At 45.9% G+C, this 72,089-nt stretch overlaps 1 long non-coding RNA gene across 5 annotated transcripts; it reads right to left on the bottom strand.

Moving 5' to 3' along the window:
- Positions 1–25,215: 25,215 nt before the first annotated feature.
- Positions 25,216–51,794, bottom strand: LOC146344568 (uncharacterized). 5 transcript variants are annotated; one of them, XR_014792256.1, is made up of 5 exons: positions 51,711–51,787; positions 48,525–49,160; positions 41,168–41,255; positions 40,300–40,366; positions 25,216–27,215 (listed from the first exon to the last, which is right to left on the bottom strand). It is a non-coding gene; the product is annotated as an uncharacterized LOC146344568 (long non-coding RNA). The 5 variants fall into 5 exon arrangements; XR_014792258.1 differs by lacking the exon at positions 48,525–49,160 and having other exon boundaries at positions 26,927–27,215; XR_014792259.1 differs by lacking the exons at positions 25,216–27,215; positions 40,300–40,366; positions 41,168–41,255 and adding exons at positions 42,845–43,027; positions 43,970–44,083 and having other exon boundaries at positions 51,711–51,793.
- Positions 51,795–72,089: the final 20,295 nt, after the last annotated feature.

Below are 72,089 nucleotides of genomic sequence, written 5' to 3'. Positions count from 1 at the left end.
GTATATTTTGCAATGCAGGTGCTCATCATGGCAGCCCCCATGGCCACGCCCCCAAGGAGAGTAAAAAAAATGCCGGCAGCTGTGCTGATCCATTTGAAAACACTAGTTGTAGCAGACTTCATCTCCACCAGAAGCAGGTCTTTTGTAAAGTGAATGGGTCTCAATGGCCCATTCAAGACCAAGCCCCCCCCCCAAATACTTTGCATTACAACAAGAAAATCTCACAGCAATATATTGTTTGGGGGAAAATCCGCCCGCCCGCACAGCTACTGTGAGGACTGCACAACATGCTCAGAGGGAACAGGAAAGCCTATGGGCAACAGCACTTGACATCATCATGCTAATCAAAAAGTCCTGGCGCTTCGACCCTGCAGGCCCTGGCTCCAGTACTCCATTTTCTTTATAGGGAAAAGCTCCTTGAACACATTGACTGAAGGCATTGAATGAATGTGCAGACAGGATGGCAGGACCATGTGGGCAAGCCCCACCCACTGCCATCACCACTCACTGCCCCGTTTGCCCCGTTTAATGTCCATTTGAGGTTTCTCAGAACAAGTTATTTGCGTGTGGTGGTGATATGTGGAGACAGTGGTGGAGGGGCTAGTCCACGTGGCCCCATTATCCCCTCCACACATTCATTCAGTGCACGGATGGGGCGATGTGTATCCCGCTCCTAGTCACACACCAAACTTTTTGTTTCTAATGTTCAACAGACCACGTTTCCTCAGATTACCCCTCGCTCCTTTGTGTGTATCGTTAAGTTCAACAGCATCTGCAGAAATAGTCATTGCCCTAAGAGATTCCACTATGAAGTTCAAACTCTGTGTTTTTTGTGCAAAAATTCCTTCTAGACCATTGGTTTATATGTGAAAGCATTCTGGATTCATTGGTATAAAATATTTAATCCTGTTTTTTTTTACATTTTTTATGCAAGTCTTTGATATTGCTTCTTAAAACAACAACAACAGCCAGACACTCTCTTGTTCTTGTAAGGCTGTAGACCTCAAGTCATGCCCAGTGATTCTGGTTCAGTCATTCTGGAGTTGCTGGTCACTCTGCTGCAGCAGCTGGGAGAGAGGCGAGACAGCAAGGCCCCCTCCTTCAGCTCGGCTGGGCATCACTGCCATTTGGCTCCTCCTCTCCCAGAACCGTCTCCCTCCGGTCGTTAAATGCGTATGTAATTTTATGAAGCATTTGTGGCTGGATTTATTTGTTTCCCTTTTCCCTCCCTCTCCCTTTTCCCTTTTTTTATCATATCTGTTCAGTTGTAAGCCTGTGAACAGGGACTGTGTTGTTTTCTTTATCTTTGTGCAGTGCCTAGAAAACGTGCCTTACATATACAGTCAGGACCAGAAATATCAGAACAAGGATAACTGTTTTGGCAGTTGGCCTCTGTACACCACCACAATGAAGTTGAAAGGAAACACACTCAGATGGGAGCGAAGTCAGGACTTTCAGCTGTAATTCAAGGGGTTTGACAAAAGTGGGGCACTAACCATTCAGGAAGTACAGCCAGTGGTACCCCCCCCCCCATCGTTGGTGGCTCATAAGTAATGGAACGAATGGCTGACAAGCAGCTGCATGGCCAGGTGTGGCCTGTTTCCTGGGTACCCCATGACCAAGCAAGCAGATAAAAGGCCTGGAGGTGGTTCTGAGTGTTACATTTGCATCTGGTATCTGTTCACTGGAACTCCCAACATGAGGAGGTCCAAAGAGGTGTCCATGCGAGTGAAGGAGGCCATCATTAGGCTGAGGAAACAAAATAAACCCATCAGAAAGATAGCAAAAACAGTGGGAGTGGCCAACACAACAGTCTGGAACATCCTGAAAAAACAGGACTTAACTGGCAAGCTCAGCAACAGCAAAAGGCCTGGAAGACCACGGAAGACAACTAAACTGGATGACCACAGAATTCTGCTCATGGTGAAGAGGAACACTTTCCCAACATCTAGCCAGGTCAAGAACGCTCTTGCGGAGGTAGGCATGTCATTGTCATCATCTACAGTCAAGAGACAGCTTTATGAATGTAAATACAGAGGCTTCACAACAAGGTGCAAACCACTGGTAATGCTCAAGAACCGAAAGGCCAGATTAGCCTTTGCCAGCAAACACCTAAAAAAGCCTGTCCAGTTCTGGAATAAGATTCTTTGGACTGATGAAACCAAGAATAACTTGTACCAGAATGATGGGAAGAGAAAAGTATGGAGAAGGAAAGGAACAGCTCATCATCCAAAGCATACCACATCATCTGTCAAATATGGTGGGGGCAGTGTTATGGCCCCCTTCATGGATCACTGCCTTGTTGTGGCGAAGGGGCTTGCGTAACTCAGTGAAGCCATAAGCTATGCCGTGCAGGGCCACCCAAGACGGACAGGTCATGGCAGAGAGTTCTGACAAAATGTGGTCCACTGGAGAAGGAAATGGCAACCCACTCCAGTATTCTTGCCAAGAAAACCCCATGGAACGTATCACAAGGCTAAAAGATATGACGCCGGAAGATGAGCCCCTCAGGTGGGAAGGTGTCCAATATGCTACTGGGGAAGAGCAGAGGGTATTTCCAAGTAGCGCCAGAAAGAGTGAAGCGGCTGGGCCAAACCCGAAAGGACACTCAGCTGTGGATGTGTCTGGTGGTGAAAAGAAAATCAGATGCTGTAAAGAACAATATTGTTTAGGAACCTGGAATGTCAGATCAATGAATCAAGGTAAGTTGGAGGTGGTCAAACATGAGATGGCAAGATTGAACATCGACATCTTGGGAATCAGCGAACTAAAATGGACAGGCATGGGCGAATTTAATTCAGGTGACCATCATATCTACTATTGTGGGCAAGAATCCCTTAGAAGAAATGGAGTAGCACTCATAGTCAACAAAAGGGTGGGAAAAGCAGTACTGGGGTACAATCTTAAAAATGATAGAATGATCTCAGTACGAATCCAAGGCAAACCATTCAACATCACAGTAATTCAAGTCTATGCCCCAACCACTGAGGCCGAAGAAGCTGAGGTTGATCGGTTCTATGAAGACCTACTACACCTTCTAGAACTAACACCAAAAAAAGATGTCCTCTTCATCATAGGGGATTGGAATGCTAAAGTAGGAAGTCAAGAAATCACTGGGATAACAGGCAGGCATGGCCTTGGTGTACAAAATGAAGCAGGACAAAAGCTAATAGAGTTTTGCCAAGAGAACATGCTGATCATAGCAAACACTCTTTTCCAACAGCACAAGAGGCGACTCTACACATGGACGTCACCAGATGGTCAATATCGAAATCAGATTGATTATGTCCTTTGCAGCCAAAGATGGAGAAGCTCCATACAGTCAGTAAAAACAAGACCTGGAGCTGACTGTGGCTCAGATCATGAGCTGCTTCTTGCAAAATTTCGTCTTAAATTGAAGAACGTCGGGAAAACCACTAAACCGTTCAGGTATGACCTAAATCATATCCCTGATGAATATACAGTGGAGGTGAGGAATAGATTTCAGGGATTAGACCTGATAGACAGAGTGCCTGAGGAACTATGGACGGAGGTCCGTAACATTGTTCAGGAGGCAGCAACGAAATCCATCCCAAAGAAAAAGAAATGCAAGAAAGCAAAGTGGCTGTCTGATGAGGCTTTACAAGTAGCTCACGAAAGAAGGGAAGTGAAAAGCAAGGGAGAAAGGGGAAGATATACCCAACTGAACGCAGAGTTCCAGAGAATAGCAAGGAGAGACAAGAAGGCCTTCTTAAATGAACAATGCAAAGAAATCGAGGAAAACAACAGAATGGGAAAGACTAGAGATCTCTTCAAGAAAATTGGAGATCTCAAGGGAACGTTTTGTGCAAAGACGGGCATGATAAAGGACAAAGAAGGCAGGGACCTAACAGAAGCAGATGAGATTAAGAAGAGGTGGCAAGAATACACAGAAGAACTATACAGGAAAGATCTGAATGTCCCTGATAGCCATGATAGTGCGGTCACTGAACTTGAGCCGGACATCCTAGAGAGTGAAGTCAAGTGGGCCTTAGGAAGCATTAGTAACAACAAAGCTAGCGGAGATGACAGTATTCCAGCCGAGCTATTTAAAATCCTAAAAGATGATGCTGTTAAAGTGCTGCATTCAATATGTCAACATATCTGGAACACTCAACAGTGGCCACAAGACTGGAAAAGGTCATTTTACATTCCAATTCCAAAGAAGGGCAACGCCAAAGAGTGTTCAAACTACCGCACAATTGCGCTCATTTCACATGCCAGCAAGGTGATGCTCAAAATCCTACAAGCTAGGCTTCAGCAGTATGCGAACCGAGAACTACTGGAAGTACAAGCTGGGTTTAGAAGAGGCAGAGGAACTAGAGATCAAATCGCCAACGTTCGCTGGATCATGGAGAAAGCAAGAGAATTCCAGAAAAACGTCTATTTCTGCTTCATTGACTACGCTAAAGCCTTTGATTGTGTGGATCACAACAAACTGTGGCAAATTCTGAAAGAGATGGGAGTACCAGACCACCTTACCTGTCTCCTGAGAAACCTGTATGAGGGTCAAGAAGCAACAGTAAGAACCAGACATGGAACAACCGATTGGTTCAAAATTGGGAAAGGAGTACAACAAGGCTGCATATTGTCACCCTGCTTATTTAACTTATATGCAGAGTACATCATGAGAAATGCCGGGTTGGATGAATCAGAGGTCGGAATTAAGATTGCTGGGAGAATTATCAACAACCTCCGATATGCAGACGATACCACCCTAATGGCAGAAAGCGAAGAGGATCTCAAGAGCCTCTTGTTGAGGGTGAAAGAGGAGAGTGCAAAAGCTGGTTTGAAACTCAACATTAAAAAAACTAAGATCATGGCATCTGTCCCCATCACTTCCTGGCATATAGAAGGGGAAGAAATGGAAGCAGTGACAGATTTTACTTTCTTGGGCTCCAAGATCACCGCAGACGGTGACTGTAGCCATGAAATTAAAAGACGCTTGCTCCTTGGGAGGAAAGCTATGGCCAACCTAGACAGCATAGTAAGAAGCAGAGACATCACCTTGCCGACAAAGGTCCGTCTAATCAAAGCTATGGTTTTCCCAGTAGTAATGTATGGCTGTGAGAGCTGGACTATAAGGAAGGCTGAGCGCCGAAGAATTGATGCTTTCGAACTGTGGTGCTGGAGAAGACTCTTACGAGTCCCCTGGACTGCAAGGAGGTCAAATCAGTCCATCCTAAAGGAAATCAACCCTGAGTGCTCATTGGAAGGACAGATAATGAAGCTGAAGCTCCAATATTTTGGCCACCTAATGCGAAGAGAAAACTCCCTGGAAAAGACCCTGATGCTGGGAAAGACTGAAGGCAAAAGGAGAAGGGGACAGCAGAGGATGAGATGGCTAGATAGCATCACGGATGCAATGAATATGAACTTGAGCACGCTCCGGGAGAGAGCGGAGGACAGGAAGGCCTGGCGTGCTATGGTCCATGGGGTCACGAAGAGTCGGACACGACTGAACGACTGAACAACAACAACAACAACAAGTGTTATGGCATGGGCATGTATGGCTGCCAATGGAACTGGGTCACTGGTGTTTATCAATGACCTGACTGCTGATAAAAGCAGCAGGACGAATTCTGAAGTGAATAAGGCTATACTTTCTGCTCAGATTCAGGCGAATGCTGATAGGACGCCGCTTCATATTGCAGATGGACAATGACCCAAAACATACAGCAAAAGCTACCCCAGAGTTTCTCAAGGCAAAGAAGTGGGATGTTCTTCAATGGCCAAGTCAGTCACCTGATCTCAACCCAATAGAGCAAGCTTTTTTTTTTACTTACTGAAGACAAGACTGAAGGCAGAAAGACCCACAAACAAGCAGCAGCTGAAGGCAGCTGCAGTAAAGGCCTGGCAAAGCATCTCGAGGGAGGAAACTCAGCATTTGGTCACGTCCATGGGTTCCAGACTTCAGGCAGTCATTGACCACAAAGGATTTTCATCCCGGTATTAAAGGCTGAATAAGTTTGAAATTATGTTGATTTGATCGTTCCATTACTTATGAGCCACCAACGATGGGTGTGTGTGTATGCCACTGGCTGTACTTCCTGAATGGTTAGTGCCCCACTTTTGTCAAACCCTTTGAATTACAGCTGAAAGTCCTGACTTTGCTCCCATCTGTGTGTGTTTCCTTTCAACTTCAATGTGGTGGTGTACAGAGGCCAACTGCCAAAACAGTTATCCTTGTTCCAATATTTCTGGCCCTGAGTGTACATACGCAGGGGTGTAGTGGAGCCAGCACCCCCAGGGACGCAGCGCAGGCACTTGTTGATTAGCAGGGATGCTGCCACCTCCCCGCAGACTTCCCTCTTCCCTCTGAACTTCGCTGCAATCCTCACAGTAGCTGGGAAGAAAATGGATTTTAACAAAAACAATATAATGCTTCCTATTTTAATGCAAACTATTTTGGGATAGCTTGGTCTTGAATGGGCAATGAAAGCCCATTAGCTTACAAAAGACCTGCTCCTGGTGGAGCTCAGACAGCTTTGCTGAGCTCAACCTCTGCTGATTCTCCCATCCCTATAAATCCCAACAACGAACAGTAAACAATATTAATCCAACTACTGCAACTACTGTTTATGATCACCTTTCTGCAGAGGAGAGTTTACTAGCATATCATTGGAATGAATATTTACCTCACACTTTCCTGCCCTATGCCAGTCTCCTGAGCAAGTTTCTATGAGTCTCCGTGGAGCTTTCACCATCCTCCTTGACCATCAGGACCCCTGGTCCTCTCCCCATGGACTTCAGACCTCCTTTGCTTGAGTTACTTCTTGCCTCTGTAAAGATATCACAGGTGTTGATCAAGCATACACCCTATTCCCACCTTAAGTAGCAACATGTAAGGTTTTTTGGATGTGCTTATAGCTGGGAAAGAATTTGCCAGAAGGTTTCAGAATGGTCTGTTTGTACTAAAGAAATCAGAGGATGCACTGTTTGTTCAGCTGTGCCCCTCTTATACCAGATATTGGAGCTGTATTTTCTCATGCACACTTTGTCTGCAGCTTGGAGGCCTGGAAGCTCCTGTAGCCTTTTGCCAAAATGGCATTTTTGTGGCTGTTTCATTCTTTCCTTCATACATTTCTATCGTCACATCCTTCTTCCCATGAGTAACTGAGTTAGCGTCCATACATTGTTTAATGATACCAATACTGCTCTACATTAATTCTCTTCTCCTGGTAGCTACGTTTTTCATCAAGGTTTGTACAACTTGGACTGATCTTTCCATGAAGCCATTGGACTGGCTTATCAGGGAGGATGAACAGTTTTCAGATGAGAGGGATGTAGGTATATGCGAAAGTCACTTACCGTTTCGCGGATCTGCTTCGTGGTGGAGGGGGAGGCGCTCCGTCCCTCCCCCCGGAATCCTCGACGGCGGGGAGGCACGCCATGCCTCCCCCCGGAATCCTGCCCGGCCGGCTCCACTCCATGGGGATTCCACGGAGCTGCCAACCAGCTCCGCCCGCAGCTGGACATCCAGCCGCTGGGCAGCAGGAACACAAATGGCAGATGCCGTAGCCGCCACCGTTTGCGTCCCTGTATTTAACCGTGATAGCCTACATAAATATTTACATAGCCTATCACGGCAAAGTTTTAAAAAAACCACGTACGCAAATGGCGGCGGCTATGGCGGCCGCCATTTGCGTTCCCTTTTTTTCGCCATTTTAGCCTACGTAAATATTTACGTAAGCTATTGAAGTGAAAACAAAGGGGAACGCAAATAGCGTCCACTAGACTATTTGCGTTCCCCTTTTTTTTCACCATAATAGCTTACGTAAATATTTACGTAGGCTAAAATGGCGAAAAAAAGGGAACGCAAATGGCGGCCGCCATAGCCGCCGCCATTTGCATACGTGGTTTTTTTTTTAACCTTGCTGTGATAGGCTACGTAAATACTTACATAGCCTATCATGGCCTCCACAGGAATGCAAAAGGCGTCCCTGCGTTAGCTGTGATAGGCTACGTAAGTATTTACGTAGCCTATCACGTCTATGAAGAGAAAGCGAATGGCGGCCGTGGAGGCGGCCGCCATTCGCTAGTCGGCGTGGACAGCAGCAGGTAAGTGCTCTGTTTCACGCGCGTGTAGTGGGTTGGGGGCTCCGTTCCGGGCCCATTTCATGGGGGGGGCGCGGGGGGGCTTCGTTCCACCACGGATTTCGGGGGGCCGAATGCACTGGCATTCGGCCTCACCGAGATCAGTGGCGAAATTCTCCACCATCCCTAGAGGTATGATATATATCTGAAAGGGCACCAGAAAAAGGAGGTTTCCAGAGAGGAGGAATTTCCAGAGGCATAGTAGTGTTAGTCTGAAGCAGCAAAAACAGCAAAGAGCCTTGTGGCACCTTAAATACATTTATTGTGATATAAGCTTTCAGGGACTACAGTCAACTCTGAAAGCATAAACTGTTATCTAGAGCTATGGGCAAATAGATACATGATTGGAGGAGGGGCAATTGTAAATAATGAGGTCAAAGGGAAATGAAATGCAAAAACCACAGACAGCGGGCCGATCTACATTGTGCCTGCCATTGCAATGAACTTGAAGTCGGGGTCCTGTCAGGTTAAACACACTTGCATTAAAACGTGATTATCCACACTCACCCATTTTCCCCATTGGGGTTCTTGATTGAATGCGTGAGCTCGGTTCACACTCGAGAGCTGTACTGTTTTCCTGCTCTTAAAGACAGTGGCTCTCATTGGAGGAGCAGAAACTCTCCCTGTTTCTGCTGATTCCCTGCCCACTGTCCCTCTCTTCCTCTATCCGTGTGTGTGTGTGTGTGTGTGTATGTGTGTGTGTAGGGATGGTGGGTGCATCCTGTTGGGGCTCGAAGCCCGGTGAGAGCTTGTCCCTTGCTGCTGCCGCTGTAGCAGGTGAGGGTGGAGGGAAGAAGGAGGCCCCCAGCCTCTTCTCCCCCACCCCCCGCTGGAGGCCAGGGCGAGAGGCTGGGGGGTGTCTGCTGATCCTCTTTTCCTCACACCAGCCCTTTGCAGCCAGCGCGAGGAAGAGGGGCAGCGGCGACGGCACCCAGCACTCGTGTTTTGGGGGGGCTGCTAGCTTCTTCAAAGCTTTGAAGAAGACCATGAGATGACATTGCATAGCACTCAAAAGCTTTATCACCAGCAAGGAAATGGCTGGAGGTGCCTGCTCTTGTCTGGTCTGGGAAGCTCAGCAGGGTCGGCCCTGGTCAGAATTTTGGATGGGAGACTGCTGTCAGGAGCACCCTTGCTGCCTTCTGAAATCTTCAAGTAGCCAGAATCAACACGCAGATGATAGGGCTCTTTTCCAAGGCTTTATTTCCATTCAACCTAATGACGCTTGCGGATGCTAATTGCCTGAGCCTAATCCTTCTTCCCATGAGTAACTGAGTTAGCGTCCATACATTGTTTAATGATACCAATACTGCACTACGTTAATTCTCTTCTCCTGGTAGCTACGTTTTTCATCAAGGTTTGTACAACTTGGACTGATCTTTCCATGAAGCCATTGGACTGGCTTATCAGGGAGGATGAACAGTTTTCAGATGAGAGGGATGTAGGGATGTGCGAAAGTCACTTACCGTTTCGCGGATCTGCTTCGTGATGGACGGGGAGGTGCTCCGTCCCTCCCGCCGGAATCCTCGACGGGGGGGGAGGCACGCCATGCCTCCCCCGGAATCCTGCCTGACCGGCTCCGCTCTGTGGAGATTCCACGGAGCTGCCGGCCAGCTCCGCCCGCAGCCGGACATCCGGCCGCTGGGCAGCAGGAACGCAAATGGCAGCTGCCATAGCCGCCGCCGTTTGTGTCCCTGTATTTAACCGTGATAGCCTACGTAAATATTTACATAGCCTATCACGGTAAAGTTAAAAAAAAAAACCACGTACGCAAATGGCGGCGGCTATGGCGGCCGCCATTTGCGTTCCCTTTTTTTCGCCGTTTTAGCCTACGTAAATATTTACGTAAGCTATTACAGTGAAAACAAAGGGGAACGCAAATAACGTCCACTGCCTATCCAGGGTTTCTAGCCTTAGAGAAATCAGTTGGTCTCCATTTGGAGGGAGATGGCAGGAAGCCTCTGAACTTATGGGTTAGGAGGAGAGAGTCCACCCCTTTCCCATGAGGCATTGGGGCGCAGCTGTTGCCGACTCACCAAGCGGGCTGAGTGCCTCCTCTTGGCTCCCGCTTGTCCCGGCGCTGGCACCTAACATCCCGAAACTCCTGTTGTCCCTCCCCCTCCCTGCCAGGAATGTGAGCAGGGAGGGGCTCTCCCACCGGCTGCATCTCTGAACAGCGCGCGGGTTCCTCTCCCATGGTCTCTATCTCTTCCTCAGAATCAGAACTGCTTTGGGGTTTTCTGGGCTCCAATCCAACCCTGACAACTGCAAGGGAATCAGGCTTCCTGCACTGAGCAGGGGGTTGTTCTCTCCCTTCAAATGACACTAACTTTGACCTCCTTCTATCCCCTGCTTTGGCTTAAAAAAAAATAAAATTAAGGATCACAACTGAGTGCCTATACACACCCTTCCCCATTCTAGCTTAACTGGTGCTGTAATGTTTTCTCGTGGCCCCAATCCTGGGACTCACTTACTCAGGAGTAAGCCATATTGAACTCAATGGAACTTATAAGCCATAGGAGACACAGCTGAATCTCTTGACGAATTGTAACTCAGCAGTCTTTTGTTCTAATCTCCCGTGGAATTTTATTTGTTTCACAATGGCCACTTTAACATCAGTGTCAGAGTATATGGGTAGGCTGAAGTGTTCTCCCACTGTTTTTTGAATACTGCTAGTTCTGATGTCAGATTTATGTCCATTTATTCTTTTGCGTTGGTCCAGCTTGTTTGTCCTGTGTAGAGTGCAGGAGGACATTGCTGAGAGATTATGGCACATATCACAATGGAAGATGAGCAAGTGAATGAAAACTCCAATGCTGTGGGTGACATTATTAGGTCCTGTAGTCATTTTGCCAGACTAGATATGAGGACAGAGCTGCCATTTGGGTTTGTGCCAGGGCTGAATCCCTGTGTTTGCATCCTTTGTACGTGGCCTGTCTATAAGCAAGTATAGGCCCACCACCGAAGGCCTGTGAGAGGGAAGTGTCGTTATCCAGGATGGGCCACCAGTAGCTCACTATGCTTGAGTCATTTTAGCTGGGAGCTACAGGTGACAGGAAGTCATGTTCTGGCCTTTTCTCTCCGAGGTCTGTCCTGTAAATTATTCCTGGGTAACAGCCCGGCCTAATTTTTCACACTGCTGTGAAATTGTTGAGATAGGTGGTGGTGCGTGTGTGCCTGCACTGTCAGAAGCATGCAGTCAAGATGTGATGGAGAGCTTGTACAGTCTCATCTGATGGCTGTCCATTCCTGCTGATCCACGTAGGAACGCATGATATGACCCAAAGAAATCCTGAATGGATTTCCAAAGACTATGTGGATCTGTGTAGGAAAGTGAGGGACTTGGGGGCATGAGTGGTATTTTCATCACTCCTTCCTGTTAAAGGTCAGGATGTTGGTTGAGAAAGCAGGATATTGGAAGTGAACAGTTGGCTACATAGATGGTGTCGTTGGGAAAGCATCAGTTTCTTGGACCATGCCCTAAGATACCAATATGAAGGACTCCTGGCATGAGATAAGGTCCACCTCTTGAGGACTGGGAAGACCATGTTTGGCAGGAGCTTCCCAAACCTGACCATGAGGGCTTTAAACTAAATCCTGGGTGGGGGAGGCAAAAGCCCAGACCGAGCCAAATATTAAGAACAAGAACATATGTGATAAAGGAGGGAACAAGGTGGTGGAGGTGATCCCTAGTACTTTGCAGGTAAATACTTCAGGAAAATCAGGAAGGTGCAACACCCATCACCGCTGTTTATATATACTAATGCATGGAGTAACTTGAAATCCTAATATGGAAGGCAAGTGCAATCTGATAGGTATCACTGAGACATGGTGGGATGAAACTCATGACTGGAATATACCAATTGAAGGGCTTGTTCAAAAGAAATAGACAAAGGGAGAGGGAGTAGCATTTTATATAAAGAATACACCTGTACAGAAATACATGAATCTGAGAGTGGAAGCCCTACTGAAAGCACCTGAGCGAGGACAGAAGGAGAGAGAAACAAAAGAACCATTATTATGTCTGTATATTGCAGATAGGGATGTCAGAGAATTCCGCCACAGATCTCGGGGAGGCCGAATGCCAGCGCATTCGGCCCCCCGAAATCGGTGGTGGAACGGTCTGCCCCCCTGCCCCCCTGGGACGAAACTTACCTGGGGCGGATCTTCCTGGCGGCGGTGGCTCCGACAGCGGCTGGGCGGCGGCTGCGGCGGCCGGTCTTCCGACCAGCTGCCGCTGCCACCATTTCCAAGTAAAAAACAACAACAACAACAAACTTGATAGGCTACGTAAAGATTTACGTAGCCTATCACGGCTAGATTTTAAAAAAACACCGTGATAGGCTATGTAAATCTTTACATAGGCTATCACGGCTGACTTTGGGGGAAAAAAAAGAGCATACGCAAATGGCGGCACCCATGGGCGCCGCCATTTGCGTATGCGCTTTTTTTTTTCCTCCCAAAGTCAGCCATGATAGGCTACGTAAAGATTTACGTAGCCTATCATGGCTGACTGCAGGCCAGGGACGCAAACAGCGGCGGCTACGGCCCCCGCCATTTGCGTCCCGGCAGGAGAAGAACTTTCGCGGCCGGAGAGGCGGGGCACTCCCCCCCGGCCAGAATTTCAGTGGGAAGGGATGGGGTGCCTCCCCCCGCCAAGAATGTCAGGGGGAGGGACGGAGCGCCTCCCCCCCACCGCAAAGCAAGCTGCGGGACCAGGTAAGGGACTTTCGTCCATCCCTAACTAAGATGGCGAAAATAAGGGGAACGCAAATAGCGTAGCATCCGCTACGCTATTTGCGTTCCCCATATTTTCGCTGTGTTAGTCTACGTAAATCTTGACGTAGACTAAGACGTGCCAAAATAAGGAACGCAAATGGCGGCGGCCGTGGACGCCGCCATTTGCGTACGCGCATTGTTGATGTTGTTGTTTTTTAAAGTCAGCTGTGATAGGCTACGTAAAGATTTACATAGCCTATCACGGCTGACTGCAGGGACGCAAACGGCGGCGGCTACAGCCGCCGCCGTTTGCGTCCCTGCTAGCCAGCAGCCGGATGCCCGGCTGCTGGCGGAGCTGGCTGGCGGCTCCATAGAATCCCTGCGGAGCACAGCCGGCTGGCCAGGATTCTGGGGGGGAGGCGCTCCACGCCTCCCCCCCCGGGGAGGATTCCGGGGGGAGGGACGGAGCACCTCCCCCCCCCCACCGTCAACATAATCCGCGAAAAGTAAGTGACTTTCGTACATCCCTAATTGCAGAATGCCCAGCCAACCAGAAGACATGGATTAAGTTTTTCTGGAACAGATGACAAAACTTTCACAGAGGCAAGCCACAGTAGTAACAGGGACTTCAACAATCCCGGCATCTGCTGGAAGGCTAACTCTGCTAAGAATGGAATGTCCAATAAATTCTTGCCTTGACTTGCTGATAACTTCATTTCTCAGAAGGTGGTGGAAGGAACAAAAGGATCTGCTGTTCCGGACATAATCCTGACCATTAGGGAAGAATTTGTTGATGAAGTGAAGGTGACAGAAATGTTGGGGGAAAGTGGCCATGTCTTCTCAGAATTCGTGATAACAAGGGATAGTTGGAAGGGTGCTCTGGTCTTCAAGAAAGTCAATTTCAAAGAGCTCAGAGAAAAAAAATGGGTAGGATCGCATGGCTAGAGATTTCACTTTTCTGAAAGAGAAAAGAGTTTACGAGTGATGGGAGATTCTGAAATGTGAGATACTGAGGGCCCATCACAAAATATTCCAATGAGAAGGAAAAATCTTGCCCTGGGACTGCAGAACTGAAGGGCAGCGCCCTCTGATCTCATCCATTGGGCCAGAGGAACAAGGACTACTTGGAGACTGCACATGCTGCCTCCCAGGAAGAACATTACATTACAGCAAGGGGAAGACCAGCTTGATCCCATACATTGGCCAAAGAAGGAACAGCTCCAGTGAATAATTCTTTTTCTCTCTAAAATGAAACATTTTCTACAATTGATATTTTATTTTATACACACATGCTGCCCTGCAATAAAAGGAAGTCATAAATGCATCATCACATAAACATGACCACAGAATTAGTTAAAATACCATGAAAAGCAGCATAAAAACAGAAAAACAGAATTGGTACTGAAATCTCAAACCGTAAGAAGCCTTGGAAAACTGAAAGAGAACTCCATAGGTTTGGGGGAAGCCCTTGTTTGCTCACTTCCTCACCTGTGTTCACTTGATTTGACTTCTGTAATAACAACAGTGGACTATATTCCAGGGAAGTTGTAAGCCACTCTTTCTTAGCTATAGACCTCAATCCTTCCCCCAGCTAAACAACAATGGATTGTGTTATATGCCTTGTACAGTTTTTGAACTATTGGACAAACTATGAAGATAACAATAATAATTTTAAAAACTCAGAAATAATATGGAATGAATTTTTTTTTTTAAAAAAAATGGCCTACCTTACAGGTTGCTGAGATAATGAGCATCCCTATGGGCTTTCTGCTTCCATTTTAAATGCAGGATCATGACAGACTCCCTTTCCACAGACTCCCCCCCCCCCGCTTTCCCCCTTTATCTGAATCTTCCATATGTTTCATTTGCGTAGCCTATCGCGTGAAAAAACAGGGACGCAAATGGCATCCACTATGCCATTTGCGGCCGTAAAGCTGGTAGACTAACCTAAATGCAGCCGTAAATGGCTGCATTTAGGTTAACCTAACAGCTTTACAGCAGCAAATGGCATAGCGGATGCCATTCGCATCCGGAGTTAGTTAGCCCAGCAAAGCGATACGGCATGGCATGGCAATGGCGGCTGGCCGTATCGCCTGTGATGCGGACTTGGTGGCTGGCTCCGCAGGATCCCTGCAGAGTGGAGCTGGCCCGGATGGATTCCAGGGGGGAGGGATGGATCGCCTCCCGCCCTGCGCCCCCCCTGGACCGGAAAGGTAGGGGATCCGTACACCCCTAATTTCAGCTTTTCCTTTTTCACAAGGGGACTCAAGTGGAACTCAAGCGTGGTAATTTGACAGCTCATTATCTCCGATCTTAAAAAAAATGGAATAAATGTTATTTAGTGCGAGAGACACCCTGGAGGTTGACAACGTCATCTAAAGGACCCGCAAACTTCCATGAGTAACCAATCTCAATAGCAGTATAAAAGTTCCGTGTGAAGAAGCCCAATGTGTGTGAAGTACTTCCAATATCTGAAAGTGCAATATAAATGCAAATTATTATAGAGCCAGAGTGAAGTTAAAATTGACCGCTGCCCAAGAGGGCTCATGGAATTCAGTAAATGTCCTGTTAAAAAACCCAGGGCATTCCAGGATCAAAACTCTTTCAGTTTAAAACCAGAATTTTTAAGGTGCTTACAAATATACTCATGCACCAAAAAGCATGGCAGTTGCACATTATGGGGCGTGCTTTAACTTCTGTGCCATGTAAGCAATAAACACATTCTACAGCTTTTGCGCACCCACACTTCCCCTGGGTCTTTCAGCCCCAAACTTCTTCTGCACATTGTGGAGACACTACAGCTCAGGATGCTACAGGGAAGTGGCATTCTGACCTTTCCGGATCCGACAGGCCAGAAGTAGAGAGCTGCCGCTCCATGGACCAAATCCAGCCTGCCTGGGTCCCACTCCCAGTCCAATCCTCCATGGTTTCCCAGATGGCCAAACAAACCCCCTTTTCCTGGTGAAAGTCCTTATCTCTGACCAGTGATCATTTGGTGGTTTTTCAGTTTTTGCCGTTTCTTTTCTCATTCTAAAAGGCTGAAATGTCTCTTCTAAGGCTTCATTATTGGCAGTAAGAGCTTTAAGATAAAACATGCTGGTATTTTTGGCCCCGCCCCTTTTGCCCTTGGCCCCTCTCACCACTGGAATGTGGCCCCCGAGAGCTTCTCCGAAATGGAATTTGGCTCTTGGGCTAAAAGAGGCCCCCCTCCACCCCACAGGCCTTCATTTTGGATAGGGACAGTGACATATGTTATCATTGACCAAGTAAATATGGGGGTGGCAGGTGCAACATATGACTGATAGATGGAAGATGTACTGAAGGACACACAATTGGGGCAAGATGGCCATTGGGGCATGTGTCTGTTTCACATACAAGTCAACGAGGACAAGGAGGAGGCGAGTTCTAGGGATGTATGAAAGTGACTTACCTTTTCACAGATTCTGTTCATGGTGGAGGGGGAGGCGTTCTGTCCCTCCCCCCGGAATCCTCGACAGGGGGGAGGCGATCCGGTCCTCCCGCCCAGAATACTTGACGGCCGGCTGTGCTCCACAGCGGCTCCACAGAGCAGCCAGCCAGGCCCAGGCCAGGGCTGACCGCAGCCGGATTTCCGGCCGCAGAGGGCTCTGGGTAAAAAAAAAACACAACGCATACACAAATGGCGGCGGCTATGGCCGCCATCACTTGCGTTCCTTATTTTTCTTCGTCTTAGTCTACGTCAATATTTACGTAGACTAAGACGAAGAAAAGAAAAGGGAATGCAAATAGCGTAGTGGGCGCTATTCGCATTCCCCTTTCTTTTCTTCGTCTTAGTCTACATAAATATTGACGTAGATTAAGATGGCAAAAAATAAGGAATGCAAATGGCGGCAGCTGTAGCCGCCATTTGCGTACGCATTGTTTTTTTTTAAACCCAGACGTGATAGGCTATGTAAGTCTTTATGTAGCCTATCACGTCTATGGGGGGAAAAAAGAAAAAGACACAGACTGTAAATGGCAGCGGCGGCAGCCGGTCGGAAGACCAGCCACCGCCGCCGCCACCGCTGAAGCCGCCGCCGTCCGGAACATCCGCCCCAGGTAAGTCTCATCCCGGGGGGGGATCCGGGGGTGGTGGGGGGGGGTGGCAGGCTGTTCCGTGATGGATTTCGGGGGTCCGAATGCACTGGCATTCGGCCTCACTGAGATCCATCGCGGAATTCTCTGACATCCCTAGCGAGTTCTGCAATCAGGATTAATCATAGGACTGGCCTTTTCAACCATTGGCTCTGTTTAAAATGAATGACTTGCATCATTAGATTCCACAAACAGAGTAATTCCGATGTTTTGAGACACTTGAATAATTACTCAGCTGGCTTTGCTTTTGTTTCACCATACACAAGATTGTACTCTGCTGCTTACGATGAGCTATGCAAGAGGTCAGTTGTCAGAATTACAAGTTCAGAATGTAAAGGCATATCTTATTTAAGTTGACTGGCCCCAGTTTCAATATTCTCCCAACCTGCAGAAGAATAGGATTGGTGCTGAAAGGCCGAGGGAAAGTGTGTGATGATGCAGGGAGGCTACATTGTAAGCAAGCACAATACAACGACATGTTTAGTGCTTACATGGCATGTAAGTTAAGGCAAGCAGAATTCCACGGTTTTTGGAACATGAGTGAATTTGGAAGTGCCTTAACTCTTCTCTTAAAGCAAGGAGGGTTTTTTTTTAAAAAAAAAACTATATCGAATCAATATAGATACTAGGTAAAAGGTAGTTTTATTGCTGACATTTTCCCTGGAACTTCCAAATCCCAGAAATCTAATACTTCTTTGCTTTTTACGCATCACAGTCATACTAAGGATTGTCTTGGAGCTGCTGTTAATTGTTTTTAACTGTTTTATTGTTTTATTGTTCATTGTTTTTAACAATTTCAAAGTGTTTTAAACTTTTGTATGTTAAAAGTTTTATATGATGTCTTATCATGTTGTGAACTGCCCAGAGAGCTTCAGCTATTGGGCGGTACAGAAATGAATGTGCATGTGTGTATCATCAGGACAAATCTGCTGAGATATGCTACGGCCAGCATTAAAAGACTGCTTAGACGCATGTATCTCGGAACATGTGCATGCTCACGCACATGTTTGGAGAGGATATTCATTAATATGCCTGGATGATCAATGTCAAGAGGACCTTACATGAAGAGCTGCTATGATAGGCACACTTAATTTTCATTTATGGTCAGAAGGGTGCAATACCAGATTGGTGGTACACAAGACAGAGATAAACTAAGGTGGAGAAATCACTGAATCAGCATGCCCCTTCAAATGTCCTGGATTAGAACTGATCTGTATGTGGTATTCACATTTATTATTATTATTATTATTATTATTATTATTATTATTATTATAATATGATGACCTACCTTCTTCCCCTCTTTCAAGGAACCCAAGGTGGCTTACAGAGTCCTCCTCCTCTCCATTTTATCCTCACAACAACCCTGTGAAGGAGGTTAGGCTGAGAGTCAGTGACTGGCCCAAACTCATGCAGTGAGCTTCATGGCTGAGTGGAGACTAGAACCTGGATCTCCCAAGTCCCAGTCCAACACTCTAACCACTACACCACACTGTATCAGCTACACAACTGGGAGGAATTATATATACAGGGCTATATTCAATTAAAAGTACATAATAAGAATGACTGTTCTCATCATGGGCAGCAAAGAACTGAATGGCTTTTTGTGCACCGCCTGCCGTCTGTGCCACAGTTCAGGAACTGTTTTACCACATGATCTCTGCAAACTGGCTCCCATCACAGGACAAATTGGAGCTGCTTCCTTGTGATCCAATGTGGCTCTAGGCTGTGTCTGAATGATGCAAGAATGTGGGTAGCTGGGAAGGAACTGATCCTGTGGGAAAGACCAACACCATCAGCTCTGTCCGTTACTCACACATAGTCTGCAGAGGTATGGGATTGCGTCTCAAGGAATTGGCTCCAGACCACTTTGGCTATATGTGAAGGTCCTTTTGAAAGTGATGAAATGGGATCTAATCCTGCCCCATGATTTAATTTTTGCTGGCTTTTGGTCATGCAGTATAATTTACACACTTTATAAATATTAAAGTATTGCAAGCAGGATTGTATACATTGGAAAATAATTTAACTGATGTATAATCTGATTGCTAAATGTTTGATGAAAATATGGGATTACTATTGGACCCACCACACACACCTCAGAACTAAACCAGAGACGTACACCTTCCTCTGTGTACTCCTCTTCATTTTAAAGAGTGTCAGTGCAAACTGGAGAAAAAAGGAAGGGGACACTTTCAAAGATTACAGTTACATGTATTTGCCTTAACATGGATATTTAGCTTATTTGATATCAGTGTGTCTTCTTGAGTCAAAACCATACGACATTTAAACTAAGGCTAATTCCTATGGATTAAAAGACATTTCTGAGGTAAATTTGGCCAGGCCAACACTTTATATTTCTACCTTAAATCCTTAGAAGATGGCACTTGCTTAAGGTTCTGAAGATGGGAATAAGATCTGCGAAAAATCAGACAAGTGAGCAGAAACAAAATATGACTTTTTGCCCCAGGGGTAATGGAGATGGAGATGAATCCTGACAGGCACACACATGACAAGACCGAGGCAGAGCAAGAACGGGTGACTCACAAATTGTAGTGGCACATTCTCTCCAAGGGCTTCAGTGTGCCAGTAATGCCTGAACGATCTTCGCCGTGATCACATGAGGAACACAATGGCTGGCTGACTGTTGAGCCATATAATAAAATCCCAACAAATTAAGTATAAAACAGCCTCTGGTGAGCTATAGCCCTAATTAGAAAGAAAATTAACAGGTACTAGATTAGCAAAAATCCCTGCCAGGAAAGTACGTAGTGGACATTATTAAAGAGGCTGACCTTTTTTTATTTGGGGTGTGTGTGTGTGTTTGTTTGAGTGAAGTTGATCACACTTTTAATTACTTCTGCCACCATGAAGGGCTAAATGGATTCTTTAACTTAAAAGACTACTGAAGAGTAGAAAGGTTCATAAATCATCCTGGATGACACAGAAAAGAGGAGGAGGAGGAGGAGGAGGAGAAGTCACAGAACCACAACTTCTTCCTCTGCACAAAACATCCTAAATATGCAGTTTGCTGGTTCCCCCCTTTCTCCTCGTGAATGGCTTGCATCTTGGTACCATCACTCAGAGTGCTACACATGGCTTGCTTCTAGTATAGTTTATTGACTCCTTCCAAAGGCACGCCTATTTTTTATTTTTATTTTTTTTATTATGTGCAACTGCATTTGCTTGCATTCATCCCTTATTAAACTTGTCTCTCCCATTATCCCGCGCCTCCGCCCACTTAGTTGTCTCTGGTTTCCCTTAGTCCCACTGTTGCCTCACCCGTTGTCAAACCGTAGGGCTGAACTACACAGTTTATTCACACTTCTGAGAACGCATGCTTCAACTGGCCTCTTTCATTTTGAAAAAGAACAAAAAGCAGGCAGTGCCCCCAATCTGGAACATGTTCCTGATTCAAATCTGGACCTGTGCCAATTCCTTGCTGAATTTGCCCTGAGCTGTTATTTGCATCGGGAGAAAAGCCTCCACTGGTGCCAATGGAGGCTTCCCTCCTGAGGCAAATACCAGCTGTGCGGGGCCAGGAATTTTCAGAGAGACCTCAGTAGAGGGAAAGGGTTCCCCGAGTTCCCACTGCTGCTTATGCCACCCCCGCAGTGGCTACTGACTTTTTGTTTTAATGTGCACATCAATTGCATTCATATGGTTAATGTCACATCTAACTTGGCCCTTAGTAGATCTGAGTATCTTAATATAGATCCGGGGTGCAGCATCTCAAGCCCTGGGTCCTGATCCAGCCCTCTAGGGTTTCTCAGATGATCCCACACCCCTTTCCCCTGATTTATTATATTTGTAATCCACCCAATAACAAATGTTGTCTGGATGGATTACAAATAGTCAGTAGAATAAAATACAATACAAATGGTTAAAAGAATAAAATACAATATAGAATCATAGAATCATAGGGTTGGAAGGGGCCTACAAGACCATCAAGTCTGCTCGATGCAGAAAGCCTGATTCCCAGGCAGTCTCTCATCCAAGTACTAACCAGGGCTGACCCTGCTTAGTTTCCGAGATCAGACAAGATTGGGCGCATCCAGCACTTTGCACATAACATAACAAACAGCACAGGATATACAACATCCCAAGTCACTAAAATGCCTGCCAGAAAAGAAAGGGTTTCACCTGGTGCCGAAAAGATAACTATGGAGGTGCCAGGGAAGCCTTCTTAGGCATTCCAGAAATGAGGCATCACAACTGGGAAGGCCCTGTCTCTTGTACCCACCCATCTAACTTCCTTTGGTGGGGGCATGCAGAGGAAGGCCTCTGATGGTGATCTAAGGATCCGAGTAGGTATATATAAGAGGAGGTGTTCCTTTAGATCAGGGGTGCAAAACCTCAGGCCCAGAGACCAAATATGCCCCTCCCCTCGGGTCCACCCCATTCCCCCATGAACCAGTCATTGGGTGGTCTCCTGCCTTTTGTGCAATTTGTCCCCATCCTAAAAGGTTCAAATGCTGAATTACTGGAAATAAGAGCTTCAAGCTAAAATTCTGGGTGTTTTGGCCTCACCTTTTTGCCTTTGGCGCCACCTGCCACTGGAATGCAGCCCCTGAGAGCTTCTCCAAAATGGGATTTGTCCGTCTGGCTGAAAGAGGTTCCTCACCCCTGATACAGATACACACACATATGCTCTGACACACACATGGATTAGGGCAGCGGTCCCCAGCGTTTTTGGGACCAGGGACTGGTCTTGTGGAAAATAATTTTTCCATGGACCGGGGGGGGGGATGGGACCAGGATGCAGTAGGGGTGTGGGAACCTCCCTTACCTTGGGTCCACGGGGGGGAAGCGATCCATCCCCCCCCCCGGAATCCTTGGCGCCCTGGCCAGCTCCACAGAGAGTCCGCAGAGCTGCTGGCTGGCTCCGGCCGCTGGTGGACTTCCAGCCTCTGGGACGCAACTGGCGTCCACATAGCGGATGCCATTTGTGTCCCTGTTCTTCAAGTAATCGGCTACGTAAAGATTTACGTAGCCTATTACTTGAAAAACAGGGACGCAAATGGCGTCCATGCGGACGCCATTTACATCCCAGTGGCTGGAAGTCTGCCAGCGGCCGGAGCAGGCCGGCAGCTCCGCGGACTTGCCACGGATCGGAGCCAGACAGGGCTGGCAAGGATTCCGGGGGGGCAGGGCGGATTGCCTCCCCCCCCTGCACCGCGGACCCAAGGTAAGGGGGGTTCCCACACCCCTGCTGCTGCCCGGATCCTAACAGGCCACGGACAGCTGCCGGTCTGCGGCCCGGGGGTTGGGGACCCCTGGATTACGGCATTCATCTACACTAGATACCAATATCAATCTGCCACAACTCCCCAACATTACTGAAAGAGATATGCTGGGCAATTTCAGTTCTGTTTTTGCAGTTCTTCTTCTTTCATTTCCTTGTTACTCTAGAGAATGCTTTACATAAAACCTCACACACCTCATCTTTAAAATTTGCATGTGAACTTTCCTTCCATAAACCCATGTTGCTCAGGTTAAATTGGCATAGAAAGAGTCAAAGAGTCAAATGTAGCCAAGTCTATCATTTCCTATGATGGATTTTTGGTGGTAAGAAAAAGGGTGGAAGAGGTGATAGAAAAACATGGGGGGATTGCAACACAGGACACAAACATGGGACAATATCCATACAATTATGTGGACCACCATAAAATGAAAGAGGCGGGCAGATTGCATAATAAAAGCCTCATCTGGAGGAAAAAAGCGACGAGAGGAGGGAGGTTGCACAGAGCTTTCCAAGGCAAATCCACATATATTCTGGTTTGCTATTTTCAATTGATATCATTGGGAGTCTCCAAAAGGGCAGTTTTTCCATGCACTATGCTGCAGGAAAGGAGCCACAGTTTAGTGACGGCACACATAATTTGTATGTGTATGGTCCTGGATCCCAGCTAAGGGACTCGTGCCGGAGATATTGCTACAAGTGAGAGTAGACAGACAGTAGGAGGTTAGATGTTGGACCAGTGGCCCTGATTCAGTATAAAACAGCTTCATATATCCATAAACGGTGATGATGTCGGCTGCACTGTTTTCTATGATCAGTCACTGTTTATACTTTACTTCCTATTTGGTTGTGCTTTTTTTACAGCTTGTAATTCAATAAAATGGCACAACGTTTTGTATCATTGATATGGACATGTCTCATGGTGTTCCTTTTCCTCCATCATCCCCCCCTTCTTTTCTTTCCCTTTTAGCAAAAACCTAACCTGGATACATCATGATTTTGCAACCCAATTAGTCATCAACCCTGCTGATGTACTTACCCACTTTGTAGGTATGCTTATCAGCAGTTATGTAGGTGCAGCTGCCCAACATCAATGTTTATTTAGATCCTGCAGTTCCACTGGAGGAAGCACATATGTACAAGAAGCATACAAAGCTTAGCAAGCATTAAGTTCAGAAATGCGATGGCATATGATAAGAGGCTTGGTCTGAATGTATCCATTGATGCAATGTTCTCTCATCAGCACTCAACTCAGAGAGTGCTGTGTGTCTGCTGATAGCAGAGAAGAACAGCAGACACAAGATCCCAGATCCAGCTCTAATCACGTGACCAATTAGTGTCAGGATTGGGCCCAGGCTCCCTAGCTGGTTTCTGATGCTGATTTAGATTTGGAGACGGAGCTAGAAGAAGCCCAACCAAGACAGGGAGCAGGGGAGGAAATTGGCCAAGACTTTCCAGGAGTCAGCAAAGAACCTTCCCAGGGGCTTAGCATGCAGGAGGGCCAGGCTCAGAGACCATGTACCCCCTCCCCTTGGGAACCTACCCTCTGTTGGGAGGGAGCACCAGAATTGACAGATGCCAGAGCCTGCCACCAAATTAAGTGGGTAAAGCTGAGAAGAGGTGGAAGGCATCCCACCAGATTGGCTGCCTGTCAGAAGTTGGGTCAGGAAGATCCTACCTGAAGAGAGGAACCCCCAAAAGCCTGCCGAGCATGGCAGGAAACACGTCCATTAGTTGAAAGGTGACCGCCCTGCTTTCAGTAGCTGTCTTAACAAAAGCCCTATTTAACTAATTAGGCCCAGAGAACAGCTCCCAGCCTTTGTAGTTGCTTCAGGTGTGAAGAAGTGCTATTCAGTGAGTAAAAGAGTTTGTGGATTGCACAGTGAGTCTGTCTTGCCTCCCTACTCAGCGGGAGGGCTTGGAATCCCTGACAGTTAGTGGTAATGGATTGGGATGCCCAGCCTCGTCCACATCAAAAGATACATCCAGCTCAGCTCAGTGGAGTCCTGATGAGCATGATAGAGATGCCAAAACATATTCAGAATGGATATCCATATCGACATATACTATACACCTGTAATCCCTTTCCCTCCAGCAACCCTGTGAGGTGGTGGTAGCCATGGGACAGTAGTGGGTTGGATGAGGAGGGAAAATGCTGCCCCCCAAATAGTATGTAGTGCCTCCAGGCCACCAGGACCCCTGTTCCTTGAATGGGAAGTAGGGAAAGAAAGCAGTCAACAACTCAGGTTTTATTTAACAGGGCGGGGAGGTGGAGGAAGCCAAAAGAACATTCCAAGGAATCCATATTAGTGCAATACTTTTACAAGGCCAACCAAGTTTTATTATGCTAATATGGATTTTGGAATTTCACTTATGGCCAAGATGGCTACCTTTGCTTTTTGTGATTCCAAGAAATAAAGAGATTTACATTAATCTCTAAACAATAAAATTGAGGGGGGGGGATGGAGACCAATACTTATAAGATTCCAAAGTATGGGGTTATCTCAACACCTGATCCTGGCTGTGAAGTCCAAAGCTTCAAGCTATCTGTTGGCCTCATTCGCTGACACATACTGGGTTATGGGGCAGCAGCTGAATTGTAACTGTGGGAAGGCAGAAGGCTACTGCTGTGGCAGCCGCTTCCATTCCCTGTCTTCTCTCAGTTCTCCTCAGAACCTTTCTTCACTGTCTTCCTCTCTCCTCCTCACAGTTTCCTCAGAACTTACCCTTTAACCACAGTTCATCGGGGTCGAAAAGTTCCTGGCATTCCACTACAGGTTTACACACATTTCCCTTGGTGGTGGATTGGAGTTACTGCCTTTGTGTGTGTGTGTGTTTTTTGTCCAATTCCTTCACAAGGTGATGAGGGGGAATCTCACAAAAATAAAAAAGCAGTATTTATATTGATTTATATTTATCTCTTCATTCAATGTATAGCATGCCCTATAACCGAAGTTCTCTGAGTGACTTAATTAAAAGGATGAATTAAAACAAACAAAATGGCAACAAAGTGCAACCACTACAACACTATGATCACATCACAAATTACTTTAAAACAGAAAACACAGGTAAAGAAACATTGCAGCAACAACTCAATTCAAAACTCAGGGTACAGGAGTAAAATCCACAGAGCTAAAACAGCATAAAACCATAATGGGAAGAGCAATCCCATGGTCCTTGGGCAAGCATGCAAGGGACCATAGGATAGCTCAGATTCCTCCCTCCAAGGCTGAAGACATCACTCCGATCTTGCCCCCCTGACCCCTCACAGCTGGCATGGTTAGAGCCATGCTGGCTGCCTCTCTGAGGTCGAAGAGGGGGTGTTCCAGTGGGTGGGGAGAGGAGGAGGCCAGAATATGATTTATCTTGAGCCTCCTCCAGCTTTCTTCCCTCCCCCCTAAAGTACCCTCACTAGATGGGCTGAAAAGCCCGTCTAATGAAAACAGCAAAGATCAGAGGACTGGGACACAAAGATTGCCTCCGCTGTTCCTCCTACCTTGCTAGCTTCAGCCCAGCAGAGCATAGGAATCTCAGCAGCCTCCAAGTTTGGGGGCTTCCAAGCAGTGAAGGTGCAGTCCATAGGATCACACCCTAAAAGGCTTGGGAAAATAAAGCAGTATTTACCTGGTGCCAGATGGGCCTTACAAGAGATGGCATTCTACAACTGAGGGGCCAGTTCTGAAAAGGCCCTTGCCCTTCTCTTGTACCCCCCTGGCATGCCTCATTACTCATTCCTCAGCTGTTGATGGGGAACTTCCAGGCTCCTGTTCTCCTTTTTATGGTTCTTTATCTTTAACATTGACTTGGACTCGCCTTCCCTTCAAATACAAGGCACCTTCAGATGGATGCCTGCCTTCTGACAGATCTTCAAATAGAGGATTGTCCTCTATAAAGTAGGACACCCAGCTGCTCTAGTTCAGGGGCACCTAGGGTAGGGCCTCAGATGATGATCTCAGGGTTTGGTTGGGTGTATGTGAGAATACCTTTTAAATTAATATGTCCACTACAGAAATCAAATTTCTCTGTGCTTTGGGTGGACGTATCAGTGTGTGCATGGTCTTTGGGGTAATGCCCCTGAATAAATGTGTATGGTACCCTAACAAACAAAGCATTGCCAATATATGCAAAACATAAAATATCTTTCTGGCTTTGCTTTCTTCTAAACTAGTAGTATTAGTGGCATTAAAATAGATGCTAGTTTCAGATCCTAGAAGTTGGGACACATAAGGCTTAAAATGGTTCTTGCTTCAGATAGGGTTGTATATACAAATGCAAAACAAACAAACAAAAACCCTTATTTTGGCCAGAATGTTCATTCACATGCAGAAGGTCTGATCTTCTGTATGAACAATGATCAGACATTCACAGATATAATTTGTGAGGGGTTCAAAGGTTTTTTTCCCACACAAAAGCAATTTAAGCTTTTGTGTGAAAAGGCTCCCAGTGTGTTCCTTTGAACCAGGTGAATTTTGAGGGCTTCAAATGCTGGCTCCTCCCAGTTTATCTTTTGGTTCCTCTGCAATTCAGTTCAGCACGGCCCTGTAGGGTTTATTTTTAGTCCTTAAGGAAGGTCTTACTGTATCACAAGAAATGTCAGTGACTTGATTCATGGCTGCTGCACTTAAACACCTCTCTCAATAAATACCTAGAGCTTTCTGACATAGAATGCCCACTTACACATTGCCGGGGGGGGGGGGGGAATGCAACACCAAAAAGAGGACAAAAGAAGACACAGATTTCCATAAAATTTACATATGTTAATTTACACATATAGATGCAAATTTAGAAATAATTACTACAATGTAAATAAAAATTCAATACATCTCACAATTGTAGGGGAGACTGTGACCAGGTGACCTGTGTGCTTGCTGTCCAGGGGCTAACTGTTGATAGGCAACTTTAAGTCCCCTGTGCCATCTTTCTGTGGTTCTTTAGCTTTCAATCAGACTTGGACTGGACAGGCCATCAAGCAGAGGAGGATGCCTTCAAATGGAGGATGTCTCAGAGAGCCCTTCAAATAGAGGACAGTCCTCTGTAAAAAAAAAAAAAAAGGACATATGGCCACCCTATTCTGACAATTGGTCTCAGGAGCTCTTTGCTCTCAATCACAAGCTCCAAATGGAATTTCTCTCCAGGTTTGGGAGAATATATATATATATATATATATATATTTTTTAAAAACGTATTTGCAACAACACAGCACTAACTGCCCAGAGAGCTTCGGCTATGGGGCGGTATAGAGATGTAAATAACAACAACAACAACCACAGCAGCAACAACAAAAACAACAAAAAAGGGGGGGATCATATAAAATGTATCAATATACAGTAATCGTTAACATTACTCTTGGTATAGGAAAAGAGGAGGAAAAAAACACCCAAAGGGGAAAAGAAGGATTAAACACTTCCATTTCAAATACATACCGTAATATAAGCAGTCCATATATCTAAACAAGCATCCACACAACTTTGGTGGTTATAGGAGATATGCTCAAGTGGAGCAAGAGCAGTGAGATCTTCAGTCCATTGATTGAATAGTTTTAGATCCATTCGGGGAAGGGGTGGTGGAAATAGGGATGTATGAAACGACTTACCTGTTTCGTTTCGTGACATCCGCGGTGGGGGGGAGGCGCTCCAACCCTCCCCCCGAAATCCTGGCTGGCCGGCTCCGCTCCGTGATGATTCCGTGAAGCCGCCGGCTGGGGCCACCTGCAGTGACATCCAGCCGCTGCTGGGCTGCGCAGGGACTCAAATGGCGGCCGCCATAGCTGCTGCCATTTGTGTCCCTTTTTTTCACCGTGATAGGCTACGTAAATATTTATGTAGCCTATCACAGCGGAAAAAAGGGAACGCAAATGGTGGTGGCTACGGCGGCTGCCATTTGCATTCCCTTTTTTTCCTGTGATAGGCTATGTAAGTATTTACGTAGCCTATCACATGAAATGACATGGAGTGAATGGTGGCCGCAGATGCGGCCGCCATTCGCAAAGCAGCGCGAACGGCACCAGGTAGGTGCTCCGTTTCACGCGCCTTTTGCGGGGTGGTGGGGCGGGAGGGCTTCGTTCTGCCACAGATTTCGGGAGGCCGAATGCACTGGCATTCGGCCTCACTGAGATCCATGGCAGAATTCTCCGCCATCCCTAGGTGGAAATCCTGATGTATTTGTGTCAGAGTCTGATCCTTCTTCAGATGCTGCGTCTGCAGATTTACCACAATGGTAGCCTGTTACTATAAAAGACTGTATTTCTACAATGTACAAGCTAAAGCTGGGGAAGCCTCCTGAGACTGATTATATCTAGGGATGTCAGAGATTTCCGCCACGGATCTCGGTGAGGCCAAATGCAGTGCATTTGGCCCCCCGAAATCCGTGGCGGAACGAAGCCCCCCCCCAACCCACGGAAGGCGCACGAAACGGAGCACTTACCTGCGGCCGCCATTCGCTTTTTCATCACAGTTGTGATAGGCTACGTAAATATTTACGTAGCCTATCACGGCAAGCCCCCCCCAAACCAGCGTACTCAAATACGGCGGCTGCCATTTGCGTTCCCTATTTTTCTCCGTTTTAGCCTACATAAATATTTATGTAGGCTATTACGGTGAAAAAAAGGGGAATGCAAATAGCGTAGTGGGCGCCATTTGCGTTCCTTTCCCCCCCGCCATTTTAGCCTACGTAAATATTTACGTAAGCTATTACAGCGGGGGGGAAAAGGAACACAAATAGCGCCCACTACGCTATTTGCGTTCCCCTTTTTTTCGCCGTAATAGCCTACGTAAATATTTATGTAGACTAAAACGGTGAAAAATAGGGAATGCAAATGGCGGCCGCCATAGCCGCCGCCATTTGCGTACGCTGGGTTTTTTTTTTTGGCTTGCCGTGATAGGCTACGTAAATACTTACGTAGCCTATCACGGCAGCTTCGCTGGATGCAAATGGCGGCCTCTATGGTGGCCGCCATTTGCGTCCGCAGCATCCCGTCCGCGGCCCAGCAAGGATTACGGGGATAGGGACGGAGCGCCTCCCCCCCACTGCAAATCCAAGCTGCGAAAAGGTAGGTGACTTTCGTACATCCCTAATTACATCCCTGCTGAGCTTATTAAATTAAATCAGTATTGGTGGTCATCATTATTATAGGGATGTCAGAGAATTCCACCATAGATCTCGGTGAGGCCGAATGCCAGTGCATTTGGCCCCCCGAACTCCGTGGAGGAACGGCCTGCCACCCCCCGCCCCCCCACGGATCCCCCCTGGGACGAGACTTACCTGGGGCGGATGTTCCGGGCAGCAGCGGCGGCGGTGGCGGCTGGTCTTCTGACCGGCTGCCACCGCCACCATTTGCAGTCTCGTCTTGTAAAAAAAACAAAAAACAAAAAACGACGTGATAGGCTACGTAAAGATTTACGTAGCCTATCATAGCTGGGTAAAAAAACAAACAAACAAACCGCGTACGCAAATGGCGGTGGCTACGGCCGCCGCCATTAGTGTTCCTTATTTTTGGCCGTCTTAGTCTACATAAATATTTACGTAGACTATGAGGGCGAAAATAAAGGGGAATGCAAATAGCGTAGCGGACGCTATTTGCATCCCTTTTTGATTCGCCATTTTAGCTTACGTAAGTATTTACATAGGCTAAACTGGTGAGTCAAAAAGGGATGCAAATAGCGCCCGCTACGCTATTTGCATTCCCCTTTATTTTCGCCGTCATAGTCTACGTAAATATTTACGTAGACTAAGACGGCCAAAATTAAGGAACGCAAATGGCGGCGGCCGTAGCTGCCACCATTTGCGTACGCGTTGTTCTTTTTTTGTTTACCCAGAGCCCTCCGCGGCCGGAAATCCAGCTGCGGATGGCTCTGGCCTGGGCCTGGCCAGCTGCTCCGCGGAGCTGCCATGGAGCACAGCTGGCCGTGGAGGATTCTGGGGGGGAGGAATGGATCACCTCCCCCCCCATCGAGGATTCCGGGGGGAGGGACGGAACGCCTCCCCCCCATCAACATAATCTGCAGAAAGGTAAGTGACTTTCGTACTTTAGCTGCCCTTTTTACTAGGGCTGTGCACCGCCTTGTTACAAAGCCCGAATAATGAGGTGAAGTGGGCTGTTTTGGAGCAAGAGCCTCATGATACAAGGCAGTTCAGAGCAGTACTGAGGCACCCTGGGGCGAAGTGCCCCCCGCCCACAAATGCCTCAGCAGTCCAGACAGGCTGTCTCCAAAATGTATCAACTCCTCAACGCTCACATGGAGGGGCATGAGAAGGAGAAGGAGGAGGAAGAGGAGGGAGGGGGAAGGCAGCGGGAGGCAGGAAGATGAGCGCAGGAAGAGAAGGGCGTGTGCTTTGGTGAATAGAAACCCTCAGCCAGAACTGACGCTAGCAGTCTCCAATCAGAGGGAGCGGTGGAGGAAGGGGGTATATATACTTCAGCAAAAGGCTGTGTTTGGTCATTGTGCTAGCTGTGTCTTTGGGAGAGAGGCCTGGTGTAGGTAGCTGATGGTTTGTGCGTATTTGTGCACGTGCACGTGCACGTGCATTCCTAGGAGTTGTTCCTTGAATTTCTTCAATTTTGATTGCCATTAGGCTTTCCTCAGAATTTAAATTAAAAGGAAACAGCTTGGTTGTACTGGAAGCGTTCCCTTCCCTCACTCCTTGATCATCCATCCCCATTGGGACGGTGTCTTTTGCAGCACCTCGTCCAGCTGCTTTCTCCTATATCTTTGTACTTCCAACTCATTTGTTATTTGTGTTTGATTAGATTCATCACTCCTTTCCATATTTTTTCAAACTAACATAGCTTTACGTAGCCTATCACGTCTGACTTTAAAAAACAAACAAACGTGCGTACACAAATGGCGGCGGCTACGGCCGCCGCCATTTGCGTTCCTTATTTTTGGCCGTCTTAGTCTACGTAAATATTTACGTAGACTAAGACGGTGAAAATAAGGGGGAACACAAATAGCGTCCGCTACGCTATTTGCGTTCCCCTTATTTTCGCCGTCTTAGTCTACGTAAATATTTACATAGACTAAGATGGCCCAAAATAAGGAACGCAAATGGCAGCGGCCGTAGCCGCCGCCATTTGTGTAGGCACGTTTGTTTGTTTTTTAAAGTCAGACGTGATAGGCTATGTAAAGATTTACGTAGCCTATCACAGCTGACTACAGGGACGCAAACGGCGGTGGCTACGGCCGCCGCCATTTGCGTCTCTGCTAGCCAGCGGCCGGATGTCCGGCTGCTGGTGGAGCCAGCCGGCGGCTCCGCGGAATCCCCGTGGAGCGGAGCAGGCTGGCGAGGATTCCGGGGGGAGGGGACGGAGCGCCTCCCCCCCCTGCGGAACCCAGCGGAGCCAGGTAAGGCCAATTCCGTACATCCCTAATTTTTAAAAACAAACATTGACTTCTGGGCATGTGTGTCCCCCCCCCCCCCCGCTTTAAGTCATATTCAAGCATTTAGTTTTTTCTTTCTTTCTAAATTCTTAAAGAAAGGCATATTATAGCAGCCTATGTGTGTAGTGTTTGTCATCCCTCCCCCCCCCCATGCTGAAGTGAACCGTCTGTGTCTTCTCTGTGCTGATCCTCCCAAAACAGAAATTAAAGGGTTGTTTTTTAAAAAAAATGATGGTTTGAATTGGCTATTACCTAATCGCCTGCACTATCGCCCTGTATTTCTTGAAGTTATCCTGACTTCTATAAAGAACATGAAATATAAAACATAAATTAAAGACACCTGTCATTTGATTAGGTAGTTCTGCTTTTCTTTAGCTCTTGTGTGCCTGTGTCCATGTGTGTGCCTGCTAGGTTGTAGTTCCACCAACACTATATGTCCAAATTTCAAGGCAGTGTGGAAAAAGCACGAGACACATAGTATTTATATTAATGACCTCCTTATTCCAATAACAGTCCATTGTATGGCAAAGCAATTCAGCACAATATGAGGCATCTTCAGGGTGTTGGCAGGGGCAGAGTGGGGGAGAAGTTACAGCTCTTTGCTTTGGGAGTTTTGCTGGAAAAAATCAGATTTCACCTGCGCCTTGTACACAAGCCAGTGGGCCAAAGTGCCTGGAATTTGGGATGGGACCAGGTGTCATGCATGTCCGTGAAAACAGGGAGAGGTTACAGCTCTTTGCTTTCTGAGTTTCTTTGGAAAACCTCCGATTTCACCAGTGCCTTGCACAAAAGCCAGTGGGCCAAAGTGCCTGAACTCTGGTGGGTGCAATGCCCTCGCTGGGTGCTGGGAGGGGCCCAGGTTTCACACATATCAGTGGAAACAGGGAGAAGTTACAGCTCTTGGCTTTGGGAGTTTTCCTGGAAAAACTCAAATTTCACCAGCGCCTAGCACACAGGCCCGTGGGCAAAACTGCCTGGGCTTTGGAGGGTGCAATGTGCTGGAGGGGGACTGGGAGAAGCCAAGGTTTCACACACATGTGTGGAATCAGGGAGAAGTTTCAGCTGTTTGCTTGGATTGTTTCTTTGGAAAACCTCAGATTTTAACTCTGCCTAGCACAAAACCCACTGGGCCAAAGTGTCTGAAATTTTGCATGTGGCCTCCTCTCCAGGGGGGGTGGAGAGGTCCCCAATTTTCATGCCTGTATCCTAAAAACTGAAAAAAGTTATGGCCTTTTATGTTTTCCCATGCAAGTAAATGGGAAAATGCCAAAACCGCGCAATCCGGATATCCAGACCTCGCTTCAGATGTGGATCTGTGTCAGATCGGAGGGGGTCCAAATCAGTCCAAGGCGGATCAGGGTCACTTTGGATGTTCTGAAGCAGCATCCGAAGCAGATCGGGGGGTCCGTGCACAGCCCTACTTTTTACCATAAGAAACAGCTCAAGGTATGATTCCCTTTAGCTGAAACAGAGCAATTGTAGTACCAATCTTTTTAAATAGTCCAGTTAATGACCCGCAAAATTACAGACCTATTAGTTGTTGAAGCTATATGCCAGATATTTAAGTAGCAGATTGAACTCCTCCTTAGAGTCCAAAAGTGTACTTATTGATTCTCAAATGGCATTTAGAGATAAATGTTCAACTTCGGACCACTCTTTGGTGCTTTCCCATTTGCTTGAAAAATATACAGGGACTTTGAAGCTGAAATTTTATTCAGCCTTTATGGATATGGAGGTTGTGTTTGATTGGATTCCTAGGGCTGAGCTGTGGCAGACATTGGATAACATTCTGGTCGAGAAAAGGCTGTTCTGTCTTATTCAGAATAATAACTTAATCTGTATTAAAAAGCCTTCTCCACTTTAAGGGTGCAATCCTATGCATGTTTTGACAGAAAAAAGTCCTGCAACTCCCAGCATTCTCCAGCCATCCATGCTGGCTGGGTGATGCTGGGAGCCATAGGACTTTTTTTTTTTGGACTAAACATGCATAGGATTGCACCCTAAATTGATTTTTAAATGATTTAGAAAATGCCTGAAATGCTTCTGATGAGCATTGGCCAAAACATAGGATGAGGGAAAATTTAGTTTACTCTGTGCTGATGATGCAGTGATTCTTTCTTGCTCTAGCCCTGGGCACTTGTTGATTAAGTTTTCTACTGATTGTAAGAGTAACGGCTTAGAGATTAATTATGTAAAATCAAAGATTTTAGAATTTGATAAATTTATTCAGCGTAGATGACTTTTGGATGCTCAAGTTATGGAGCACATTAGAAGTTTCCAATACCTGGAAGTTTTGTTCCACCATCCCATCTTATTGTCCGCATAGATATCCTTTGCTTTTCAGAAAGCCCAAGTCAGTCAGACTGCATCGGTAGGTTTTTTCTACACAAAAGGGGGTCAGTGCAGCATTTGATGTTTTTAATGCTAAGATATCCTCTCAGCTTCTTTATGGAGTTGCTGGTTGGAGTAAAGGAATGTCTTCAGGTTTGAATGGTGTTCAAATTAGATTTTTACCAGCTCTTCTGCACATCCTTAGGTATGGTCCTAATAAGCTACATTAAGGGCACAATTCTATGCATGTTTAGACAGAAAAAAGTCCTACAAGCATGGCTGGCTGGGGCATGCTCGGAGTTACAGGACTTTTTTCTGTCTAAACATGCATAGGATTGCACCCTAATGGAAACAGGACAGTATCCTGTAGAAGTGAGAGCTTGGCTGGCAACCTTAAAGCTGGGGCTCAAGATTTATATCTTTAAGCAGGCTGTGGACTGCCCTCTCTTCTCCCCGATGATCGTTATAACAGTACCTGGATAAAGTGTGTTACTCAAGAGCTTGTCACCCTCTTTTCTTTTCCAAATGGGATTTGATTCTGCGATAGCTTTAATAAAACAAACACTCTGCTATATCTCTTTTCAAGATCTTCCTGCCCACTTATGTGGAACTTTCTCACCTTCTCTAGGCATTCCTTGTGAAAATCCTTTTCGGCCAGATACCTAGTTGAGCAATTTGTAAATCGCTAAATAATCTAAAGGTTTTTAGTAGGGATGGAAGAACCAGGGATGTTCAACCTCGCCAAAATTCTCCAAATTTCACTTCAAAGCCTTGGTTCAGCTCACTCTCATTTTTGTTTGCGATATGTTTTGTGGTTCGTTTGAATGGGGAAAGTGAGCACGTTGTACAGGAAAAGTGTGCATTTCTGTGCACATTTTTCAAAAGTGTGCACTTTCCCCACATTGACTTTACCACGAAAATACGTGTTCTTTTAAATGTGCATTTCAAAATGCGCATTTTCCAGAAAATGTGCATCTTCTGAACGCAATCACAAGTTCAAAGATGAACTTTTTTAAAAAATAAATGCACTCCCATTCATTTTTTACATTTGGGGTTGCAAACAGTGCAAGTTTTGATGATTTGCAAACCGAATCAAAATTTCCTAGCTTTTGCTTTGCCTCAGTTTAATGTGTTGCCTTCTCAAATGCTTTGGAGAAGATATACTGGAGACCTTCCTCCCCAGAGGTACAAATGGATGAATCTGTCAATTTCAGTTTCTGTGAGTTTCTCATTTTTCCCCATTTCAAGTTTGGTTTGTCTTGAAGTTTGAGAATTTCTCCATTCATCAATTTGGTTCATTTTGAATGTTGACAGTATTTTTTTAAAAAGATCTGCATGAAAATGCATAAGCTTTTTTGTGTACATTTCTCCTCATACATGCATTTTGTATGGATTTTGCCTAATATGCACATTTTGAATACATTTTTGATTGGAGAACTCCACTGAAAAATTCAGAGAAGTGCAAATTTTGAAGGGTAAACTGGATTTCAGACTACATAGTGATTCGAAATGTCAATTTTGTTTGGTTCACATTAAAGCGCAAACTGTATGAGTTTCTTGCCCAGCCCTGCCCAGACAGCATGTCTATGTAGCCATCAGGAGATGTCTGTTACATGTCTATTTATTTTGTGACTTTTATGATGGAGCTCAGCAGCAAATGATTGCCCCTCTAGCCACATTACCAGGCAGGCCACCTGATTTTACCTGTTGATGGCAATGTGAACAAGAAAACAATTAGTTATTTTATTGTGGATGGCTGTTTTGCGGAATGCCCCGGGTCATTTATTTAGTATAGCTGTATTTATTTTTCCAACATTTATGTACCGTTCCACATCTATACAAATTCTGGTGAATAATAAAAAATACAAGATAAGATAAAAGAATAAAACATGTTAAAAGTTGTTGTTGTTATTTTAGAAGAAACAGAATTCCGATAAAACTGTGGGTGGTCAGTCAAGGAAGGCTCCCTGAAATAAACATGTTTTCAGGAGGAGGTGGAAACAGCACAGCGTTAGTGCCTGCCTGACGTCCAGAGGTAGGGAGTTCCATATAAAGGGGGCCTCCACACTGAAGGCTCTTCTCCAGGTGGACTCCAATTGAGCCATAGGTCTGTGCGGAAGCGGAACCACCAGGAGCATGCCCCCTGATGACCCTAGTGAGGTTGCTAAGGGAAAAGGCAGTCTGTCAGGTATCAGCTGTATGTTTGGGCTGATGATATACATGTATTTATGTATTTATTTTTTATTTTGTAATTAAGTTTACTGTTTTTGTATGTTTTGTCCTGGTCTGTTGACCAGCAAATAGTTATACCAGAAAGCTACTTTTTCAAGGGTGTGCAGACCAAGAAGAGGGAGTAGGCAAAAAGCCTTAGGCTGCTCCACCTGCCCCCACTTCTCATAGCTTGCTATCATGTCTTGTTGTCTAAGACGCCATAGAGCAGAACTACATGTTACATGCAGTTCTATGGTCCTCCCACTCTCCACTCACCAAGGGTTTTTTTTTTTTTAAAGAGCAAAGCAGATGCAGATGTCATCGAACTGTCCAGCAGGAAGGGGAAGGGGCTGTTTGACATGTTCTGCATGGCCATTTGTCCTTCCAACCCCCCCCCCCCCGCTGCTTTTCTCCCAGTAAGTGGCTCTTATGTCTGGGAACTGGATGTACAGCCTGTTTTATATGGAGATGCGCGCGCGCACGCGTGCACACACACACACACACACCACCAATTGCAGGTACATAGCTTTGGGGAACATCTCATCTCATCCCTTTTGTCCAGCCATCTCATATCCTCATCTCATGGTAAGAATACCATCACCACCAGAAGGGAATTGTCATGTGAACCCTATTGATCACAATTTTAATTTGATTTAGGGGGATATTGACATGAATGATTGAACTGAATGGAGGTAATTTATTGAACGGAAATTGATTTTGAAGTGGGATTTGGATAATCTGGGGGTAAATTAATTAAATAAGAAAGGATTTGGGTAACCTGCAGTGGGGTGCAAATTTTTTTTATGAAGTGTGTGTGTGTGTGGTAATTTGGATAGGATATCAATTGGTTTGTCTTCTGTGAAATTTAGATACGAATAATTATTTCCAAATTTGCATATATACATATAAATTAGCACAAATTTTATGTAGATTTGTGCCCATTTTTGTCCTCTTTTTCAGTGAAGCCTGCCAAATTGTTGGTAATGTATAACTGGCCACCTCAGCTATGACTATTCTTGGACAGAGATAGACTGGCCACAGTAGTCCATGCTCTGGTAACCTCCCAATTGGTTGACTCTAATGCATTCTGTGTGGGGTTGCCTTTGAAGACTGCTCAGAAGCTCCAGCTAGTACAGAATGCAGCTACAAGAATATTAACTGGTGCAGTCAGATGGAATCCCGTCACATTGATTCTGAAGGAGCTGCATTGGCTGCCTATTTGCTTCTGGGCTCAATTTAAGATGCTGGTACTTCCCTTTAAAGCCCTAAATGGCTGGGGACCCACATATCTAAAGGAGTGCCTCTCCCTGTTCCAGCCTCCTCATGTCTTAAGATCTTCAGGGAAGGCTCTCTTCAAGGAAGTTCAATGCATTATGTGTCAGCAATGGAGAGAGATTTCTCTGTTATGACTAGGGATGGTGAGAATTTCATTTCAGTTTGGTTTTGATAAGAATTTACCAAAACTTGCAAAGTTCTCCAGGTCAAAAAGAACGTGGGATTTTTTAAAAAGCAAATATAGGAGAAACTGAAACTGATAGATTTTTTCATCCAGCTCCAGGGCTTTGAGTACTTCACCTTGTGTATTCAACCATGTCAGTGTTTAATTAGAGTTCTCTCCATGCTGGGAATAGCTGCACACATTGGATTTGATTGGTGTAGATGGGTGAGAATTTTGTTCCAGTTCATTTTGATATGAATGTACCAAAATTCATGAAGTTCTTTATATCTGGGAGAAAAAGAACCTGAGATTTAAAATTTTTGAATGCAGGACAACTGACAGATTTGCTCATCCCTAGTTATGACACCCATGATTGTGGAACATCCTAGTTATGGAACATCCTAGTTCATGAAAACCATGATTGTGGAACACCCATGATTGTGGAACATCCTAGTTCATGAAAACCATGATTGTGGAACACCCATGATTGTGGAACATCCTAGTTCATGGAAACCCATGATTGTGGAACACCCATGATTGTGGAACATCTCTAGTTACAACACCCATGATTGTAGAGCATCCTAGTTATGATTGTGGAACATCCTCCCCATAGAGGTGCTACTGGAACCAAACTTGTAATCCTTCTGGAGCCAGGTTAAAGCTCTTTCATTTGCCTGGGCATTTTAAGAGAGCCAGTGTAGTGTAGTGGTGAGAGTGACGGACTGGGAGCGGGGAGATCCGGGTTCTAGTCCCCACTTGGCCATGGAAGCTCACTGGGTGACTTTGGGCCAGTCACAGACTCTCAGCCCAACCTACCTCACAGGGTTGTTGTTGTGAGGATACAACGGTGAGGAGGAGGATAATGTAAGCCGCCTTGAGTTCCTTGCGAGAGGGAGAAAGGCGGGGTATAAATGCAATAAATAAATAAATAAGTTGGGTTAGTCTGTCTTGCTATATTTGCTGCCATTTTTTTAAAAGATGATTATATTTTATTGTTTTTTATTTTGTAACTATATGACCACTTATGGTCATACTCATTGTACACCACCCTGATATCAGTAAGGACGAGCAGTTTAGAAATACTGTTAATAAATAAATAAATAAGCACCCATTCATAATTATGGACACCTCGATTTTGGGAGCTCTTTCTCCAGAAAACATATTATCGAAGGAATGTGCCCAGTTTTTTCTTCTTTTTTGTGCAGATGCAGAATTTTGTGTCTGTATGTCATTGGCAGAGTTTGTCTATCTTAATTTTTATATTATGCTATGTTACGTTTTTATGTTATTTTTATGACTTTATTTTTGTGTTTTTGGAAAGGCAGTATTGTGCGTCTGAGCAAATGTCAATCAATCACACCTTCAAAAGTTTCAAAAAAATGTATCTGCGGCAGAAATAATCCTGTAGGGAGGAAAAAGTCCCTTGATGTCCCACTCATTTTGCTCTGTTGCTGGGGTGGGTGGCTGGGCCATCCATAATTTGCCAAATTAAAAGGCAGCAACTGCAGGATGATGCTCTAAAGCTAAAAAAATAGAAAATAATTTCTCCCTCTGTCCCCACATCACAATCCAACAAGTGTACAGACTGCAGGCTTAACTTGGTTCATTGTAGCTCTGTCATCCCTGCACATCCAAACGACTTTGGTACCCTTTTTCTCCCTTCCTGGGGACTCCATCAAGAGTCTAATTCTTGTTGTCTAGCATTTCCGTCTAGTGTACACATTGGTTAACTCAAGCAGGGGACTGTTTTGTTCGAGCAAATGCTTCAGCATAAAGACGAGTGAATTCCACTAGGTGCTGACATTCCAGATCAGTCCTTGGTGGTCTGGCTGACACCAGGTTATACTTATCAAAGTTGGTTGGTAGTAGAGCTGCTTGAATTATTCATCACAGCCAAGTGGCTCTTCTCTCTGAGAACTCAAGACTCAGAGTTTGCATACGCACGCGCACACACGCACACACCCCAGCTATTGTTTTTGAAACAGCTCCATGAAAAACTTTCAGCACCAAAGTGGTCGCAAGCCATTTATTTATTCTATTTCTTTATTAGATTTATTAGCTGCCCATTTATTTTTCAGACCATGTGAAACCCTGAGCTCATCTTCACTATATATGTACATTGGTTTTATACTGAGTTAACTATCATGGTCCACCCCAACCCCCTGCCTGCCACACTAACAAAATCCTGAGCACTGTAGTTTTGTGAGGCTGCTAAGAACCTGGGTTGCTATCAGTTCATTTCTGGCACGGCTCCTGTGCCTTTCAAGGCTGAATCACTCAATAGCCTCATTTTATTTGACAGGGGCACCTGGAGGTGGACCTCCGAAGATGACCTTAGGATCCAGGCAGGTATATAAGGGAGGGGATAGTTGTAGTCCAGCAGGACTGGCCTTTCATTACACAAAGTGAGGCACCCACATCAGGTGGAGCGCTTCCAGGAGCAGCAGATTGGGCCCTCCCGTCCTGACTGCCACTTTCCCATTTGTGCTTGTGGCTGTTCTTGCAGCTGTGGTGCTGCTAACTGCTCTTACACTCCATTCTAGCCCTCATTTCTGCTGCGCTGCAGCTTCTTTTTACACCTGCCGCCGCCACCCCTCACTGTGTGCATCACCCACTGCCCCCACCAGCCGCCACTGAGGTGCCACATCTGCTGCCACTGCCGGACATGTGTGGGGGGGGGAGGGGAGGAGTGTCTCATCACCCAGAAGAAGCCGCTGCAGTGCTAAATTGCCACTGTTTTTCCCCATCCAGACACCAACCTGCTGAAGGAAAGGAGAGGTTGGAGTGAATTTCAGTCCCTTCTCTTCCACCGTGTGCCACCTGTGCCTGGACACAGAAGCGGGAGAAATAATACAAACAGCATGCGTAGGATTGCTCCTTAAACTATATACAAATAGCACCCTCAATACAGTATCTGCTTCATCTCTTTCTGTTCCTGTTTTCTTTTTTCACCCTTCTTGTTCTCTCTCCCCACCCCCAACCCCCTTTTTATGTGCGTGTTTCGTCCATTTGAAAGAGAAATGTTACTGTAAACAGGACAGGATGCATACACATTTAAAGAGCAAAAGAGTGTCCTTGGGCCAATCTACATTTTGATCGCTAGCACAAAGAAATCAGTAGACATTCAATCGCATTAAAATGTGATTATTCGCACTCACTCTGTTTCCCCATTTCAGTACTTCCTTGAAACCATAACCTTGATTCATACTGTTCAATCGGAGCGTCTGTCTTCAATGCGGTAGAAGTGGGCGGATTATGGAAGGGGAGCAGTCTCTTTTTACTGGTTCTCCCAGTCCCCAGCCCTCTCCCCCTCCTTCCTTGTTCTACGGACCTCAGCATTAACTGTTTCAGCATCTGGTCCCGTTAATTTTTTTCCCCTGCCAGCTTAACTCTCCGAAACTTCAATCCTTCGGACAGACTGCCCCTTCTGTGTGCCATTTTTTTTTTTCATGATATGAAGATCAGACTCTGTATATGGCTGGCTGTATTTTTAGCTGTCAGTCTTCCCTATTTTCTGTGTGTGTGTGTGTGTATGTGTGCATGCGTGCGCATCTGCTTGTATATGCGGAACCCAGTGAAGCCTAGTCTGGAATGAAACCGGACAATATTGCTTCTGCTCTGGGTTACCCTGGCAGAGGTGGCCGAGAAGGTGCAGTTCCTCAAATTCCATATCCTTTCATGGGCATTCCGGAAAGGTTGTTTGCTGGGAGGTTGCCTGCAGAGAGGAAAAACACTCATTGACAGCATTCTTGCCTTCAATCTAATACACACTTACCCTAGAGTAACTCTCACTGAAGTCAATAGGACTTACTTTTGAGTAATGCATAGGCTTAAGCTGTAAATTCCACAAGATTTCTCCAAGATCCCACTGAACACAGCAATGCTTAGTTCTGAGTAAACACATTGGCTGCAAGCACATTGAGTAAACACGTTGGGAAGAAGGTAAAACAAGGATCCATGCAATCAAAAAAGGATCCTCATTATTTCATGTGATTTTTAAAGGGGAGACCCCCCAAACTACCATATGTGCAGCCACAGCCCCAAAGCAGGGATCCTCGTGATTTTAACGAGACACAGACCCCCAAACACCATCCTATCACAGAGCACACCTGCCTCCATGGGCTGAAGATGAAAAGTATGGCTCTTCCACCAGCCTAAAATCCTGCATTTAAAATGGGGTTTTCTGCTTTCGTTTTAAATGCAGGATCACAACTGACTCCTTTTACACATGCTCCCTTTCCCGCAGTAGCTTAACTTCTGCTGTACTGTTTTCTTGTGGCCCCAATCCTGGGCACTTACGCCACATGGAACTCAATGGGACTTACTTCTGAGTAGACATAAGATCACCCTGTAGCTCTGCATCCCTCCAGTAAGCCCCATTGAACCTAACAGGGTACTCTGAAACAACAGAGGACGTTGCTTCTGTGCTTGGTGGGGTGGGGGATCAGATGTGTCTCCCTTCATTGCAGGGAGGCATTTTACCCTCTTCTCCCTCCAATTGAGAAATGCAGAGGCAGGAGATGCTCGAGTTGGGGGGGGGGTGTCTTTGAAGCTTCAAAGAATGCAGTTTCTGTAGATGACGCTGAAATTGTCCACGGACATTTTTATTGATTTTAGTCCATGAATAGTGATGACTGTCTGCCTGGATGTGTGAATGTGTCTGTCCTGCTACGAGCAGGGGGAGGGGGGCTGCTAGTGTGCAGAGAAATCGGGCTGGAAAAGCTACGCTTCTTCAAAGATTCGAAGGTAACCCCTTAATTAAAAAAAATAAAATAAGCCAAAGCAGGGATAGAGGGACATAAAAGTTAGTGACATTTGAAGAGAGAGAACAACCCTCTGCTCAATGCAGGAAGCCTGATTCCCAGGCGGCCTCCCATCCAAGTTCTGACCACGGCTGACCTTCCCAGATCAGACAAAAGCAGGCACCTCCAGCCCTTTGCTTGTTACTGAGAAAACGTCCAGTGCTGAGGAAGCTATGCCATCAGTAGCCGTAAGATCAGATGGGGGCATCGAGAGCTGTGATTGGACAGGAGGGAAATACAAACACCGCCGTATATGGACAGGCGTGGGAGGGCCCTACAACCTTATAAGGTAACAAACACGGAAGAGCAGAGCACATGAATGGGAAATACCGGACTATCAGGGAGCGGGGAGGCCGGAAATTGCTGCTCCAATATGAAGTGGGTACGGTGTAATGTGAAACATGGGGAATGAAACCTGATTGCAAGCGTAAAAAACCGTAAGTGTAGATCTGCCCCTTATCAATTCAATGCCATGCCTGTTAAAAAAGTTACACAGCTGTTTGAAAACTTAATTTTTAATTATATAAATTTCTGCCTCTGCAGTCTCTCTCCATTTCTGCTGGGTTTTCCATGATTCTCTCCGTGCCACCGCCGCTTTTTCCCCTGAATGTGTGTTTAATCCAACAAGGGCTACTTTGTACAGGATTTTTTTGAAAGCCTAAGTAGTGGTGTGGAGCTAAAACGTCTATGGAGAGAGGGTAGAAAGAAAACGACAGAAGTTGACTCTAGTGTGGGTAGTGAAAAACGTGCACCATTTAGGGCTCCCATAACTGCTCCCAAACCATCTTATTTGTTGATACTACCACTACTCAGTAATTTCATAGACTAGAGATTTGTCCTTAAACAAAGCAATTCTTTCAGCTCCTAGATCAGTGGTCCCCAAATGTTTTTGATCGCACACCCCCATCAGTAAAAAAATGTTTTGAGCACGCACCCCCAATATATGTATATTTATTTATTTATAAATTTTGTGCATGTACTATTGTACTAATATATTACGTACATTATAAAACATACGCAAAATTAGAAATTAAAAAGGATGAGATAAAGATGAAATAAACAATACCTCCAGACATTTTTCTCTATCTCTCAAAATACTAGAACCTGGGGTCATCCTATGAAGCTGATTGGTGGGAGATTCAGGACAGATAAAAGGAAGGGCTTCTTCACACAGCACATAGTTAAACAATGGAATTTGCTACCACAGGATGTAGTGAGGGCCACCAGTTTGGATGGCTTTAAAAGGGCGTTAGACAAATTCCTGGAGGAGAAAGCTATCAGTGGCTACTAGTCTTGATGGCTATGTGCTACCTCCAGTACCAGAGGTAGTGAGCTGGTACACCAGTTGCTGGGGAACATGGGTGGGAGGGTGCTGTTGCTCTCATGCCCTGCTTGTGGGTTCTCGGTCAACAGCTGGTTGGCCACTGTGGGAACAGAATGCTGGACTAGATGGACCCTTGGTCTGATCTAGCCTGGCTCTTCTTATGTTCTTAATGTTTTTTTAAATGTATTTATTGTATTAACAGTACAAAACCTCTTTTTGCGCTCGCTAAAAAAATATTATTGTCCATTTTGTGAGGGTTAGTTTAGTTAATACTAGATAATATGATCCGTAAATCCACTTAACTGGGCACACGCTGTCGGGTGAGGGCGCCACTGTCAACTTGCAAGGAGGCGAAAGGCGTGCTTGGCCGAGCTCCTACCTGCGCCAGAACCAAGGGTCTGGGTTGCCAGCCACACCCTGTGCAGAATCAGACAAGTATGAGGGCCCCACTCCTTGGCCAACGGGAGGCTTGGCCTGGGCTGTTAACCCCTCCCGCTCTCCTTCGGCGGGATGGCAGCTAAGAGGACAGCATGCGCTTCCTTCTGGGCTTCATTCCGCCAAAGGAGAACGGGAAGGATTAATCTCCTTCCTGCTCTCCTTCAGTGGGATGGCAGCTGCTCTGGTGCCACAGCTGAGCAAGCAACTGTACCTTCCTCTGCTGTGCCTGGCAGAGACTGGCGCAGTTGCTCTCGGTGGCTGCAGCAGAGGCAGGCAGGATAGGACTGGAGCTGAGAGAGAAATGCCATGGAGCTTCCCTCTCGGCTCCCGTCCCACCCTGCTGCCTCCACCTCCGCCATCGTTGCACACAGTGGCAGCTCGCTGGGGCAGTGGGAGGCTGCTCAATGATCAGGCGGCTCGCGCACCCCAATGGATCGTCTTGCACATCCCCTGGGGTGTGTGCACCCCATTTTGGAAACCACTGCCCTAGACCGCTGCCTAAATATGTCCAGTGTACATTTTTCAATGCACTCCTTTTGCCCCAGCCCTTTCATATATAATGTGCCTTTAGGAAGTAAGGCCGTGGCAATGTGAATGGCCAGACCCTTGTCCTCCTCTTGAAAATATGCCCCCATCGCTTTGAACTTTTTATCTTAAAAAGACTCATAAAAGCTGATTTATATACTCTTAACTGAGGTTTGGGTGGGGGGCTCTCATCACTGCATCACCCTTAAAATGCCTGATTCTTAGACTTGTTCTCAGCAGTTCTCCAAATTACTCTCCAGAACCCGCACCCAGAGCCAGCTAGGACACCATCCCATCCCATCCCATCCCATCCCATCCCCACAAGGAAAGGAGAACAGGGCCACAGCAGCACCCCAGCTCCCCCAGTAAGTGTGTTAAGGACTGTTGCCCTTTTGTGCCTTACAGTGCAGGGGGTGGCGGGGAAATTTTATAGCAAATTTCATCTTTCATGTCTTGATGATCATGAAGAAGATGATTTGCATATGGGTGGTGCAAATGAGAAGCAAGATGATGGCTTGTTCAGCTATTTGAATTATTACTATCCTTTGTAAAAGTTGGTTTGTGCCAGTTTTTAGGATTTATCACAAATTCTATCCATGTTTACTCAGACATTAGTCCCCACTATGTTCAATTGCCGCTTGGGCTTTCGCTCAGGTAAGTGTGCCTTAGCTGCCTTCCCAGGGTCTCTGTAAATTTAATATCAAAGCCTGGTTTGTTTGTTTGTTTGTTTATTTATTAAATTTATATACTGCCTAACTGACAAATGCCCTCATGGCAGCAATGCACAGACAGTCATTTTGTATGCTAGGGTGGCTTATTTTGAATTATTTATAGAATATTGTAAGACAATCATGTTTTCCGGCTACATATATTCTTAACTTTATTTCATTACATTTATATTCCACCATTTCTCCGGGAGTGAAAGGTGGTATACATGATTCCCCCGTTTTCATCCTCACACCACTCCTGTGAGGTAGGTTAGGCTGAGAGGTTGTGATTGGGCTAAAGTAATCCCAGGAGCTTCCTGGGGAAGCTGGAATTTGAACCTGATATCTGAGTAGTGTGTGATAGTGTTTGCATTGGGCGGCGGGGTGGGGGGCATACAGAACTCGGGCAATGATGCTTGGTATTGGAACTGGAGTCTAACAAGCTTGTCCCTATCTCCATCTGTGACTGTTACAGATTATACTTTGGCAATCCTGACAAATGCAGGAGCATAACATTGCTACATTTGAAACTTGGATGGAATAAGTAGCTACAATATTAGGTTTTCTTCCATCACTTCTCTTCTTCTGGTAAAAGTTGCAGTGGGCAGTGGAGGCTGGTGGCTCCGATTCTGGTGGGGCTTTGAATCCATTTTGGGTTTCAGGCAGAACACTAACCTAGCTATCCAAAGCACTGAACCCATTTTAGGGATAGAGCTCAGCACCTTGGATAGTTCCATTAGAGTTCTGGCTGATTCTGACTGAAACCCAGAATAGATTGACAGCCCCACTGGAATTAGAGCCACCAGCCTCCACTGGCACTGGGGTGCGTGGGCGCCATTTTCTGGTTCGCCTTGGGACGCCCTGCAGTCCAGCAATAACTGGGGAGCCATTCCTTCCCCATCCCTGCTATTATGCATTTCACTGCTGCTGGGGAAAGCAGCAGCTGTTATACTGCTGTCAGTCAAGCAGCTTTTAAAGGTATAAAAGCCATGCCAGAAGCAAGAATGGAAACAAATGCTGCTAGGAGTTCTCTCCACTCCTAAACTAGAAATGATTAGAACTACTATTAAACCAGTTTATGATGTGGAAGTCCTCACTATGTTTATGCCAGTGGAAATTAAGATTTTTTTTTTAAATGATATAAATTCTAGTACAGAAATGAATTGCTGGTTGGCATTTCAGAATTTTGCCAGATTTGGGCAGATGTGTCAAGGGGATGCGGGGGTGCCCCTTTAATTAACGTGAGTTACAAAACCAAGGTTCCACTAATATAAGCCTCAAAAGTCTTATTGCTTATAAAAATAACACCTGTTGAACTTGGCATGCAGGATCTACTTGAGGAAGTCTACGAATGTGCCAAATTTCAAAGTGATCTGATAAAAATTTCAATAGGTATAGCAAGTTAAGAAGCGTGGAAGATTGACGCATTTACATTTTTTAAACTTCAATATTTAAATAAGCAAATCATATATACCTTTCACATTTCAGTGAAAACTGCTGATGTACTTTATTCAGGCTTGTCAAGGAAGGCAATCCTACACTGGTTGGGTGAAGTTCCAAGCAGCAGCACCAAAGTTAAGGGGTTTCTGCCCCATTAAAGCACTTTTCCCTACAAGGCCTTTATTGTATGCTCTTCATTCCATGATCACAGTGGTTTATGGGTTCTTTAGAGGATGTTGTGACCCTTCATTTTCACTTCTGTGTCCAACCAGCACTTTCAACAAGTTTTTTTAGAGCAGGGAAGATCTTGCGTTTTCACATTTAATTGTGAACGCGAAAGAAAGTGCGGTTTGGTCTTTGTGCTATTCCGCTATACTACAGTGCTATCTAGAGGTTATATAGAAGAAAGCAGGAAAGGAAATGCTCCTCGTGTAGAGCTCAGATTTAAATTCTGCGATGAAACCAAAAGTAGATACACCGGATCAACAGCCAGTTAACAACCTCGTGTAAAAAAGCTTAAGGACTGTGGGAGCAACTGCTGGCAAAGTTATCCAGTGTTGGCAAAGGCACTACATTAGTGGGCTTCTGTTAGCTTGACCAATCAAGCTAACCAAAGCACATTAGTCCTATAGTCTAGCCCTATTCAGGACAGATAAAAGAAAGTACACACAGCGCATAGTTAAACTATGGAATTCGCTACCACAGGGTGTAGTGATGGCTGCCAATTTGGGTGGCTTTAAAAGGAAATTAGACGAAATAGGGCGCAATCCTATGGCCGCTAGTCAGAGGCTAGAGGGCCACAGGATAGGTCGGTTCCCTGAGAACCGACCTTCACCCTCTCCCGTGCTGCCTCATAGGCAGCGCGGAACAGCCCCGTGCTCTGTGCTCAGAAGAGGAGTGTAGAGCGGCAAAAATGGGGTGTTCCTGGGGGTGTGCTGGGGTGGGGAAGTCAGAAATCCAGTACAACACATTGAACATGTCGTCTGGCCACCGCTTCCCCTGCTCCGCCTTCCTGCGGCTAGACAGCCAAAATCGGCTGTCTAGCCGCAAATGCAGGGCGGCTGAAGCATGGAGGGGATGATCCCCTCCACACTTCTCTTGTCCTGCATTGGATAGGCGGTCGCCTCCTAGTTTGGAGGTGGCCGCCTATCCCAGTAGGATTGCTCCCTTAATAGAGGATAAGGTTTCTAGTCCTGATGGCTATATGCTACCTCCAGTATCAGAGGCAGAATGCCTCTCTATACCAGTCTTCCCACAGGCAGCTAGGTGGCCATGGTGTCAACAGAATGCTGGGCTAGATCTGATCCAGCAGGGCTCTTCTTATGTTATTATGTTCTCACATGTTGTAGGGGCTTATGTTATTTCTCCATTATCACCATGCAATAATGTCCATGAATTTCCCTTGCCTCCTTACTTGGCAGCTTGCCAGCAGAGGGGGGTGAGACCCAGAATGGGATACCAGTGACTTTACTGTAGCCTCCTTGCCTGGCTAGACTTTAATTAATTGATTAATTTACATTTCTATACTGCCTGATAGCTGAAGCTCTCTGAGCGGTTCACAACAATTAAAACATCGAATACAAGATGATAAAATTCAATATAAAAAGCTAGAAGTTTAAAACTACAGCATCAAAATAAAAATAATAACCAAATAGAACCTAGCCACAGTGCAAAGGTATATGATAAATACCAGATTTAAAACAGAAACTGAAAAACTAAAGTACCTGGGAAAATAAAAAGTTGCTCACCTGGCACTGAAAAGAACACACTGTAGGCACCAGGCAAGCCTCTCTGGGATGTTCATTCCACAACCAGGTTGCCACAGCTCTTCTTAATAGCCACCAACCTCACTCCCTGGGTGGGGACTACCGGAGAGGACTGCTGAAGTTGATCTTAGGGGCCAGGCAGGTATATATGGGAGGAGACGGTCGTTTAGGTAACCTAGACCTAAACCCAGTGACTGCAGTTGGAATACTTCCCTGTCCCAAGTCAGTTCACACAGCAACATCTACCCTTTTTATGTCTTTTATTCAGCCCTGCACTACCACCTGACCATGCATGAAGACTACCCAAAAGATCCTTCTGTAGATCAGCTGACTGGGTCATGTAAAGTTTCTGTGGGTTAGCTGGCCACTTGGCTAAGTCACATGATACTCTAACCAGTTAGGTGAGCCTTCCGCAACACGGTGCCCTCCAGATGTGTTGTACTCCGTGACGAAACGCTATATTGTTTGATTGTTTTGTTGTCTATTCTAAGGTCTGTTTGCACAATTGATGTATTGTATAACATGTCGTGTCTCTTTAAGGCTTTGGCAAGTAGGGGGGAGGGGGAATTAGAATGTTCAGAATTTAAATACTGTCTCCTGATTGGCTGGAGTTTTTTTCTGTTGGAAGAAAGGGAGAATAAGAGGAGCTGGGTTAGTCTTGAGTGGTTAGTTCGGGTTTGGTGGCTTGAGGGTTAGGAAGAACACTGGGCTCTAGCTTTGGGGGTGGATAGATTATCCGGGAGGTGGAGGGAAGTTCATTTATGTATTATTTTAAAGACTATTATTAGATGGGGTAGAGTAGGCAAGGATTTAATAAAAACATGAAACAACAATTTTTACCTTATGTAACACCAACTGACTTAAAACATCTTATCCTTTGTAAATAAAGTTTCATTTTTGTTTTGTTAATACAAACCACGTCATTCTCGGTCTCATTATTAACAAGGAAAAGGTTTGATGATAATAAGGTAATAAGCCAGAGTCACAATACCTACACCCACACACACACACACACAGAAACGGAAGGCTCTCTCCTAGTGAAGAGGAGGGTGGTGGCAGCAACATTTTAAAGGCTTGTAAAAGAAAAGAGGTTTTCTCAGCGTTAGGAGAAAAACACCTCTGCAGTGGATTTTGAGGCTAGTGTGGTTATATCACGTCCACAGACACCTGCTCTCTGGTTTTCCCTAAAGGAAGAGGTTGAGGGAATATAAAGGTATCAAGATTCTAGAGTTAGAATTTGTACCAGATGCTGATGTGATAATAGGGGGGAAGGTGGAGATGCCAGAGACTCCAACTTCCATCATTCCCAGCCAGCATGGGTGTGCTGGCAGGGAACAATGGGACTTGCAGCCCAGCACACCTGGAATCCAACACCAGGGTGGGGAAGGCTGGATTATGTCTACACATGACTGCAATACAAGGAACAGCAAAGCAGAGGAAAGATAATGCCTGTATTCAGATATAAATATTTCTTGTAGTTATAATAGGACAGAAGAAGAACCAGTGTGGTGTAGTGGCTAGAGTGTTGGTCTGAGAGTCGGGAGATCCAGGTTCTAGTCTCCACTCGGCCATGGCAGCTCACTGGGTGACTTTGGGCCAGTCACAGACTCTTGGCTAGGGATGTACGAATCCTACTCACCCGTCCATTCCGGGGCATCGGCGGTGGGGGGGAGGCGCTCTGTCCCTCCCCCCAGAATCCTCCCCAGACAGGCTCCGTGGAGCCACTGGCCAGGGCCGGCCGCAGCCAGAGTTCTGGCCATGGCTAGGCTGCTGCGGCTGCAAATGGCGGCTGTCGTAGCGGCCGCCATTTGTGTGCTTGCAGTCAGCCGTGATAGGCTACATAAGTCTTTACGTAGCCTATCACGGCAAAGAGCAGGGGCGCAAATGGCGTGGCTGCAGCCATTTGCGGCCGCTGCAGCCCGGCAGTAGCCAGCCGGGAGACCAGCTGGAGCCGCCGCCGCATCCGCCGCCAGGTAAGCTCCATCCCGGGGGGATTCTGCAGGGTGGCAGGGGGGAGGCTGTTCCGCCACGGATTCTGGGGGGCTGGATCTAAAGAATCCAGCCTCACTGGAGTCCGTGGCGGAATTCTCTGACATCCCTACTCTCAGCCCAACCCACCTCACGGGGTTGTTGTTGTGAGGATAAAATGGAGGAGGGGGAGGATTACATATGCCGCCTTGGGTTCCTTAAGGAGGAAAAAAGGTGGGATATAAATATAATAAATAAACAAACAAACAAAAAATCATAGCAAGAGGTGTCTCTTTAGAAGATTTAGAAGAGGTGCCTCTGTTAGCCCAAGTCATATAAACATATTTCTGTGGTCTGCCTTTGGGGTGGGGGGTGAGGGGAAAGGCATCAGGATCACAGACTTTTTTTAAATTAATAATAATAAAAAAAGTTTTAAGATAGTATTTTACTCTTTTTATCTTTTACTAGCTGATATACCCGGCGTTGCCTGGGATGTAATTTTGTCATAGGCGCTATTTGCCACTATTTATATAGGCACATTAAGGTAGGTTTACGCTTCTCGAAAGGCCCTATGAGAAAGGTGAAAAATTGAATCCACCAGACTTGATTAAAAAAGCACAATTATAATGAGCAGATTGAATAAAAAAAACACTACTAAAAATGCAAGAGACTGAATCTGTAAGCACTACTACAATATAATCCACACCGAATCCCATAAACTATTAAAATGTTCAACAGAGGCTTCCTTGCTGGATATTGCAGTAACAGGGGAGAGAAACTAAATGCTTTCCACGGTCAGAAAAGTCATACACTCTGGCAAGTGAAAATGTGAACTAAAAGCGGCGGGAACTCTAGGGCCCAAAGGGCAGGCTCAGTGGCCCCTGCAGTGTGATTAGGCCCAGGGCAGCTCCCCCTTATGCCCTGTCTTACAGACGGCCCTGCAGCCAGCCACAAACACACAAACGCAAAAACCTTCCATTCAGCTACACGTAAAACTCCGCTATTTTGCCCTTCATTTTGCAATTGCCTTCTCAATTCCCCCCAGTTCACTCTTTTATGAATGAAGTCTCCACTTCACTGCGTCATCTCAGCCCCTCAGACAGGCAAGCACACACCGCACCACATTTCACATTAGTGTTAATCACACGCTACTAACAGATGCATCTGGCACTGAAAGGGGTAAAGATACTTAACACTAACTTGCTTGCTCGCTGGATATTGCAGGAAGAGGAGAGAGAAACTAAATGCTCTGCACAGTCAGAAAAGAAACCATGAGTAAAGGGGAGGGAACAAATGGCGGCCAGCCAATCCAAGGTGAAGGAAGTCAGAGTGAATGGGAGAGTGACCAATAGAATGAAAGATGGCCAATAGGATGACTCATAGCTGAAATCAGAAACCTGGCTTATACCATGATTGAGAGGGGGTACTTGTTAGTAAGGGGAAGTATAAACAAAGTAATGATGTAATCCAGTGACTCCTGTCATACACTCCGGCAAGTGAGAATTTGAAGGAAAAGGGGCAGCAATTGTAGAGCCCAAACAGGCTCAGTGGGCCCCTACAGTGTGATTACACCCAGGGCAGCTCCCCCTTATTCCCCGCATTACAGACCGCCCTGCAGCCAGCCACAAACACACAAACCCACACACGATTTTTGACTTTTATATATAGGGAAGATTGTTCACAGGTCCAGAATCTGTTTAGACGTGGAACAGTATATAAATCAATGTTGTAAGTAAGTAAATAAAATAATCTTCATACTTATAGAACTGGTGTCAGATTTTTCGGCCTAGTATTACTTTTGTAATCCAAAATTAGATTCCCCCCACCATCCTTCTGCTGTTATTTACAGTATTTTGGCTAAAGAAATTAATCTGGACCTCGGAGGTGGTAAATGCCTCCTTGAGGGATGGTGAGGTCCCTGCAGCTTTGAAAGAAGCTGTGGTGAGGCCCTTGTTGAAGAAACCAAATTTAGATCCAATGGTTCCAGATAATTACTGCCCTGTGTCAAATTTGCCATTCTTGGGGAAGGTGCTGGAGTGTGTGGTGGCCTCACAACTCCAAGCCGTTTTGGATGAAGCTGTTTATTTAGAGCCATTCCAATCAGGTTTCAGGCCTGGTTATGGGACGGAAACAGCCTTGGTCGCCCTGGTTGGTGACTTACGCCGGGGAATGGATGGGGGGAGTGCTACCCTGTTGGTTCTTCTGAACCTCTCAGCAGCTTTCGATACCATCGACCATGGTATCCTTCTGGATCGTTTATCTGGATTGGGCTTGGGAGGCACAGTTTTAAAGTGGTTCTGGTCCTTTCTGGAGGAGCGGTCTCAGAAGGTGATGCTGGGGGACTTCGGTTCAACCCCGTGGCCATTAGCCTGTGGGGTGCTGCAAGGTTCTATCTTGTCCCAGATGCTTTTTAACATCTACATGAAACCGCTGGGGGAAGTCACCAGGAGGTTTGGGCTGAAATGTCATCAGTAAGCAGATGATACTCATGAGCTCTACCTCTCGTATCCATCTGCACATACCAGGGAGGCTGTGGAACTCTCGAACCAGTGTCTGGAGGCTGTTTGGGGATGGAGGAGGGTGAACAAGCTCAAACTTAATCCAGACAAGACGGAGGTACTGTGGGTTGGGGAACCAACTACTTCAGATGGAGGTTTACAGCTGGCCTTAGATGGGGTTGCACTCCCCCTGAAAGACCAAGTGAGCAGTCTGAGAGTCCTCCTGGACACTGAGCTAACTGGGGAAGCCCAGGTAATTGCGGTGTCCAGGAGTGCTTTTTACCAGCTTAGGCTGGTACGCCAACTGCGGCCCTATCTAGAGAGGACGGACCTTGCCTCAGTTATCCACACACTAGTCACGTCCAGACTGGACTACTGTAATGTGCTATACCTGAGGCTGCCTTTGAAGACGGTTCAGAAACTCCAGCTTGTGCAGAATGCAGCCGCCCGAGTATTGGTGGGGGTGATTCGATTCGATCATATAATGCCTATACTGCGCCAGCTGCACTGGTTACTGGTGCATTTCCAAGCTCAATTCAAAGTAGGGATGTCAGAGAATTCCACCACGGATCTCGGGGAGGCCAAATGCCAGTGCATTCGGCCCCCCGAAATCAGTGGCGGAATGGTCTGCCCCCCCACACCCCCCCGGGACGGGACTTACCTTGGGCAGATCTTCCTCGCGGCAGCGGCTCCGGTGGCGGTTCGGCGGCGGTGGCGGCTGCAGCGGCCGGTCTTCCGACCGGCTGCCGCCACCGCCATTTCCAGTTAAAAAAACAAAAAAACCTGATAGGCTACGTAAAGATTTACGTAGCCTATCACGGCTACATTTTTAAAAAACACCGTGATAGGCTACGTAAATGTTTACGTAGCCTATCACGGCTGATTTAAAAGAAAGAAAAATGCATGCACGCAAATGGCGGCGCCCATGGGCGCCGCCATTTGCATTCCTTATTTTGGCACGTCTTAGTCTACGTAAACATTTTTACGTACTGCGGAGCGGAGCCGGCTGGCCAGGATTCGGTGGGGAGGGGCGGAGCACCCCCCCCCACGAATGTCACCCTTCAAAAAGGTAAGTGACTTTCGTACATCCTTAATTCAAAGTGATGGTTTTGACCTTTAAAGCCTTAAACAGTCTGGGACCAAGTTACTTCAAGGACCAGCTACACCCATATAGGGATGTCAGAGAATTCCGCCTCGGATCTCGGTGAGGCCGAATGCCAGTGCATTCGGCTCCTCGAACTCCGTGGTGGAACGGCCTGCCACCCCTCTGCCCCCCCGCAGATCCCCCCCGGGACGAGACTTACCTGGGGCGGATCTTCTGGGCGGCTCCGGTGGCGGCAGCTGGTCTACCGACTGGCTGCCGCCACCGCCATTTCCAGGCTTGTGTAAAAAAAAAAAAAAAAAAGAAGACGTGATAGGCTATGTAAAGATTTACATAGCCTATCATGGCTAGGTTTTTAAAAAAACAACAACGACGTGATAGGCTACGTAAAGATTTACATAGCCTATCATGGTTGGGTGGGTTTAAAAAACAAAACAAAACTGTGTACGCAAATGGCGGCAGCTATGGCTGCCGCCATTTGCGTTCCTTCTTTTTATCGTCTTAATCTACGTAAATATTTACGTAGACTATGATGGCGAAAATAAAGGGGAACGCAAATAGCGTAGTGGGCGCTATTTGCGTCCTCTTTTGATTCGCCATTTTAGCCTATGTAAAGATTTACGTAGGCTAAAACGGTGAATGAAAAAGGGACGCAAATAGTGCCCTTTATTTTCGCCATCATAGTCTACGTAAATATTTACGTAGATTAAGACGGCCAAAAAGAAGGAACGCGAATGGTGGCGGCCGTAGCCGCTGCCATTTGCGTATGCGTTTTTTTTTTTTTTTTACCCAGAGCCCTCCGCGGCCGGAAATCTGGCTGCGGACGGCTCTGGCCTGGCTGGGCCTGGCCGGCTGCTCCGCAGAGCTGCCACAGAGCACAGCCGGCCGTTCGAGGATTCTGGGGGGAGGAACGGAGCTCCTCCCCCCCTGGCGAGGATTCCAGGGGGGAGGGACGGAACGCCTCCCCCCCCCATAAACATAATCCGCGAACAGGTAAGTCACTTTCGTACATCCCTACACCTATATCAGCCTGTCTGCACTTTAAGATCAGAAAGAGAGGCCCTTCTCATTTGCCCACCCATGAGAGCAGTCAGGTTGGTGATCACACATGAGAGGGCCTTGCATTGGCCCCACACCTTTGGAACAAGCTGCCATCAGAGGGCTGCCGTGCTCAGTCATTGCAGACTTTTAAGAAGGCCTTGAAAACATATTATTTTACCTTGGCCTTCTCTTGATATGACTGCTATTTTTGCTGTTACTGCTGCTAACGCTGTTGGTTTTTATTGTTGGCTTTTATTGTTGTTTTTATTGTTTTTATGTTTTTTATCGCCTTTAATATTTCACTGTTTTTATGTATTTTATTGTTGTAAGCCAATATGGGAGATATTTTAAATAAATAAATACCCCCCTCCCCTCACAACAGATCTAAAGCTTGTCAACAAAATATCTTTTAAAACTACAGAAAAATCCAGTTCACACATCATCCTTCCTGTCACTGGGGAAACAGCAGCTCATCAAACCTAAATACCTCTCTCAGTCTTGTTGAAGTGTAAGGTCATAATGCACAGAGGCAGCGGGATCTGGTACTAAGCCCCCAGTGCTGTTGCAAAGAGCTCATTCCAGTTCTCCTGCACTGGTGATCCCCAAGTGATGGAGAAGTGTGCATGGGACACGGGCATGACCAAGGTCAAGGGTGTTGCTGACCCTTTAAGACCGTCCTAATGGTTGACATTAGTCATGAAGTTGCCACAGCATTGTGCTGTCTTGGAGCTGTAGCAATGAGGTGGAGGTGGAATATTTAGTGACAAGTGGGCTACGGTCCTGCCCTGCCTATCCCACAGGAGATGCTGCTACATAGCTGTTGCAGTGCAACCTGTCTGTGCTGCACCCACCACAGCTAAAGATTGATTCAGGCTGCCAGAGTGACAGCTCCATAACCATGAGTGAATGTGCTATTTATTATTTATTTAATTTATATCCTGCCTTCCTGCCAAAAACTGGTGCTCAAAGCAGCTGGTACGTTACATGTATTATATGAGCACTAGAAAAACAGAATTATGCTTCCCCACATCTAGCAGCTAGTTCTAATGAGGACGTTATTTGAGGGAAAAGCAGACCCCCGTGTATAAATACAAGAGGCCCTCATTTTAACACAGCTATACACCGCAGCTCATAATGCAATTTACTTACTTATTTAAAACATTTATAAGCCACCATTTAACTCAGCCCTTCCAAGGCAGGGTACAGCAGAACTTAAAACCCACAAAACATAATAAAACAATGACCAAAATGGAAGGTCAAAATTAATAGTTAGTTCCACTCTTTCAGTTATTTCACTGAAAATCATTCATTGTGACCATTTGATCTGTGGTTTCTGTCTATTTTCCACTGTGCCTACATTATCATCTCATCCATTCGGAGAACTTTTTTGTTTTGTTTTTAATCCCCCTTGATAAACTTCCATGCATGGGCTAATGTCCCAGAATACATTATTTATCTGCGCTTAACCACCAAGAAATAATCAGAGCATACAAACATCAAGGCCCCTCTTTCAAATACACAAAGCCTGGTGAAAATTAGAGCTAAAATTCACTCGCATCCATAAATTGCTTTCAAAATTCTCCTATGAATTTGATGTCAAATTTGAACCAGATATTATCTGGAGAAGATGGCCAGGGCATCAACCAGAATTGTTGCTGAGGGGACAGAGAGGAAGAGCCGTAGTCCTGGAATGTTGGAAAGCAGAGGTGGGCAACTTGTGGTCCTCCAGATGTTGTTGGACTGCAACTCCAATCTAGGGATTTCCGGCGCCAGGAAATCCATCTCTCCTTTGGCCCAACGGAGTTCTGCAGTGTGCCCGACTTGGCTCTCATTCGCAGGCCAAGCTGCGGGCTTTTCCCAAACTCTGGAAAGTTTTTTCATATATTTTTTTTAATTTGTGCAAATAGAGATTTGTGCAAATTTTTAAAAAGAAAAGAAAAATCTGTGACCTGGCCCAACTTGATACAGATTGAGTTGGGCTCCCTAGCAGAAAACAGACCAAAGTCCGGGGAGCTGAACCAAGGGAAGCTTGTTGAGCTCCACCCCCCAAAATGGATTCCTCCAACATCCCTCTTCCCATCAGCCCTAGTCAGTATAGCCAATGGTGAGGGATGACGGGAGTTACAGTCCAACAACATTTAGACAACTTGCCCGCTATTGTCATAAAGGGAGAAGCGAGATGACTTGGTGACAGACTGAATATGGGAACAAAGGTAAGAGAGGAGTTGAAGTTCAAGCCAAGGCTACTTATCTGTTCAACTGGGTGGATGATGATCAGGAGGGGAAGCCCTCTGCTTGCATGACAATGTCATGTGATGTTTATTTGCTGTCACTGATCACCAATACAAAGATGGACCCCATAGCGTTCTCCTCCTCTTGGAGCCAGAACTGTGGTGGGAAAGACAAGGGAAGCAGCTAAGGAGACTGCTTCAGGTATGGGTTTTTTTTGGGGGGGGGGGTTCTAGGTGGTAGGATGACTGAAAATTAAGGGGGGGAAATCTGTGTACCACTTTTCTGTGCATGATCCAAAGCTCACAATCAATTCTGAACATACTAGTGAATTTGTAACACGTCGATCCAGGCTTGCTACAAAGGTGAGCATTACGAATGGCTGAGTTTTGACCCACAAGCTGACTAATTACAAAATTCAGCAGCATTGCTAGTAAAGAGGTCGAGCTGGGTGTCATCTGTGTGAAGGTGGTACTGCAAGCCATTTGATTTGATAAAGTCACTCAGGGACAGTGTCTAGATAGAGAAGAGCCGCTGGCTGGGGTATGCTGGGAGCTGTAGCCTGACACAGCTGGAGGGCACCAGCCTGGGGAAAGCTGTCCTAGGAGATAAAGGGAGTCTGGCTGGAAAGCGTGGTCAACTGCATCAAGTGGCATGCGTATGGGCAACCATGTCACTGGTTTCATGTGAACATGGGAAAGGACATTTTGGCAAATATCATGAGTGCACATTTACTTCACTACACTCCAGAGCAGCAGTGCATTAAAATAAAATACTGTGCAATGAGCCAAGTTAATTAATGATGATGGACCAAGTTCAGCCCAGCATAGCTGGGCATATTGCCTGCAATAAGACAAGAGCAAATCTGACCCCTATTTTAACATGTATTATGTTTCCTATATGATGACCTGTTCGATATAATCAGTCAAATTTCACTATTCATGTTAAATAAACAAGCAACAGAGCAGATACCAAACATGATACACAGAGCAGATACCAACATGATTCCAGGCAAATACAGCCAAAGAGGATTGAATACTGAATTTAGTTTAAGAAAAATTATTATTCATATCCAATATATTTTACTGTTTGCTTTTGCAGCACATGATACATACACAGGCCAGAAGAGATCAATTATATACATCCCATTAATGCCAGAGCTCAGTTTTGTTTTTGTTTAAAAACCCACTTATTCAAAATTCATAAAGATGAGAGACAATATTAGTTCTCTCCAAAGTAGAGGAAAGGAACAGATGTTTGAGAGATATTTAAGGTATTAAATTCCATTATGACCTTATCTTTGAGATAAAGGTATCCTTGAGGCATATTTAAGATATTAAATTCCGTTATGAGCTTTTATTTGTGTGAGTGGCACTAGTCCAAATCTACACATGCCCAGTGGCCAAGGTGCCATTTGCATAGCCCCACCCAAATGTGGGTACTTATGCAAAAGCCACTGCTGACTGTACTGTCTTGATCAAACATCTCTGTTAGTTTATTGGCCCTCCTCAGTTGTCATTTTCCTGTCTGGAAATGTCTGAGTTTGGAACTCCAGCTGGGGGTGGGGGGAGTGGTTGGGTGAGGGAGCTGCAAGATTAGGCACCCCTCCTCCTGCCCAGTTTTGCAGCTTTTAAAAACAGACTATGCTTTTTGTGGTGGCAGAGGTGGGGCTTTTGTTTTTTAAAAAATATAAGGGGATGAATGTACATTGAATTGAACAAATGCACACAAGGCGTTAAAAAAAATTAAAGATGGTGGACAGCCTGCCTGAACTAGGTGGAGTGTGGCAAAACTGATGACAGCCACAGTGCTGGAGTTACTGGATGCCTACTCTTTCCACAGGCACAAGCTGGGCTCACCCTGTGTGAGACAAAATTAAAACTGCAGCCTGTTTTCAAGGTGCATTTGTATACACCAGGGGTGTTGAGCCTCAGGCTCCAGGGGCTACATTTGCCCTTCCAGGGATCCCCAAATGACCACATCCCTTCACTATGTCACCAAATGGTTCCTGCTTTCCCCCGCCCCAGTGTTTGGCCCCGTCCCTTGCCTTCAGCTCCTCCCACCGGTAGAATGTGGCCCAGGAGAGCTTCTCCAAAATGGAAATCAGGATGAAAGATGTTGTGCACCAGTGGTATACCCCTTAAAGGCCACTTCACGCACTATGATTTATGTATTTTATTTATTTATTTATTTATTTCTTACATTTCTATATCGCCCAATAGCCAAAGCTCTCTGGGCAGTTTACAAAGATTAAAAACATTAAAAATACAGGATACAGAAATTAACAGCCATTTGCATAAAGAACACACAAACAGACAATATACACAAGGCAACCTATATCTAAAACAACTTCAAACAAGCAGTCTCAAGCAAACAACCATAACCATAAGACAATCCAGGATCAATTAAACCATATCATATGCTGCCAAATGCCTGGGAGAAGAGAAAGGTCTTAACCTGGTGCCGAAAAGATAACAATGTTGGCACCAGGCGGGTCTCAGCAGGGAGATCATTCCATAATTGGGGGGCCACCACTGAAAAGGGCCTCTCCCTTGTCGCTGTCTTCTACACTTTCTTCAGAGTAAGCAGCTGGCAGAAGACCTTAGATATTGAGCATAGTGTACGGGTAGATTCGTGTCAGGAGAGGCGCTACATCGGGTATTGTGGTCCCAAGCTGTGTAAAGCTTTATAGGTTAAATCAGCACCTTGAATCAGGCTCAGAAACATACAGGCAGCCAGTGCAAGCAGGCCAGAGTCAGTCTTATATCTTCAGACCTTCTTGTCCCCGTTATCAATCTGGCCACGGTCAGGATTCATTTTGCCCCTCCTGAACTTCAAATGCCAAATCAAACACAGACAAGAGAGTTCAATCTACGGCTTTTAATCCATTACTTCAGTGGGTCATACAGATACAAATTCTCTGACTCCCAGTCTACAAAGGAAATGCCTTCAGGGGGATGAAAAGATAGCTACAAAAGTTGCCCACCATTTGAAGAAAGGCGGGCTCACTATCCTAACTTAAGGGGTGGGTGCAGGGAGATCTCCGTCTTTTGTGAGGCCTCTAAGCACAGCTGTTCACGCTGGGCCAATCGGGCAGACCATCTAAGCTCTGCCCCGGCCATCTCTCTCTCGGCTCTGCGTCTGCACCTGGTGTCTAAGAATTCAGGCTCTCCAAGCCCCGCCTCTCCCTGTTCGCTATCTCTCATTGCGGGGGGTTGAAGGGGGGCCCTCTCCGTCCAGCTGGGCCTTTGAAACCTGATGAGTCTGCCTATCCATGTCTGGACAAGCCTGGGAAACTTCCTCCCCCATGTTTTGCGGTTCTTCAGAATCTGAACTACTCTGCTACTCCCTGTACTCAGAGGCGACCCTGACAACCACTGCATTTTGCACAAGCTGCAGCTTCCAAACCGTCTTCAAAGGCAGCCCCACGTAGAGCACATTGCAGTAATCTAACTTGGAGATTACCAGAGCATAGACAACTGAAGCCAGGTTATCCCTGTCCAGATAGGGGTGTAGCTGGGCCACCAATCGAAGTTGGTAGCGTAGAAGGCACTTCATGCCACTGAGGCCACCTGAGCCTCAAGTGACAAAGATGGCTCCAGCAATATCCCCCAAGCACCACCTTCAGGAGCTGACCATTCAAGTAGGAGCAGTGCCTCCCACTCCCAGCTCAGACAATCGTCCCAGAAGGATATCATGGTCACTGGTATCAAAAGCCGCTGAGAGACAGATCTATATCTATGTAGATATAGATATCGCTGTGATAGTCCTAGCATCCTGCTCTAGACTGGGTCCTGGCTCATTGCAAGCAAATGTAGGGAGCTAAGCAGTAGAATAGTCAGTTTGGCAAGCAGATGTTTAAGTAGACAGGTTTCAGTCCAATGTGGTTGAGGCTAAGGAAGGTGTGGTAAAAAAAATCCAGGCAGAAGTCAGAACACAGGCAGGCGGGCAGACAACAAGGATCAGACAACAACAGGAGCGGTCAAGGTAACAAGCAAAAGGTCAAATACAGTAAATCAGTCAGGTACCTTATGTAGTACAGAAGCAGGGTCAAGAAACAGTCCAAGGGTCAGTAGCACAGAACATCCATCACAAGGCACAGGAAGCAAGGCAGCAAATACTAGAACTGGCAGAGACATTGTTTCCAGCAGTTCTCAAGTTATCAGTGAGAGCTGATATAGATAAAGCTGCTAGAACCCTGCCCAGTACTCAGTTGCTTCCCATTAAAGGTTTGTCATGTCTTCCTCATGAGGAGGGCCCAGCTCTTCAGTAGGTGAGCCTTTCTTCTGGCAGCCTTCCTTTCGTGGACCTTAAGGTGCCAGCGTTCTTGGGTGGTAGGTGGTGGCCCAACATCTCCTCTGCCTCAGAAGCTGAACTCTCAGCCGCTCTAGGAAGCATATTCAAAGGCCTCACCCCTGAGGGTCCCAGACCATTTTGGCTAGTGCCAGGGTCTCCTGAGGGGCCAACTGGCTGTGATGGTTCTCTGACTCCTCCTCTGAAGACAACACCAGTGGTGGCATGACACCTGGGACCAGGACATCTAGCTTCCTGCTGACAATATGCCCAGGTTTATTTTGGCCTATTGTGTGACATTTTCCCAAGCAACAAAGCATAGTGATCATTGTGATATGAGCTGTTCACATCTCTTAGAGCTGTATAAATCTCACAATGAAAACAGTGCACAATATAAAATTATGTAAGTGCAAAAGATTATGACTGGGGCAGAAGAGCTGGCAAAGCATTAAATAGTTTTAATAAGCTATTAAACTATGTTAAAGTCTAGTATCTTAAAGAAAAGTCAACAACATCATATGACGAAAAAGAGAAACCACTGCTACAAATACACATTTTTTTCCTTCATCATGTAACAGTGGTAGGTTTTGATTAAAAGTCTTGAAAGTTACTTGTGGTGTCGTTTTAATGGAATTCCAGTTTCTGTTCATCAAGATAAATTATTATCTATCATAATGAAAAAGGAAATGCAGTGCTGAAGTGTCTGGAATCATGGCTTCATTCCAGCTCACTGTTGCCTGTGCTTAAGTCCCATTGATTTCAATAGGACTGAAGTATGATAGCTTTGGGCTGGATTGCGGCCAGAATATTTTCAACATAAAGTAGTGAGTTAAAAGGTGAGCATCCTTGACGGCAATGTTCCCATCCGTTTTCATGGGATCAAGATTCAATTGTAATCTATTTTCTTAACTAGCAAATCGGCTCTAAACCCTGCTGTGCTATGCTGGAGCGACTGGCCACTTAGCCGAGAATTCAATTTCTGACAGTGGTTAATCAGAAGTGCCACAGTAGATTAGCCAAATGCCCATCTAGCCCAGTATCTTGCCTCTGCTAGTGATCAGCCAGATGCCTCAGGAAAATTCTCAAGTAGGGTAAGGTGTTAATATCCACCCCTTCTTCTTTGTCTTTAGTAGGTGGCAATCAGCTATAATAACAATTTGCCCTGGGGTGCTTATCTAATATCTTTCAGATATTTGTTTGTGTGTGTTTGAAATTCCATAAGAAAACCTAATAATGTTTCTGTATTCACGCTCTCCACCTCATTCATGTGTCACCTTTCACCCCTTATGTTAAAAAGGCCCAAGTATAAGCAAGATGACCCAACACTGCATTGGAAGTAGTGGGGTTGTTCACTCTCACAACGGTGGGAGAATTTTCAAGATAGATGTCAAAGACAGGAAGGCCATGAGGTTCTGCCTCCCCACCATCATTCTGAAATCTGACTTGGCCACTTCAGTTTTTGAGGCCTTCTGGAAGTACTGCTGATTATTCATTAATTCAGCAAAGTCCGTACAAAGTATTTTCAACATACAATTATTTATCAACAGCTGGCTTTAATTGCCATCTCTTCCTGGAGAAAGAAACCTCAGCAATTGCTCATTTGCATATGTTAATTTATTAAAGTATTTGTAAATATAATATTGGCTAACACAGAGTGAGTGTAATAAATAAATAAATACAGTAGGCTTTAAACCAGCCAGATGCTTCCCATCCAAAATGGGAAACATTTTCCAAAATTTGGAACAATTATAAAGAGAAGGGACTGATTTGTTTAAATTCCGGATCATTTTAGGGATGGGACAAAACTGCTCATTTTTTTCACGAGTTGTGGAGAAATGTCCTGTATATAACTGTAGTTCTTATGTAATGTTTACTTTGTGTGGCCTCTGTGAAGTTACAATGTATCTAATTAGACCTGAGGCCTTGTTTTGTTACTGTCACAGGCCTGTGTAGTAGTTGCTTAGTGATGTTCTGAAAGGGGAGAGAGAGACAGTCACTTTGAATATTGTTAGATGGGGCCTGGATCATGTAAATCTGATTCTGATTGGCTGGGGATTCTACCTAGTTGGAGAGCGCTGTTAGGAAATGACAGTTAAGGAGCTGACAGTTGACAGTTCAGAGTTAGTCAGTCTGTGACGAGTGAAGCAGAATGTCTGTTGGTTGTTGTGTGATGTTATAGAAGGACTAAGAAAAAGCTGAAGAGAAAGTGAGCAGCTAAGGCCTGAATACTAGGGATGGATTCACCTCCATCCGGGGCTCATGGGAGCTCAATGAGCGGCCACCTTCACTCACGCAGCCTGGACCTGCTTGGTGAGCTTCCATGCTCCCCCACTCCCGCCAAGCCACGTGAGCCACCCCTACTCTGTGCAGTGAGAATTCTGGCAGTCAAGCCCTTGTGTGCACAAGGGGTTTATGCACACAAGGGCTTGATTGCTGGAGTCCTCGACATCGTGCATTCCCCAACTGCTCTTGCTATTTCCTCCTTGCAAGGAAGAGGTAGCAAGTGCAGTGGGGGCACACACCAGGGGCAGAACGGGGACAGGATGAGTCCTTGGTGTTGCACACGCCCCTAGCATTGTCGGTATCTCCTCCTTGCAAGGAGGAGATAGAGGGAGTGTGAAGGGGGCGCGCCAGGCCGAGGACTCTGGCATTCAAGCCCTTGTGCGCACAAAGCCCTTGTGCACACAAGGGCATGACTGCCATGCTGGAATCCTTGGCGCTGCACCCCCCCCCCACTCTTGCCATCTCTTCCTTGCAAGATGGGGATGGCACGAGCAGTTGGGGTGCGCACGACGATGACAACTCCAGCTTGCTCCCGGCAGCTTGCCGAGCTCTGGAACGCTCAGCAACCAGGTCTGTCAATGCCCCATGGCTCGGCGAGCAGGGCCTGGGGGGCCAGGCATGGGGAAGTCTGCCGGCCTCCTGGACCAAGCCAGGCCATCATGACATCCCTACTGAATAGTAAGCTAATGTTTTTCTAGGGGATAACCACATGTGGCTGGTGAAGATCAGGAATAGGGAGCAGGTGGCTGTGTTATACCAGGAGGCTGCCCTAAGATCTTGCCAGAAGAAGGGTAAACAAATAGGCAATATAAACCTAGATAAACTGTCCAAGCAGCCAGAAATACAACAGGAGGAGCTTTGGGAGTCAGAGGAAGACTGTACCCAATAGCTGGACCTGGCTGTGAGTGGATTTAGCTGGGCTGGAAGGTTAGGGAATTTGGCCTAAGGTAAAGAGTCATGGAGAGAGCAATCCTATGGCCCCTAGACAGTGGCTAGATGGCCATAGGATATACCGTTTTCCAGGAACTGACCTCAGAGCCTGTTCCCGGAAAACCTACCTCCCCCTACTTCCACACTGCCTCCAAGGCAGTGCGAAACATCCCTGTCCTCCACACTCACAAGAGGAGTGCGGAGGGGCCAAAAAGGGGTGTGGCTGGGGGCGAGGAGGGCATAGCTGCGTATACGACACATCCCATATGTCATACAGCAGCCTCCTTCCCTGCTCAGCCCTCCCGCGGCTAGACAGCCATAATCGGCTGTCTAGCTGAAAACGCAGGGCAGGGGAAGCGTGGAAGGCATGATCCCCTCCGTGCTTCTCCTGCCCTGCTTAGGATAGGCGGTCGCCTCCGAGTTCGGAGGCAGCCGCCTATCTCGATAGGATTGCGCCCTAAGAGTGTTGTAGCAGCAACAGTGGCTGGATCTACATGGGGCTTTTACGCCGGTGCTATTTTGCCCTGAAGTTGACAGTGTCAGATGACACATGCCCTTCTCTGTAGCCAGCATGCTGTTTCTAGTTCTAAAATCCGGTGTTTCTGAAACTGCTTTTCTGATGGATTATCCCGCCGTGGCACTTTTCACATGGGGTCTGTGTGAGCTGAACTGCCCTTGCTGCGGGCTGCTGGAACAGCGCTGATTGGTGGAAAGGAAAGTGGCAGGGGGCGGGTGTGGGAGAGCAAAGTCATATCCACCCTGCAGTAACTTCAAATTGCACTTTGTTGAGTACCAGAGCAGAGGAGTCGGGAGAATTCCTCTGCCTGTTGTTATAATATTCTCTGAGCATGGGAGTGGGGAGGGGGACTCCGCCCAACCCCAAAGTAGGGTGGTATAAAGTGCTCTTGTGTGACTTGTGAAAGTGGAGTTTTAGGTGGTGTATACTCCACTTTTCTTGCTTCGTGTGCCACTGATGGACCAAAGTCAATTTCATGAAAACCTGGATGAAACCGGAAAGTGCTTTTCATTCCATTTCCATGTTGATTGGGCCAGTGTCTCTTAAGAATTGTCACGAAGCAGTCTTTTGAAAACCCCAAAGTAAATATTAGCAAGCCCTCATGTACAAAATTTCCCTTTAATAAATTACTTGCTTAATAGTTTATCTTGTCTCTAGTGCTGGTGCTTATCTCACACCTAAGCCTCACCTAAATTTTGTGAACCACCCAGAGAGCTTCGGCTATATAAAAATGTAATAAACAAACAAACAAGCAAACTAGTTACTAAGAGGTTTTAAAGTATTCTGACAGAATTGGTGGCAGCAGAAAAGGGTCAGCTTGTGGAACTCTGAGTTATAGTGGCAGAGAGTTCCTTAGGCCCTGAAATACAAGCATTTGCTATAAATGAGAAACCCCATAGGTGGGACTGCCAAGTGAAGGAGCAGTTCCCCCATAGGTGGTGGCAGTGCTGGGGAAAGGAAACCCTCCATACAAGTACTTTCAGTACTGCCGCCCAAACCCTCCTTCTTTTTGGACATTTTACAGCACTCTATGTGAACAAGCTTGATTTTTTGTTGGAGTAGTTGCCCTGGGGCCGCAGAAGGAAATGGAAAGACATGCTAGTCCCTGCTGCCATCCAGGAGCAGAAGGGTCACTGGGAGCTTGCTCCCACCCTCGTTGAGACATAACAATAAGCCTATTTTCTCCCCCTTTGCTCCTCCATTTGTACATGTGGATAAAACTCACCAGGAAGAGATAGCTTATTGTGACATCTGTGTGATGTTCCCAGACAAGCCATGATCATAAGCCAGGAACGACCCAGGGTTTGATGTTGGCTTACAAACGTTGGCTTGTTGGGGAGCAAGGAACCAGGATCTTGGGTTCAGACATCATGATAAGCTATACTTTCCTGGTTAGCTTAACCCACCGCTACAAATAAGCAAACAGGCTAGGTGCACCAACACATTATCCATTCACAGTAAACCAGGATAAACCAAGAACGCTGGCTTGTTGTTATGTGTAAACGTGGCCACTGTCTCCCAGGAAGAATGCATGGCAAGAGGACAATCAGCCTGGCCCCAGCCATTGGCCACAGAAGGAGCATGCTTCCCCCCTCCCTGCGAGAAAGAACATTCTGCTCCAACTGCCTGGCCTCAACTGGAAATAAATCCCTCCTTACAACTCACCTAAGGTGGCCATTCATGCATCACCCCGAAAGAGGAAATGCATCACAAAAAAGAGGACAAAAGAGATCTGCATAAAATTTACATATGCTGATTTATACATATAGATGCAAATTTAGAAATAATTACTATAATTTAAATAAAAATTCAATACATCTCACCATAGTGAAGAAGACTGTGACCAGATGATGTTAAGTCTGCTGTCCAGGTGCTAACAGCTGATGGGCAACTTCAAGGCCCCAAATCCCCCTTCGTCTTTAGCTTTAAACCAGACTCAGACTGGACAGTCCTCCAAATAGACTTAATAGAGGAAGACACCTTCAAACAGAGGACTGTCCAAATAGAGGACTGTCTTCTGTAAGGTCAGACATATGGCCACCCTGAACCCACCGCTTGGTTCTGGCATTGTCAAACTGATCGCTGTCCTCACTTTTCCCCTCTAATCCCTTACCCTTGTATGTCTTGGCTTTTTAGTTTGTAAGCTCAAGGACAGGACCTGTGTCTCATTTTTTTGACTGCTCTGGGAGACTATTATCTTAAAAGCAGAATAAAATATAATAAAGTAATAGCATATCTCCCCTTCCACTAACTCTCACCCTCTATTCCCCTCAGTTATGTCATCACTTAGCCAAACCTGATTGCCTAAATAGCATCATGGCATCATTCCATTCGTGGTGTCATCCATGATTAGCTTGGATCACCCGTGTGACTAAGGATGCAATCCTATGCATGTTTAGGCAGAAAAATGTCCCCATGCTGCCTGGGGAATGGTTGGAGTTGTAGGACACTTTTCTGTCTAAACATGCATAGGATTGCACTCTAAACTAGAAAGGGGCAGCAGCCGGGCGGTAGGGGTTGGGGAAATCTGGTACAAAACAAGATCGGGGGGAAAAGTGAATATTGGCACACAGTGTCCCTTGGGGAAAATTTCAGTCCCACTGAAATTGCTAGTATCAACCAGAATGAAAACTGATAACTATTCAGCACAGATCTGCGTCTTTTGCTCCTGCATTCAAGTACTGTGCTGAAACCGGTTTGTTTATGCTTACACATGTATTGTTTGGTATCCTGATAATGACATCATGACATGGTATCTTTTTCGTCTACATTTTGACCCTTCTGAAGAGCCTACTCAAAGGCAGGGGGGATCTATTGTGCAATATTGAAAGCAATGTGTGTTTTACGCAAGTTAGTGCAATCTTGAATACCACCCAATTAATTATGCCCATTTTCTTTTGCAGCTGTGTACAGTAACTGACCCGTCTGGATCTACTACAACACAAGCAATTACCAGTCTTTTCTATTTTAATGTAATTACTACTTTGAAGCCAAATTGTGAAATACTTGGGACATTTTAGACTACGATTTCAAGGTCATTATTTTTGCTCAGCTCATTTCCTAGGAAACCTATTTACAGACTTGCCTTAAGCATCCTGAATACTGTCCATTAAAGTATGGCAAATTAATGTTTTCCCTTCCCCCACCATGTTCTTTTAAAGTTCCAGTCTAAAGATTCTAACCATGTCTGTATCCATTTTTTAAATTGTTTTAAACTATTCTTATTTTTAATGGTACAACGAAGGTATCAAAATAAGCTAAGAGGAACAAGCACATTTATCCTCACATTCTGCCATCTGTTTGAAACTGCTGATGTAATTCCAGTTTTAAATTACATTAAATCCTGCCTTCTGGACCTCTTTCCCTGTTTACTTTCACACAGAATGCTTGAGAGAGAGGGAGAGAGAGAGAGAGAGAGAATAGAACTATCTTGTGGTTGATCACTTAATAAGAAACTAGACCTTTGGTCAGTTTGAACCTGAATTTGAATTTGAGCTTCTTGGACAAATATGTAACAAACCACTACCCCCCCCCCCCACACACACAAATATCGGCGTTACCAAACCTGGAGCAGATTTACTGCCCCACTGACATTGGAGCTACCAGCTTCCACTGCCCACCCAAGCCACTCTCTTTGATCAGTTTGTCTTCCTCCCCCATATATATATATATATATATATATATATATAAATCAAACCAAATCATAGATTGTCATTCATTACATTTCTATATTGCCCAATTGTCAAAGTTTCTGGGCAGTTTACAACATGACAAAACACAATAGGTTTTATCACGTTGCATCATATTGCATTTCATTCTTTTAAATATTTGTATTCTGTTTTATATTTTTAACTGTTTCTATGGCGTTTTAGTCTTTTAACTGTTTGTAAACACCCCCCCCCCCCCGAGAACATGGGTTATTGGGCAGATTAGAAATGTAATAAATAAATAAATAAATAAATATCAAACCTTTAACATTCCAACATTTCAAACGGAAAATGAATTTAAAACAATTAACAATAAAAACTACCAGGACCTGATAAAAAACTAAAAAGCCCGATCACATGACATCAAATGCCTGGGAGTAACTGTGTCACACATTATGCATTTCATTTAATATCTGTACATTATCCTCCTGCACAGCCACGTTATGGTTTCCCCAAAGTTGCATCCCAGTAGAAAAGCAGGAGTGGCTAAATGTACAAATCTACATGTACTAATGGGGGGCACAGAGGAGAACTGCCTTGCTGGATAGGAGTAAAACATGGGGTGGGCAATTGTGAGAGGCCCGGGACCATTTTCTTGTCCCCTGAACTGCCCCTGTGGACCACACACACACACTGTCCACAGGTGCATAAAAAAATAACACTAAAAATGGTGTCTGTAGCAGCTATGGAGCGCAAGCTAATTTTGACCATTTCGGTGCTCCATAGTTGCTATGGATGCCAAATTTTTCCAGGAAGCTTCCCTCCCACCTGATTTGGGGGGGGGCAGTTGGGGGTAGGGATAGCTCTCATAGGGAAATCCGTCCTGTAATCTTGTGAATATGGGCCATTCATGGCACCATTTGTGAACAAGTAGACGTGTGCATATTCGTGATCATCATTTCCCCCCGCAAAATGTGACCACGGTGCTCAAGGACTGGTCCCAGGTGAGTGTTGGCAGGTCATGGGTGTGGGCAGGGGGGGCGATCCACTGGACTCCCAGACCGAATTGGGCACCCACGCCATCCCTACTTGTAAGTATGCACATTGAGCGCAGTGGTACTCCTGAGTAAACCTGCATAGGACTTGGCAGCTGCTAGACTAGTACTCTGTCTCCAAGACCAGGCAGGCAAATTACTCTGGAAGCATTCAAGGTGGGAGTGATGGCCGTGACGACCACCTATCGACATCTGTCCCCAACAACTGGCAGTGTGATGTATATTCTGTCTCTTTTCATGAAGGCTCTATTTTCCCCTGTCATGGAAAGTTGCAGAATTAATAGATACAGACCAGTTAAAAATATGCTTGAATTACATATACACATAGCAACTCTTGCCTAATATAACATTAAATTTGTTTTTTTTTCTACACCTGCTCCATGCCATTGCTATTTTGAATGCTCCTAGAGCTGTTTGTTCTATGTAAAGTTTGCATTCCTAGTGTATATCAAATTCCTATGCAAAATATACCGAGTGAGTGACATGTTACAATAAATGTTGGTTGTTAAAATGCAATAAATAGTTCATGTTTTATATCCCGAGCGACCATAAATTTTAAATATAATGTTTTGCAATGGTGCATAAAATGAACCCTTCTTTATGTTTAAACATGAAGAATATTGGTTCTGGGTGGGAAATAGGATGTACCTATATACAGTTAAAACAACAACCCCCAGCATAATAATTGCAGAAAGATTTCACAAGGAATTTTCCTGACTGTTCCTCTCAGTGTGAATGAAAAAAGGGGCTGGATTCACATATGCCTTCAGTACACTAAAGTTCAGCTTTTTGTATATCCAAGCACATACTGGCAAATGTCTGAAAGTGCAATTTCTAGTAATATGCATAGGAGTGCCAAGCCACTGAGAAGCGGCCTTCAGGCACAGTCTGATGGACTGTCATGACAGTCACACTAAAATGTACATGATTACTGCAACAGTCAGGTTTTTAGGAGCTCGTTGTTATTTTCCAAGGTATACCTTTAAGGACAATGAAAATCTACAGGACTGGTTCATTAGAGACGATGGTGGAGCACAAAAACTGAGAATGTGTATCAAGAGTAAATGACAGCTCTACTGTACAATATTGCCTCCAAGGGTCTGTTGTTGTTTTTTTATAGTCTTGAAGATCGTTCCCGAGCTGTGCACAAATGAGCTCTTGAAATTGTCCCCCCATTTTAAATTGGGGGGACCATGAGCAGCATCCAGTAGTACTGCTGAGCTAGCAGGGAATGACTGCTATTGCAATGAGAAAGTAGCACTTCCTAGTGCAGCTGGAAACTATCCAAAACTACTGCTTCCGGAATGGAACAAGTCAGGGGAGGTTGTGGAAGGGACTTGCATTGAGTTGGCCCATTCTGGAAGCAGTAGGTTTGGGTAGTTTTTGGGTTGTGTTGGCAAGCATTGCAAGGCCGGCCCACTCATGAGGTGTGGTGAATCCAGCTCTTCAACCAGTGGGTTCAGAAGGGCATTGGATCGTATGTCCCCACCCCCCTGCTCTATGTCTCACTCTGAGGACCTCTCAGAATGAGACAGAGGTGTGGATGGCCACTCCAGAGAGCCCTGCTGGCCACTCTCCTGCTATGGCAGCAGGAGAGTAGCTGGCACAGCTCTCTGGAGTGGCCACCGCCACCCACCAAATGCCTTAATCTGAGCACCTGTCAAGGGCGGGGCACTCGGTGCTCCAGAGATCCCCGCCAACCGCTTTCCTGCCTGTGGCAGCGCACCACCCACCCGATGCCTAGCTCTCCGAGGACTCCTCAGGAAACTAGGCATTGTGTGGGCAGGATCTCCGGGGAGCCCCGCCGGCTGCTTAAAAAGGAGCCATTAGAACTCTCTAGAGATTCTGCCCAGCCAAAATGCCTTGCCATTAGGGGGTCTTTCCCCTGTGGAGGAAGAGAAAGAGAGCAGGAGGAGGACGGTGGCGGGGTGGAAGAGAGGAGCGGGATGGTGGTGGCGGTGGCAGCAGCTGGGGGAAGAGAAGA

This window comes from Heloderma suspectum, chromosome 5, assembly GCF_057233095.1.
Source record: "Heloderma suspectum isolate Gila_16-S chromosome 5, 16-S_ref, whole genome shotgun sequence".
Classification (NCBI taxonomy): domain Eukaryota; kingdom Metazoa; phylum Chordata; class Lepidosauria; order Squamata; family Helodermatidae; genus Heloderma; species Heloderma suspectum.
Note: the sequence above shows the minus strand (reverse complement) of the source record. Positions and strands in the feature narration are given on the sequence as shown.